The following is a 58479-nucleotide window of genomic DNA, read 5'->3' as shown; positions in this document are numbered from 1 at the left end:
ATCTATAAATTAGGCTACATTGAATTTGGGGCTTTCAGTGATCAAATTTAGCATTGCAGAAATAAAGATAATAAACATGGTCCATGGTTCAAAATGCATCAGTGCTGATGTACCACAGGACAAGCTGCCCCTACCTCCATCATACTACCAATTACCATTTTTTTGTTTGTTTTTAGGGGGGCAGGAAGACAACAACTCTAAAACACTCACTATGAAGTTTCATATGCATGCCTCCAGGTGCTCAAGACCCCAAGACGTTTTCCTGAGAACATCACTAATATAGTGAAAATATGTAGTCTTCAACTGATTATTTTAGTTTTTAAGTAATTGAATCATCAGAAAACAGAATTAAAATTAGTGTAAATTACAAAAACAAAACGACAAAAAAACAAAACAAAACAAACAAACCTACACTAGATGTATATGCCCACCATAATTTAAAGCTATAACTGCAGAAGTATTTTAGCCTTATGTGGTATGTAACATCAACTTACCTTATACTCCCAAGAAAGGAAGGGAATGGAGAATCCGACTGCTGTGGCTTCATCTGACGATCAAACAAATGGTCTCAACATGCTCAATGCAACCACAAATCTACCAGTTTAGCAACTGAATGTTATGCATCCATTCTGAGGTGAAGAGACCACCAAGTCATCAGTAGGAAATTCACCTAAAATTCATATTTTCATAAGTGACTTGACAATCTGTTGATGCTATATAGAGAAGACTAAGTGCTGCATGGTACAGCATGTTAAACCTCTCTTCTTGATTACCCTGAGTGCAATATCTAAAGAGTGTCAAATATTTTCTAGTGGTAGGTAAGTGTTGTGTTGTAAAGTATGTAGAGGTTCTTCAAATAGATTTGTTAGTGATATAACTGGAGCAAACGTGAAGATATGAATTTTTAGGTGAATTTGTAGTTTCACTCTATGACAGGAAACAAAAATCAACAACTTTTGTAAATTCTGATCTGAAACGTTCGACTGAATTAAGTCACCACATTGTGCAAGGTTACAAAGTAAAATATCTGTGAAATTTAACTTAGCACTTCATGTCTCATTATAAAAATCCTGCTGTTTGCAATGAAAATCCATAGACGCATTTGGAACACAGGCTTTTTGAACCTGAAGTGTGAAACTGGTACACCTTAACAGCTTGATACAGCTCAAAAGTTGATAAAATTACCCATATTTTACATCCAATATCTGGAAGCCAGCCACAATTTTCTTACATCTCCTCTAGAGTACATCTAAAGCTCACAGCTAGGACACAAAAAGGGAAATTACATTAAAATTGTTACGCATATACTCAGACATTTAGACGTTTGCCACAATGCGTATATGCAAAGAAAGGTGCCCATCAAACTTAGCATGCTTTCCCCAAACACGTTACACCTACAATTACATATGAAGAGTGTAAGTTATCTAGTATTGCTGGTGTAACAGAGAGATTCACAGACATAATAAAAGGAAAGAAAAAAAAAAAGGGGGAAAAAAATCTGCAAAATCAATGCAATTGTTTCTTAATATGGCAGGGATTGTAAACCATTTGTTTATATGTAAAATTTGGTAGCACAGCTTGCAACAGATTTAAAAATCTATTTTCAATAAAGCCACTTTCAATGTTAGCTACATGACAACAAAAATCTGCATTTCTACCTATGAAAACTGGAATGTACAACTACTTAGGCTAAATGCAGAAAACAAAACTAATAAATGTTTTGTGCTTAAAGGGATCAAATGTACATTTCATTTCTAAATACATCACTATTGAACAGGTCCTGAATTCATCTTATAAGTGGGAAGGCATCATGGCACAGCTAAACATTTTTTCTGTAGCACAGAACTTACACAACTCCACCAGGTAGAAACCTGACGGTCAAAAAGATATGTAATATGAAAAAACTAATTGCAATAATGTATCAAGGAATTCAAAGTATAAACAAGTAGCAACCCCAGTAAACACTTTATTACAACACAGTCTATTTAATAATTCAAGGCAGAGACAAACATTATGTAGATAAAGGAAAGGGGGGAGAGGGATGAAACCAAAAGTTCCCTATAAAAACACATCTAGCTGACAATTTACACATTATTAGCATTCAAAAGGTTTGTTTTTCAGTTGAGGACAGAGCAAGCAAGATATTCTCTTCTGTCGAAAAAAGTCAAACTTACATTTTCAGTTACACAGGTATTTTGTCAAATAAAATGTAAGAAATAAAAAAAAAAAGCTGGTGGGAATTAAGAGTGAGTATATAATTTACAGCTCTGTACTGGAGCATGGCGAAGCATCAGCCGAGTCATTGCCTCTCTGAAAGAGGGATGAAGTGTGCTGAGGGACGAGTGTAAGCTGCAGGTGATGCTCCTCCTCCTCCTCCTCCTCTTCCGTTCAGCTGAAAGGTGTCAAAACGGAGGGGGCAGTTTGGTTTGGGGGTCAAACCCATTAACATAGACAAATCCCCTTTCCTTTCCCTTTCTCTCTCTCCCCCTCACACACACACACACACCACACACACACACACACACACAGTTTCTCTGGGCTGGTGAGGACCATTTCACACCTATATTTAAAACTTCAAAACTACTTAAATAGCTCAAACACAGGTAATCTAAGTCCAAACATGAATATTCAAATATTACAACCTGTAATCTGGCTACAAACATGCAAAGTTACAACTAATAGTTCAAATGTGAAAAAACAATGAATGAAAATATAAATTTTAAAATGACCTACAATACAGAGATATTTAATTACTTATCAAGTGTTTAAATGTACACTGATTTGGGGGGGGGGGGGGGGGGGGGGGAGCACGCAAAAGCCTATTCTTGAAAACCAGCTCAAAATACTACTCAGTATGTCCTCAATACAATTAGAATTACATAAACTATTTCCACAGTGTGTCAAAACAAGACACTGAATGATACCAATCTTAGAGCTTTCTGGTTTTATTTTATGCTTTTAAAGATGAAATAATAGATTAAATATTCTTCAGGCCCAACACAGTTCTGCAGAACTATAATGGGTAAAATGGATTTCATTCTTGAATTTGCAATGTCAAAAAATATATTTTAGCCAATTTCTGTATGAACCTACAGGGTTTCACACTCTCATTAAAATTCAGATTCCTAAAATGTATTTCCATAGATCACACTATTAAAATGTTCAGAATGTTCCCAATTACTTTTTGAAACTTGCTGTAAATTTCTTGTGCATGCTGACAATATACCCTTATTTGAATAGTTCCAGGTACCCCTTGACCAAAAACCATTAAATGTCTTATTAAATGTTAACACATCCATTTAAAGTAGACAAAGGGAACAAAACCTTTATTTTTTTTCCCTGTTGTGACAATGACACCATGACTCATAATTCAACTAAAACTCTTACAGGGCCATGGCATAAGGTTCTCTCATTGTGGTTTTATAAAAACTAACTTGTGTTTAAATAGGTACAATCAGGACATCTTTAGAGGTAAATTCGCTTATGTGAACTTGCTTTTACAGCTGACAAATGACCTCCCCCAAGTTAAAAAAAAAAAAGTGAAATGAAAAAGTGTTTTGTTCAAGGCAACCTGAAAAATTTCTCCCGAATGTCTTATTTCCAAAATGTCCTGATTATTCCCTTAACTGGATTCAGTGATGATCAATACTTAGAAATTACTCACTAATTGGTATCATGTAATTATGACATAATTGAGATCCTTGAGATGGTGTGACAAAGTGAGAAGCTTGACGCTAGTGACACATTGGACACCAGAGTAAGACAGAGACAAGGGCTGGACAAATCCCTGACCAGTAGATGATTTAAAAAGGCCCTGTCATTCCTTCATACAAAGCAAGTCCAATTTCCCCTTGACAATGAGTCATGAGAAAGATTGCTGTTACATATCATCATCATCATCATCATTATTATTAATAATAATAATAATAATAATAATAATAATAACAACAATAATAATCATTATCTATGCAATGCATTAAAAATAACCACAGCTTATATCTCTACAAATTATAGGTTTGGAATGTGAACTATATTGTTATGCTTAGTGCTTTAAAACTGCACAACATTGTTCTTGTCCACAGGCATGACTGGTTAGCAATAAAAACAAGCAATTTGTCCAACCCCCAAACATGATAATACTCATATAGGGAAAGAGAAAGAAATAACTAGTGCAGGACATGTTAAGTCAACTAACCTCTATTAGAGAAGCCTACACAGACAGAGAAGTGTCCTCACTACAGGATTCCTTACTACAGGACATTAAGCTAGATTTAAACTGCATTTAAAACAACCAAACCTACAAGTGGTGTTGTGTAGTAGTAGTAGTAGTGGTAGTAGTAGTAGGTATCACTAAAAACATGAAAGGAAAGGGATGAAAAAAAAACAAAAAAACAAAAAAACAAAAAAAAACAACAACTTGGGAGTACAAAGAAGGGCAACTGGACTTGATAAAGTTTATTACCAACAACCAATTCTAAACTTCACAAAAAGAGCAAGTGTAAAGCCAATAGATCAATATGTGAGAAAAATGTTTAAGACAGATCTGAGACCAGTAGGGATCGACAAAACCATAAAACGGTGCATGATATTGTAGCCTTATTGGAACCAGCTGGCTGTAGTATTTACTTTCAAATTACTTTCAGATTTTGCAACTTTTCTTGTCCAAGAATAATATTCAAGTAATTAACCTGTAATAGCTTAAGTTGGTTTACATTAATTTAACAGTAAAAGTGCTGCCAAACAATATTTTAGCCAATTTAATGTGATTTTCACTCATGTTTATGCACTAAAGTACAATACCAAAATGCTTTATAGCCATCAGTGTGCTGGATGAAATGCAATTATGTTATTTGGCATCACTGTTAAACACAAAACTCACATTCACTTAACTGAAGGTTGCTTTGAGCAGCTGCTACATTTTATATAAGAATTCTGAACTAATTTCATGCTTATAATTAGCACATCTATAATCCTTTCTGGCCTTTAAACCTGATCTACATTCAGGCATATCACTGTCTTAACATGACTATCAATTATATAAAACTGCCCAAATTGTTCCCACCAGTGTACCGCTAAAATATTAGCGATTTTCCATGTCATATCAATAGTCTAATGACAAACTGAATTGTATGCCGAAACTGCCAAAGTAACTACAATATTGCAATTACTTTTTTTTCTCCAGACGTTAAAAATAATGATGGCTGAGAGTTGTTGTAACATTCATCCCCTCAATAAACAAACATTCCTCCCCCCCTCCCCCAAAAAAAGAACCTTCCACTGAGCATTAAACCCCTGTTTAACTAACCAGTAAAAATTCTTTTATGGGGCAGATTTATCAAGTTTTAGTGCCAGCATTATGCTCTGAACAAAAACAAAGCACAGTAAAATAGCAACCTTTGGCATTTACATTTTAAAAATTTTAACATGACAGAGCTTGTGGTATTGCACTTTAGAACCAGTTATAGCTGCTTGCATATGTAATTCAGACGGTCTGTGTTTACATGCAAAACACTGCAAATTATGCTTAAGCATCTGATCACTTTTTAGAGGCTATTACATGATTCTTCTCTTTTAAGGATGCACATATCATGCACATCTGAAGGACTGTCTAATCCAATATTTAGACTTCACAAGGAAATCCATTTAGAGAGGATAAAGCAGATATTTTTTTTTTTACATGGTAGCTATATTAGGTTAAATATTTACATTCAAATATAAAAAAACACCAAAAAGGTTAAGTAGAAAGAAGACTTAGAAGATAATGGAGGACATGGGACTCAAATTTGTTTAAATAATTTGTGTTAATATGGAAACAAGACCCAATTGATGAGTAACTTGATAAATATGCCTCCCCGTATCTAAAACCTGCCATTTATGTGATACTAATAGAACTGTCTGTTTATCCCAGAAATATAACTTTTCTTTCAGGATACGGCATATTTAAAGATAGAATGCTAATTGTTTGGAGTATAAGTAAATTTGTCATGGGTGGCATTTGAAGAACAGTAAAATTAAGCTAAAAATATGACTCGACGATGGGGGAAAACATTTTTAGACGCCTCACCTTTCAGTAGTGATAGGGTCGAATCAATGTTTTAAAAAACAAAAACACACAAAAACAAATCAGAAGCGAAATATTAACACTCAACTGCGCAAACTAAATCTATATTACATTGAACTTACATAGTATGATGAACTCTACTATAGTGCTTATAAAAAAGAAAACAAAACAAAGATGGGAAAAGTAAAAAACCCTGTATTTCACAGGAAAACATTTTAAAGGTGAATTTTAAATTACTTAAACTAATATAGCAATTCCACTCCATTTACATTTGAAAATGACCACCATCAAAGCTGGTTTTAGCACTCTGGACAATGTCTTTTGTACCCTTTTTGTCAGAGACCCCACTGCTCTGAATGCTAGTTTTAGGAGACAAGTAAAGGGCCAATCATTTACTGTAAACAATATAGCTAGGTATTAAGCAGTACATTTGACATTGCTGTCCAGGCTTACAGTAATGTTAATACTTCCATAATGCAAATGGAGAATAACTGCCATATAAAATATCTAAAATCACTGCCAATGCATTTCAAAGACTATGAAATATCCTACAAAAAATGTATTTACCATGCCAATTTTTCATGAGAAATTATAAAGTTATATTAAGAGCTCAAATCTGGTTTACACTACCCTAGATTTCTGAAGAACTTCAGCTCAATTCAGAGAAAGCCAAATATGGGGAAAAAAAATTATTCACCTACAGAAAAATTCTGCTTCTCCAACAAAATCAACTTGTATACTTTTCACAAAGCAAATGTTTTTAACCTTTCACACCTGTTATTGCAAAGTACAGCATCAACCCACCAATCACAGCAAAACATCGTCCAAATAACACATTACTAATGAATATTGTAACTTTCTGTACCTAAACTTTTAAGCTGTACAGAAATGCTATGGACATCGTACCAGTTTAAAAGGAATAATTTAAAAAAGACAGGTGGCAGCTCTATCAAATTTAGAAAAATCAGTAAGGAACCAATATGGCCCCAACAGCAGAATTAAACAAATGTAAAAACTAGCATGAATCTGAGGTTTTCCAATATGTTTTTTTCCCCAAATCTTTTCAATGGAAAACAATTTAGGACCATACAAATATCATTTAAATAGCCACAACAATCTGGAAATTTCCAATTAAACTAACAATGTGGTTTTTTTATTACCATCACAATACACATTGCATCAACAGGTTCATCTGAAGACCTGATATGTTAAGTATTGGCAAAGACTAAAACTTTCCATAAATGGGGGAAATGACGTACTGAAAAAAATGAAATTTATAATAGACTTCCTTAGCATCTAAAATTTAATACTGTTTCAATAAAAAAAAACAAAAAACAAAACAAAAACAAAAAACCCCAAGTTTATTCATAACTGACTACCAATCTAATAAATATAATAATACAATATCTAAACTATAACTCCATTTCCACATACTAACTTTCAAAATATGGGCATTACCACATTAAAAATAAATGTAAACAGTTGATGGTTTTGTGAAATGTTACAGCCAATCAGATAGTGAGACACAAAAACGTAAATTTTGCACAAAATAAACAAAAATGGTTAGTAACTGTTAATTCCTTCTGGTGTTCTAACTGACATTATAGCTAAATTTGACCCAGGATTAAAGCCTACAGAAAAACAGTATAAACAAAGTGATAACAGTTCATAATTAAATACAAGTATTCAGTGATGTCTGGTTTAATACAGATTAGTTACTGTAAGGTTAAAAAAAACATGCCACTTTCAAGGAATAGAATTAGCACTGGCTTCAAAATCCTTCTGGGCTCTGGTATCACAAAGATTTTACAGTATAAAATGTATTATAATAAATAGATTAGTAGTGGTATAATAAACAATTAAGATGGTCTTGGCTCTGCATAGGAAATGTAACCAAAGTGAATATTTGAATTAATTAAAATTTCAAATCTATATGACCAAGAAGTAAATAATTAATGTAGTAAATGTAATAAATGAACACACGGACGTAATCATGCACGTGCCAAACACATACAAAGATGGAAAAAAGTGAACACACTGTTTTTGTTTATGTGCACACTTACCTTTTCATATGTACTTACCCAGCATCTCTTCTGCTTTCCTATTGAGTGAAACAGTTAGGACCTGAGTTCAAGAGGTGAATCAGACATAAAACACACAAACCTTTCTCCTAACGGTGACGATATTCCCTCTCTCGGTCACGGTCTCTCTCACGATCACGGTCTCTCTCGCGATGGCGGTCTCTCTCGCGGCTGCGCTCCCGGTAGTAGTCCTCGTGACGGTCACGGCTGCGCGACTTGTGCCGGCGGCTCTTCTCACGAGAACGACTGTGGTCTCTCTCCCTAGACCTTTCTCGTCTACTGAGAAAGAGTTACACTGATCTCATTTTTCAAAAAAAGTTTAAAAAAAAACAAAAAAAAAAACAACAGTAAAGTGGAGCCAGTATTAAGTTTTGCAAGTAGCAAAATGCATTCAGATCACAACTGAACCTTTTACAAAAGAAGTTAAATCAACTAGAAATTGATGTAGAGTACACACAGTTCATATACCGATGCATCACACGTTTTAGATGCAAAACAATATTTGAAATACAGAGGCGTGCAGTGTAAACGAATACCCCTTCTGCATACCCCCTGGACTCAGCCCCATAGGGAAAACCATAAATTTCATTGGTCTGTCTGTCACTAAGTGCTAATACACTTACATTACAGAACACTTCAAAAATATCGCCAGCAGGAGCTTTTAACCCTTCTCTAAAGGGTTAGGAGGACCTGATTGTGCAACACTGTACAGTTAAAATGTAAAGTCCATCTTCTGCATGTTAGCCATCCTCTAGCCCTTCATTATACCTAGAATGGATAGAATATTTTCTAATCACTTGACCACTGCAGGACGGATATTTTGATTGGATGACCACTCAACCCAGCAATGATACTGATGCATGTAAAAACCTTAGCAACCCGGCCGTGATTAATGCACTTACACGAGCACAACACACTATCCTGAAAATGTTAATGGTGTAAACAGGCAATACATTAGTGGATAGAAGCTTTTCAGTGTACATTGCCAATATTACATAGCCGCTAGCTAGCTACCTCCCTCCCACTCCCAGAGCCAAAACCTTGTGCTTTACAACTCTTAGTTATATCCACAGCTAACCATAAATGGTAAACAAAATTATTTTCATGATGTACTCGTTTATGCAAATACTGGGCAACTCATGCTACACAGAGAACAAAGCTAAACACTGTGTATTCGATGCCTAACTTGCTATTCTAGTACAACATGCATGTTTCAACAAAGCGGCTGTCAGCCGGTCACTGAAGATGAGAGTTTAAAGTAGGTGTACTGCAACAGTTTACCTGGAGGCTGAGCCATAGGACTTTGATTCAATGCCATGCAGGCAGTCCTGCAGTGAGCTGATAAGCACTTTGCAGCGGTCATCAGCTGAGACTTTTGACTGCTTGATTAAGGAAATGGCAGTCACCAGGGTCTCAATGGCACTGCCATAGTCCGCTGCAAACAGACACAGCTTCACAACTTACAACTTCATCAACTTTGAGTAAAACAAGCTTTCAAATTGAATAAACTGGTTGGTGTGGCAGAGTGACATACCCACCTGCACTGGCATCTGATACAGCCCTGGATATAGCACTGCTGGAAATAGCTCTGTTCCGGTTCATAATTTCCTCAAACTCCGCCTCACTCAGAGGGGTCCGAGCAGCATCCATCTCCCTGAAAGGAAGGAAGGAAGCATGTATGCGAGTGTGTGTGTGTGGATGAATGAGTGAGAGGAGAATCAGACAAAGCAAAGCTGAAAATGTGTCATAATAGTCCAATGAAAGCGCTGACTGCACCCGAGATCATTCCTATACATTCTTAGACAAGGGAAGTGAGGGGTGCGCACCACACAGCAAACGATTAGTACTATTAAAAATCACCCATCACCAATGTTACAAAATCACTCCTAAAGCCTGATTCACACCAACAATAAAATACACACACTGTGTTGGCTGTGTATCCTGTTCTCGGCTGGACCGGATGCTCTACTAACCCTTGATCACTTGAACTGTGCAAGTGCAGGCCACCGTTTTTCAGATCAACCAACCCCTCATTAATCCAGGGATCAAACCCACACACTACAGGGGCTCTGAGGTGACTATAGATCAAAGGAGGAGATTCAGGGTCACTCAGGGGTTTCCCCATACAAATGCTGTTAGCGATTTAGCAACAGAACACAAACATTTAGCACTTTGTTTTCATCCCCCTCAAACTATTACTACAACAGACCCAAACAAAAACATTAAACTATCTATGAAATAAACAAACCCTTAATTAACAAACCTTATAATCTGTAGTATTTGCAAAGTCAGAGTGTGTTTGAGTGACATTAAAACTGTCATTACAAGTTTAATAAAGCCTGATTTTGTTTGCACCATCCATCTCCTGCAAATCAAAGCCTCAACCTAAAATATGATATAGATTTATAACATCACCAGTCTGGCAGAGATGGAGCATAGCCAGTCTTGCAGAGATAGAAGTGTAAAAGAATGCCTGATTGCTTATCTTAAATCAACAATTTCAAAGATTGAGATTAATGAGATCTGTACTCATAGAGAGTTGTATAAAGTTTTTTTACCTGCCAGGGCCATAATCTCCTCTGTCATACGGAGGTGGGCGTCCGTATGGATCGTTTGGTGGTGGACCTCTGCTATCTGATGAGGGCATATTGTTGTTTCCCGGAGGAGGGAAGAAGGCAGGGTTCACATGGGGGGCTGGAGGTGGACCACCAGGAGGGGGACCCTGCATGTGAGGGGGTGGAGCTAGAGCCAAAGGTGGACCTATAGGACCAGGGGGGCGGGGTGGAAATGGACCTGGAGGGGGAGGACCTTGTTGTGGGGGAGGTGGTCCAGGAGGTGGACCATAGCCTGGTGGGGGAGGGCCAGGAGGCATAGGACCCATTGGAGGTTGACCAAACTGGCCAGGAAAAATTACAGGGGGAGGTGGCCGGTCACCTCTATTGGGTGGGCCAGTAAGGGGTGGGGGCAGAGCCTGCCCTGGGGGGGGGGGGCCAGGAGGGCCAGGAGGCCCAGGGGGGCCAGGGGGAGGGCGAGGAGGTCCCTGCATACCACCTTAAAGAAGAATAAATAAAAAGAAGCACATAGTAGAGTCAGTAACATAAAAATCAGATCTGCAGGGACAGCATACGTGGACCCTGCCTTTGCATGTATACTTACTACTCATACAAATGCATGGAATTGCAATCTCAATTTTAACAGATATCAAAATATAGTTTACCCCTATACCTGTAAGTATATAAGTATAATTTGTCCTTTGCCTGTAAGTAGTATGACTATGCAACATGCCACTCTTGTTCATAGTAAGCTGGCAAATAAGTATGTACGCAGTGGACCAAGACACACCAGCACTGGTCTTGAAAAAAAAACAAACAAACTGTAAACTGGTCTGATGACTGGCTGCAACTGCACCAGTAAAGTACACCAGTACAAGCCACTAATAGAAGCATTCAGGGGTATTATTTGACCACCATAAATTAAGATTAAGATTTTCTGTGTATTTTTTGCTTTAGTATTGGGATTTGAACAGGAGGTGGCACTTGCAAAAATCTGAAATTCACTAGATCAAGCACTTTTCCTGGAGGTTTCAATGTGATTAAGTCCCATGTTCACTGCAAACTACATAATATTAGTAAAGTTTACACAGCAACTATTATAACTTTAGCACAAATCCAAAGACATAATCTAGTAGGAAAGAAACAGATGGATTCACTGTCTACTACCCCCAAAGCTGACTGAGCACTGATTTCAGCAGGGGAAAAAAGAGGGAGGGGGGGTGAGACTTTTACCTGGAAAGTGTGGTGGAGGTGCTCCAGGTCCAACAGGCCCAGGGAAGCGGTCACCTCCAGGGCCAGCAGGGCCTGGAAAGCGCCCTCGACCCCTGCCCAGGGGGAAACCACCACGAGGGCCCACGCCTGGGGGCCCAGCCTTACCCTCCCCTGACATCTGCCCTGACTGTGTGCCTGTACAGATGACAAAAATTACTAAGTAGAAAAAGAGCACTGCATGCACATTCAATGCAAAGACAAAGGACAAGATAAAGCATAAAATCCAGAACGCAGGTAAAGAAAAACAAAACCCAAAAAACAAACAACAAGAACAACTACTACTACACAGATTTTGCTTATGCTTCAAAACACAGGAAAGGCCTTACTTTTTCGCGACTGCAGCTCAAACTGGCTCAGTGACTGTTTGTTGCAGGGGGTGACGATGGGGTTCTGGCCATGAAGCTCCCGCTTAGATAGCAGGTCCAGCAGCTTTCTGGAGGAGGCATCTGAGCCAACACACACCAGAGCAAACCTACATGGCACAGTACACAAGGAGAACCATCAGTAAGTAGTTCTGAACAGGCTTCAGTTATATTTTTATGCTAAAGTGATGGGCTTGCCTGGATGAAATCCCCCATTCAGTATGGACCGTTTTCAAATCATCAATACAAAATATTTTAGCAGCCTTAATTTGTACACTTGTGGTAGTCTTGCATATGAAAATTCCCTCTACAAACTGCAATTTCAAGCAAGACAAATACAGTACTGCACAAAAGTCTCGTGACCCAAGAATTTATTAAAACGGTAAGTACGTATTTGTTAAAAAATGAGGATGGGACACTTCTGTCCATTTTTAAAGTGTAGACAGACAACTGTATTATCATGCTGAAAGTTTTTTTGCAAATCAAAAACCCACTGCTTGAAATACTAGATCGGTTTTGGCATCAGGCAACCATCCCTAAAGTAGAGGAAAAGGAAGCTGTGAAGAGAGCCGTTTCACTCACCCTTTAGACTGGCCATTGGCCCTATTCTCAAAAAACTTGATCTCCAGGACATCATTAATGCCTATGGAGCGAATGGCCTCTGTCAGATCCTCATCTGTGGTCCACTGTATACAGAAGAAACAGCACAGCTGTGTTCAAAAGAGTCTACTACATACTACTCATGTACCGATTGGGCCCCAAATTATTATGCCATTATTCCACCAAATATTCCAGTTATGCGACCAGAGCTATCTTAGTGGTGTGTTGCATTCTGTTCTCCAACTGATACGGAACTTTCACGAGTGGACAGAACCTTCATACGTTCATGTGACCTCGTAGTATGGTTTACTTTTGTTGCATACTGAATACTATACTGCATACCATGGGGACCAGTATACCGTATATACAGCATGAAGCATACAGTATGTAGCAGGCTATTTCAAACACAGCCCATGACTCTGATGTTTCAATTACCCCCATGTGAAGAAAATGTGAAGCCACACATAAGAATTAGATAACAGTACTAACCCAAGTGAGGTTGCCTATGTACAGAGCAATCCGTTTGCCTGTGTAGGTATAGACAACATTGGGTGGAGCCCCTTTGTTCCCCTCTGAGCCCCCAGGTGCGGGTAGACTGTCCAGATAGTCTCGGTCTTCAGGTGCATCCCCATTATTGGCAGATGGCGAAATGACATCATCATACAAATCTATCTGTTCATGAACTGGGTAATCTGTTTCCTATACAAAAGTGAAATATCCAACACAGGTCAAAATCAGTCAGTTAATTCAATCCAGTTGGTAGTACAGTAAAAAGCAAATATACAGCTCACAAAATACATCTTCTCAGAACAAAAATGGTCAGGCTAAAAACTTGGTCAGGCTAAGCTTTTGCACAAACTGAGTGTCGATCACAGCAATATCTGTATTTTAACATACCCAAGCACATGCTTCTTGCTTTTGGTGATAATCCAGTTTATGTCTACAAGTAATAAACATACTAAATATAATTTCATTGAATTGAAAAGATTTCTATGACTGCACAATTATTAAATCACAATTATTATTTTTAAAGTAGATTTATTTACACACGTGAATAAATATAAAGGTAAAAATCCACTTTACTTCTACAGGCAATAAACATTAGACTATATATAATTTCACTGGACTGAAAAGACATCAGTCTTAGTTGGTTGAGTGGTTTGGTTATTGGTTGAGTGGTTTGGTTATTGGTCCCAATATTCCAATATGCATGGATGAATGACAAACAGCTTAGACACAAATGGCAAGCTCTTTGGATAGTGATAAAGTGCATAAACCTTAGTACAAAAATGACAACACTTCACTAAAAAAATGTTTTCCTGCAGTAAGTCAGTGAAGCCTGCTCTAAAGCACATTTTAACATGTACAAACATTACAAATGTCTTAGTTTAGGCATATCCTCAGAAGAAACACTATAAAAGGTGCAATTTATACTGTACATCTGCCTGGTAGTATGTCAGTATGTGTCAGAGTAATATTACGATGTCACATTTGTCTGTGTGATTTTTCCAAACCACTTTCTAGCAAAGCTCCAAGGTGCACACACAGGCAACTAAAAGTATAAAGATAGGTTCTAAAGGTATAAAGAAGAGATAGCAGAGCGCATCATCTGTCTGCATCCTGTTTAGAGGTTGTTAACTAGTTACATACAAGGGCACCAGAAGACGGGCAATGGTAGATATCTCTAACCGAGGCCCTCATTGGATGAAGGACCCTCTGATAAAGTAATTTTTGATTTCTATTTCTGCAGCCAATTTTTACACTCCATTATAGAAATAAATATTCTTCCATAGTAATTTCTTTTTATCTGTGTTTCTTTTAATTGTTGGTTCTAGGGGTGTAACAATTCATTGTGACACAATGCCTAGACAAACCCCTGTGCCTGGGGGAAAAAATTGCGCTGCTGCACTCCCAGATACATAACAAGGTCAAAGTAGTCAGGTCTCTGAAAAAGCTATTCACTAAAGTGCCTGATAAATAACTAGAAACTATTGGGAACAGACAGGACAAGCTGGACGTTAATTAATATAATGACTTGTAATAACACTTGAATCTAGTCTAAGACTTTTATATTTGAAGAACCTTATTAAACCTAAATGCCTGTGTATATGCATGATTCAGAAAGGATAAAAGTAGAATGTTGACACACAATGTCTTGATATCTTTTACTCAGCTGTCAAAGTGGGATCACCACTGTAGAACAACTGCACCAAGATGCTTGCACATCTTAATGTCAACTTTTAAATTAAATGAACATTTCCCCACCACTCGTGTTTACCCAAATGTCAGCTTTACAGTTTGAAGGGGCTGAACAGAGATGCGTTTCCATGGTTTTTCCTACACAAACCTTTTTTTTTGAGGTGCCACCTGCTGGACATTTTATATGCTGCAATCTAATCAATTTCACACTGATTAAAGAATATAAAAACACTCAAATAGCAATACTGTCAGGACTATCAATGCATATATTGATAAGAGTGTACACATGAGTGCTGTATTGACACTGTACACAGCTGTACCAATGTCAGAAGATAACACTAGAAACAGCAGCTAACAAAAAAAAGCCAGTGAACTGCTCAGATGACATTTAACCAATACTGCAGCACGTATCAGAAAGCTAAAGGAATTATGTCTATAGTGATGGAACTTATAGTACTAAATAACCATTTTCAGTTGTTGATGTGGGATTCTGATGCTTAATCTTGCAGATGTTGCTTGTCCCAAGCTAAATTTACTGTACAGGTAGATTTACTGCATTTGTAGTCAAAAATGTCTTTATTCCTATAATTATTTTACATTAGTTTAATGTTGTGGTTGAGTATGAAGCTTTTCATAGTTCCAACAAACATCGCTGGCCATCCTAATATTGGTGCAGTCTACTGCACATGTGGAAGCTGTCCACTCTCAGCACTGCGTGTGGGGTTTCATGATTGCGTCAACTTATCGTGCCACTGCACTTTTCCAAGTTTCATGGTGTACAGTGAAATGCCATGTATCCAAAAGCTATGTTCATCAACACCTGAGTTTTGGTATCATGGGAAATTATAAAACTCAGTAAATGAAGACACCTATGCCTAACATCCTGCAAACCTGCATGCAGCAAAGGGATGGAACTGCACAATCGATCCACAGTTCCTATAAAATTATTCTGTGTGAATGCAAGCTTCTCCCTCAAACAAACCCAGTCAGTTCTGAAAATGACCTAAGATTAATATTTTTTTATATTTAGAATGGCTGTTTAAATTGTGTTTATCTGGACTATTTAAGATATTGTAATTATTTTTTCTTTAAAGTGTGTAATAGGTATAGCAATTAAAAAAAGCTTTTTTCAAGATTATGTTCTTATTTGGTTGTGATCCATAAATGTGCCGACAATGCCACTCAGTGGGATTAGTTTTTTTTTGGCCTTCCGTTTCTTCTTTTTAATCTGAGATTTATTCTGGATGATTATATTGTTATCTGGATTTTTTTAAGAAAAAAAAAAAACACGATCACTGAAAAATTTAAAATTACACAAGCCTAGCATGCATGAGTATTCAAATGCAGTGAGACCACCTTAGCAAGAGCCTTCACCAAGAATGAACCAACATGTTACAACAAGATGGGAAAGCACCCATTACACTGTGTACAGCCTAACATTGCAATGTGTTTACGTGCTATGATCTGCCAGTGTCACTGCAGTGTCGTCATTTCACTGGATGTTCAAAGAGCTCATCCCCCTATATGCACCACCATTTTTACTTAGTAAAAGACAACATTAGCTTCATTGTTAAAGGCTAAGCAATATTAGCTTCATTGCTATTAGGCTAAAAGGTTATGCTGGGGAAAATAGTGAAACACTGTAAATGCTGTAAAGAAACAGTATGCTTTCTCATCCATACTTACAGTTGTAGCAGGATTATGAATTTTTCCAGCAGTGAATGGAAACATCCAGTGATTTGTGATGCAAACATCGCAGCTAGTCCATGCTAGATGCCACTGAACCATCTCTCAGTTTCCAGCTCATAACTGCACCCAAACAACTCCACATAAACTTCAGCTAAAATAAGACTTCAAGTCCTTGATGTCCAATAGTATTGGCATTTAAATCATTCTTAAAACTATTTCAACGGCTGTGTCAATTTCGCCAGTCACACACTTGCGTGTTGTAATCAGATTAAGTGTAGCACAAGTGATGGTTCGCCTTGTGGATGGCTGTAGCGGACTAAAATGAGTAAACAAATAAGGCAAGTGAGGAGTCTACGTTTTCGTCTTAGTGTCCATCATTTGTCAAAACAGCTGCCAATTATTCCGCTTGCACCTGGAAAACACTTGTAAAGTAAATTGATAGCCTCCCTCCCCCCAAATCCAGGTAGAAATTAGTCAAAGTAAAAAAACCTGAAGACTGTTTTACCTCAATTGCTGACCACATAAAAGTGAATATATATATATATATATATATATATATATATATATATATATATATATATATATATATATATATATATATATATATATATATATATATATCTATATATATATATATATATATATATATATATATATATATATATATATATATATATATATATATATATATATATATATATATATATATATATATATATATCTATATCTATATCTATATCTATATCTATATCTATCTCACATCACATCATTTTATCCAAGTGAAGAGTGAAATGAAGTTTACCCATGACATTACATTGTAGACTGAAATACTCAACCAGGAGAGTGATAATCTGATTGCATTTCAAGTGCATTACTGTCTGTCAAAGACCACTGTCACACGGAGCACACAGACACTGGATTACTGGCAAAGAAAGCTCTTGCCGAAGGTACTGGAGCCTACCTCTCTGGACCTTATGGTACAAGTCATGAATAATGAAAGACTGTTTAGCACTGTTTCCAATATACTAAATGAGAAGAGGAACAGACCGTTGTGCTAGAAAACTGATATTACTTTTTTTGGGAGGAAGAAAACCATCTACCATCCATACTTGGCAGAGAGAAACAGTAATTCAATTGCGCAGACTTGTTCCTTTTGCATTTGTGCCATTAAAATAGGACCAGATTACTTTCAAAAACTTCCTTATTTTATCTTGCTGCCAATGCCCCCCTCCCAAATCTTATTTGATTGAAGGCCTATAGCATTTGATACTTATCACAACTCTGTGACTGCAGTATGGACATTGGTTATTTTCTTTAAATATACTGTTATTTTTATTTGAAAATAATGCTGAAAGTAATTCAGGGTATATAATGTTTAACTGCAATATGCACACTGACATTTTAATTCCAATTGCTGTTATTTTTGTTAAAGATGTGTGTGCCTATTTCACACAAGCTTGTTAAAACATTACTAATAAACCAGTTAAAAATTTATATATATATCTCTATCTATCTATCTATCATCTATCATCTATCTATCTATCTATCTATCTATCTATCTATCTATCTATATATATATATATATATATATATATATATATATATAAAATCACATTTTGTGTTTTTAATTGAGCTGGTTAAATGTTCCATTTAGCCCTGCACTTGATTAAACTTGAGCAATGACTGATTTTGTCCCAGAGGCAATCAGCATCATACACAAACATTGACTGGTCCATCTCCAATTTTACCAGAAAATTTCTGGAGACACCAGACTAGTAGTTTGAGCATTTACTACTATTAAGACAGACATGATTCAGCCACAGTGAACCACACAAAAAGGAACTTATGGTAAAATATAACTACATGCACATACATGTCCGCAGTTAAAGAAATTACCAGTTTATCCATAACACCACATTTCCAAAGTGATTCACAGAAGTAGGATACGTAACCCATCTTAATTTCTAACTATGAATAAATATCAATTTATCAAGACAAAATGTTAGGCTAACAGATCACATTGATCTTGTGTAGTACAAATTGCTACATGACTTATTTAGGGACAGACTTCACTAACAATAGATGAATCAATTAGCAAACCTTCACAAAGGTAGGTACATTCCAGTCGCCCTAGTAATTCCCTGGAAAGTGGACTACAGAAGAATTTTGGCTGTTTTAAGGGAGAGTCTATAGGGGGTGAACATGGTTGTCATAGGGAGTAAAAAGGTTCAGTTCAAAGGGAACAAAACTACAGGGAGTAGAAGATAACAGTTTATCACTATTCTGGAAGTTGACCCAGCAGTCTTTGCATATCTTATCAAGATCTTTTGGATAGCTGATTATCTAGCGGAATATCAGTTCATGAGTGTGTCAGTACTATTATTTCAAAGTTGTTTTTACTGAATACTAAAAATATGGTGGAAGTAGCTTGTTCACAAAAGGTAAGAAATCATTCACTAAACAATTTTAGCTTGTTAACTTGTTATCACGAGGTAAATATAGCCTATAGCAATCTGTTTAGCGAACATCAACCAGATATTTGTTTTATGTCCATAATACAGGGCTGATAGACAGGTAAAATTCGGCAGTTTGAATGCCACATTAGCAAACAAACAAAAGTCTAACTGTGCAGCTGTCAAGAAAAAGAAGGGGAAAAAAAACCCACGACATCTGTGATATTGCAGAGTATTCTGAATGAAGGGGTCAACTGCAATTCCCTTATCCCATGGTTAGTGTTTATGGAGTACAAAGTACCCTACAGAATAAAATGCAGCCAAAATAATCTTCCCCTGTTTTCATACACAAAGAACATGAGTCTGAGAAAGAGTGTGGTTTTTTGCATGCAAGAGGAATCCTTTTCAACGTGCAAGTGTTTTTGCTCATTTGATAATTCTGACATTGATTTGACCCCATTCATAAAGCAAACATATCTACTACTCATCAATCGCGCTCAGGCTGACTCAGCTAAAATTATTAAAAATTTTACCTTTATTCATCCCAATTACACACATTGTGCCCGATGTCTAACATTATACTAGCTAATTAGAAATAATTATACTCCCATAACATTTAGCTGGAAGTGGACTGTTTCCAGTGTTACCAGACCAGGCAGTTAACAGCCAAATTGGGCGGATTTTCATTGGAATCGATAGAGGCAAATGTTCTTTGGTGCATGGACAAATTTTGGGCTGTTTTTTAAATATGTAAAAACTGTAATTTCTGAAATTTAAATAAGCCTACTTTATCCCCCATATTTAATCAGCTATCAAAATTTTCATTGACATTAGCCACTTCTGTTGAGAGAACTTTGCCACACCCATTTATACTGTAATGCATGGACACTTTCGCTATGCCCAAGTAGCCGCTTTACCTCTCATTTGGCTTTCATAATGCCCAAGTGGACAAAATACAAACAAAACTAATGAGAAAGTAAGTCTGATCTAAAGCCATAACATCTGCCAAAAGGGACTGTACATGTGTACTGCAAACTGCAACACGGACCACTCACTTCAATATGTCCAAAAGTCAGCTGCGAGAATCCTCCTTCATATAAGAAAATCAGCCCACATCACCCCTGGTCTACATCAGTTACACTGGCTCCCGCTCCCTGAATGCATTCAGTCTTGCACCTCCCTACCTAGCTGAACTCCTACACTCTTACTGCCCCAACCGTATACTTCGGTCCTCTGATGCAGGTCTCCTTTCCATCCCCAAGTTTAGATTGGTCTCTGTAGGAGGGAGATCCTTTAGTGTCATGGCCCTTAATCTCTCCATCTCTGCTCTTCACTTTCCTCCTTCAGTTAAAAAATACCTCTTTTCTCAACATTTTTCATAACTTCTCTTCCTATTCATATTTGTTAATTAATGTGTCCATTATTGTCTTTTCTCTCTCTCCATCTTTGCAAAGCGACCATGAATATGTGAAAGGCGCTATATAAATTAAATGTATCATTTATTATGGACCATTATCAGGACTTGAAGGGGCACTGTACAATTAACGCAGGGCTTGCCAATTTTCAAAACTTTTGTTGTTCCCAGCAAAACAAAAACAAAAAAAGTTACGATATCAATAATAAGTGTTGAGACCTCAGGATAACATATGCTGCACGCCACACATCAATGAATACACGCGATTATTTATTGAGACTATATATATATATATATATATAATGACTGTTTATCCGATATACTGCAAAATGTGTGGTTTCTGGCGGTTTCCCACAGTTTGGCGGGTTTTGAACAATTATTTGGCTGAAAATTACTGAAGCAATCTGGCAACGCTGGACGCTTCGCGAGCGCACGACACCAACGCTACAAAAACACTGCAGCGTGAATGTCAAAAACTCAAATCCGTTGATGTATATGAAAATGTTAGCTAATTATCTAGCCCTAGTTTGCATAAATCCCCCAACACCTAAACACTGCTACTCTGTCACAGGACGAAGCTGGGTTCACACAGATCGTGGCAAATATAATATAAATGTGCATTAAGGTCTATTGCACATTTACAAGGCTTCTTTCCGCAAATATTACAATATTACAACTTTAATGATTCGTCCTATATTTGCAATACCTTTAAAATAAGATAGGTAGGTACAGGAGATTAAGCACCATAGTCCACGATAATACAACACACTTCAAACTAGCTAAAGCTAGCTACCTAGCTAATCAAGGTCTTGGATCTTTTACAGAAGACATATTCTGTAAATATCATATTATAACTTTGACTAAAGCTTTGGTTTGATTTCATTTCACAAAACGCCACATATCGTCTTCTTGATCTGGTAGAGAAACCCTCACTTAATATAACAAGTGTTATTACATTTAAGAGCTTGTCAAATGACTAGCTGTAGCTATCAAAAAAGGCCTTTTCGCGAAACCGCCACTATCACGGGACGAAAACCTGCCGTACAATACGAACAATGGAAAATGCAGTCGGTCAACACGCCATTTCTAGTAAATCAACCGCGTTCTATGTACGAACATTTTACCAAAACGCTGTTTATATAAACATAGCTAAACCACATAAAAACAGCAATATGCAACGCGGTTGTAATGACTGTATACTTGTACTCACTGTACACAGTTACTGTCCGCGCACTTAATTTAGCTAGCGAAAGCTAACTAACTTGCTAGCGTTAGTTAAAATAGCTCGCTAGCTAGTAAGCTGTTAGCAAACGCACAATAGCCGCAGTCGATAAAATATAGGCTAGTATCTGCATCACCTAACATATTAGTTTTTGCGTAAAATGCAAACAATATAATATATCAAAATCAAACTGTATCTGTTGGGAAAATGTACCTGGTTGAACTCTTCTTCTACATCAGCGTAAATGTCGATGTGGTCAACACCGTCAGCCATTTTCCTCTCCTCTATTCTCCTTCCACGATAAACACATTCAGCGGGAGAAGAAGCGACAGCGCGCGAGAGTGTGAAGTTGGCCGCAGTGAGAATTCTCTAAATACGGACTTTTGTTTTATGTTGTCTCAACTCGCAAAAGTCTGTGGTGTAAAACGTTTGCTAGATTTTGAAGAAAGCCTCAAACTACATTTAGTCAAGCTGAAACGTGGAACGCTTCTAAAATGTCCAAAAAAAAAAAAAATCTTTCTGATCGATTTATTTCCATGGAATGAAGCAGGGTTGTGAACTCTTTCTAGAAAGTTTTTTCAGCATCGCTGAACAATCCCCACCCAACTTGGCCCATGCCAAAGCTATTGTATGTATTACAATACAACTGTGCCAATGTTAAGATGGCACATGAACAACTAAAAAACTTAAATATCCATACTAACAAAACCTTAGACTTTCCCGATTTTGTTTTATTTTAAAAATAACTATAGGCTAGATCACTCAGTCTAAAATCTGCCGTTACCATAAATTAGCACTAATAACAGTAAAAAAAAGCACCCAAGATCTCATAAAGAAATCTGCAGGCGAGACCTTTCTCAGACACTCATAGACCGTTTCGTATATAAAACAATGTTTAGGCAGCTGTATTTTACGTCGCTATAATAATTTGAAAGAATAATACATTTCATAGTAATACGCTCGTTTGTAAGTTACGTTGATTGCTATTTTAAAGAAAACTTACAATAAACCTTTTTTTATGATCTTTACTCTGAATGGAAACCTCGGCCCCGCATATTTTTGTAACTCATATTATAGCAGCTTCACACTAGCAAACGAAAGGCTATCATGAAGTGATACATATTGTCTGCTTAATGGCAATTTCAGATACAAACTGCGCAGTTTTTCATAAACTAATACAAATCTAATATTTTTCTCTATAAATACTATGTTCAAGAGGATGGCTGAATTTGGTCCAGATTCAGGCGGGCGTGTAAAGGTAACTAGTTACCAGTTACTTTAGTAACGCTAGCTAGCTAGGTTAGCTGCATAGTCTAGCAAAACGTGATGCTAACATTAGCTATTTTTTTATTTTAGCTAGTCAACCAAATTTATAGCTAACTAGCCGAGTTAAATGCTGGTAACTAGCATTAGGTATAATTTGCAAACGGATTAACTAGTGATCCTTGCGGTTTTCGTTATTACGGGTCGGACAAAATAGCTGTAGCTCGTGATATTACCTGTGTGACTGTAAGTGCTAATTATTGTTCCATTAATTTAACTTACTACTAAGAAGGGAGTTGCTAGCTAGTGAAATTAGTTAACATTGGCTAAGACAGATTTCTTTCTTGGTATGTTTTTCCCCAGGGGGTGACGATTGTAAAACCTATTGTTTTTGGCAATGTTGCCCGATATTTTGGAAAGAAAAGAGAAGAGGATGGCCATACTCATCAGTGGACTGTATATGTGAAGCCTTATAGAAATGAGGTAGCTATACTAGAAGTCCTTGTCATGTATTTTACTTTTCTTATGAGCGTCAGCAGTTAGACTGTATCTCTCTTTGTGACTACTGTATTGTTTACTTTGTAGTCATAACCTTTTATTTCGGGTACGTTGCGCGTACATGTGTTACTAATGGAAACCTATGCGTACTTTGACATGAAGAAAAAGTAAACTGAAGTGTACTGTATTAATTAGGAGGCACACAATGCAAACCTAATTCCATTTGTTGGTAGGATATGTCAGCTTATGTGAAGAAAATACAGTTCAAACTTCACGAGAGCTATGGGAATCCTTTAAGAGGTAAATTTAATTTCTTTATCTTTTGCTGTTTGAATTTATGCAGAATATTTTTTGATCAAGATTTTGATCACTACCTCAGTAGTGCAGTGAACAAAGTCACGATTAAGCTGTTCATGTTCTTTCAGTGGTAACAAAGCCACCATATGAAATAACCGAGACTGGCTGGGGGGAGTTTGAAATCATTATAAAAATCTTCTTTATAGACCCAAATGAGAGACCAGTAAGTAGCAGATGTCTTTTCTTTTTTTGTTTAATCCAAATAACTGCACTGATGATCATAATTAAAGTTATACTTTTAATTGAGTAGTAATGGTCTACTTTACGCGTAGTATTGGATGCAACCCATGCTTATATTTTGTCAATGGGTTTGGATATTTTTGAACCAGGTTACCCTGTATCACCTGCTGAAACTGTTTCAGTCGGACTCCAGTGCAATGCCTAAGAAGACTGTTGTGTCAGAGTTCTATGATGAGATGGTGCGGGCTTACAGCAACAAATTTGGCATATTGACTAGTACTGTCCTTATGCTCATATATTGAATGTGCTATGCTTCAGTTAATACATTAGGATTTTAAAGTGTTCCCTGCTGTTAAAGATCTTTCAGGATCCCACTGCCATGATGCAACAGCTTCTGAATACCACCAGGCAGCTGACCCTTGGAGCCTACAAACATGAGACGGAGTGTAAGTAAAATCCACATCACATGTGCACATATTCATAATGCAGGCTCCTGAAAAGGAATATTATACTATTCTCAGGGAATGAGATAACATCCCTGATCATGGTGAGAACATCACCTGTACCTCTCACAGATGCTACATATACACTCATAGAGTGACATTAGTAAGAGAATGACAGACTGTTTAAACAGCAATGACTAAAGAAAAGCGGTGAAACACTAGTGCTCACTAGAAAGAAAAGCATACTTATCTTTTGACATTCATGGGGGGAAAAGGAGCTCCATTCCTTGAGAGGGAGGGAGAGTCCACCCTCTCAGAAAGAAGTTGGGGTGGACCTCCTCTGCTCGCTTGAAGACCACGTGCAAGTAGAATAAAACTGAAGAAATTAACGCCTGAAATCTAAGAATGGTTTTACATTGTTTTAAATAAAATCATATTTTCTGTATACAGAAAATAATGTTTTGTGTTTACATTTTATGATGGTTTAATCCCCTATGGTTTGGCAGGGAAATGCTTGCATAAAAGCAGTAAAACCCAATTGGGAGTGCTTCTGTTACATTCTTATTTGTGCTTCTTGTAGCAGCAGACTGAAAGAGCAGTATAGCCTGCTTAAGGACTGGCTCAATCTGAGCATCATATTCTCTTCCAAATTCACTTTTAAAATCAAATCAAATCAAAGTTTATTTGTCACATACATAGTCATAAACAGTATAACTGGCAATGAGGCATTTCACTGTTTCATTGTTGACTGCTCTGCCTGTTGCCGAGGAGAGATACATAAAAATATACAGATCAAGGTAATGTGAGTTTAAACTGGAATAGATCCTAAAATGTATTTATAAAGGAAGGAAGAAAATAAAGACTAAGATATAAAGTGGAATTTGTCGGGGGGGATAAAAAATAGATAAATGTGAGTTCGGATAAATAAATAAATATGTCCAGATAAATAATGAATCAAAAGGGAATGTATGAATATGATTATATACAATGTACAATTTTTACATTTTCCAGCTCAGGGTAAAGATGTGCAATATGGCACAGTGCAAATAGCAGAAAAAAATGGGTGTGAAAGAGAATGTGTATGTGTATACAATTGTGCAGTTATCCAGTTCGGGGTGAAGGTGTGCAGTATGGTGCAGTGCAGATAGCAAAATATGGGTTTGAATGAGTGTGTGAGTGTGTATGATGTTATGAACAATGGTCCAGTCCAGAGTAGTCCCATCAGCTCCATCAGTTGCCCCGGTTCAGAGCCCGAATGGCCTGCGGGAAGAAGCTGCTCCTCAGTCTCTCTGTGTTAGTCTTCAGGGAGCGAAAGCACTTCCCTAACCTCAACAGAGAGAAGAGCCTGTTGTTGGGATGGGTGGGGTCCTTCACAATCCACCTGGCCTTGGTCCGGCACCACTTGTAATATATGATCTGCAGTTCAGAAAGTTCCGTATGAGTGATGCGCTCTGCTGAACGCACCACCTTCTGGAGTGCTTGTCTGTCCTGCTTGGTGCTGTTCCCAAACCAGGCTGTGATGTTCCCTGTGAAGATGCTCTCAATAGTGCAGGTGTAGAAGTTCCACAGCACCTTGGAGGGCAGTCTGAAGTCTCTTAGGCGTCTGAAGTGATAAAGACGCTGACAAGCCTTATTTGCCAGGGAGTTGGTGTGGCAGGACCAGGAGAGGTCCTGCGAGATGTGAACTCCAAGATACCTGAAACTGTCTACTGTCTGCACCGTGGTTCCGTTGATCTTCATAGATTAGTAGTGCCGCTCCTGCTTCTTGCAGCAGTCCACAATTGGCTCTTTTGTCTTGCCGACGTTTAGGAGGAGATTTATTTTCCTGGCACCAGTTTTCCAGGTGTTTAATCTCCTCCAGGTAGGCCTTCTCGTTGTTGTCCAAGATCAGGCCCATGACGATGGTATTGTCAGCAAAATTGACGATAATGGTAGAGCTGGAAGTGGCCATGCAGTCGTATGTGTACAGTGAATAGAGCAGGGGTCTTAAGACACAACCTTGGGGAGCGCCAGTGCTGAGGGTGAGGGTGGATGAGACACAGTTGTCCACCCGTACTGATTGTGGTCTGTCTGTTAGGAAGTTGAGGACAAGACCTTTAGAGGACATTGTTAGTGTTTTAATGTTTTTTGTGTTAGATCAGTCTAACACAAGTCTAACATAAGCCCAATGGGATCTGTTTGTGTAGTTCTTTGTTGAATTTTTGAATGAATGAGTGCATTGGGATTTCAGAACATGCCTTACCCTTGAGTGGTTACTGTGACTCCTCCCCTTAGCTACACCATTACAGAGAGGAAGATCAATGTTAAAAACACCCAGGGGATCAATTAATTGTTATTGTTGGAATTTCAAAAGTGTTTCAGCAGCACAAATTAGCTATATCCTATGAAGCTGAGAAGTGTGTGTGTCTGTGTGCGCATGTGCATGTGTGTGGGATAGTTGCAGAACTGGAGATGCGAACACGGGAAAAGCTCGAGGCTGCAAAGAAAAAGACAAGTCTGGAAATTACTGAGCTGAAGGAAAAGCTGAAAGCCTCCAGAGAAAATATCAACTTCCTGAAGGAAGAAATACGCAAACTGGAGGAGGATGACCAGATGAAGGATCATTGATGACCATGTATGCAAATCAGTGTAATGGAGGCCAAGGGTCCTTGAGAGGCCTTGTGAACACACTGAACCCATGTGGACTGTGGAATCTTTAGGTGTTGGTAAAGTCACATCACATAGTGTTTGTCAGAAGGTGCCAAAGCTACCCAGTAGCAACTTGGCTTTCTACTTTATTGTTATTTATAATTTTGCTTATTGGGCTTGGTCTCTGTATCTCTAGCTCCAGGACAAATCTCTGCTAGGTTCCTTGAAAACTTGATTTGATTATTTTGAAGTGGATTGTGATGCTTTAAGACCATTTATGTCTGTTACAAAGTTGATCCTTTTTAAAGTTGTCAAATATGTACACATTTGTCTATAAAACAAAGAATTTGCATCTGCATGTTCGGAGATTTTACATATGCAAAAATGAACAGCCAAAATGTTGTTTTTGATAAATTGTTTGTATTTGAGGTGATATATACACAGAAGTATTCATAACACACCTCTATGGCAACCATACTTAGCATTATATTAAATATATTTTGAAGCAGTATTTCTTTGAAAATATGGGAGCTTTGAAATACTGAGGTATTGTGTAAGTAAACTGTTCCATATGAGTACAATATGAGCACAATTAAATCCCAAGTATCCCATTGCAATTGAGAAATATTTTGACTTTCTTGCATGTAAAGCTTTCTTGCATATACCAACTGGTTACTTCAACATCTGTGGTAGATACGTGAAGAAATAATGGTTCTGATAATTTGCTCCATCGTTCAGTTGTGATTGAGCAAGTTCTCAGAACAGTTATTCACAATTTATTAGGGATGGTACATGTGTAGCCAAACCTAGCCATTTTCAGCCCTTTTCCCAACCAACCAGACTGCAGTATTATAACTAATCCTCTTACCAGCCTTGACTGTTCCTGTGCAGGCAATCATACTCCTCCAATCCCGCCAGGTCTTCATACACAGTCTTTTAAATTGTAGCTGGGTGTTTGAGTAGAAAATGTTCGAGGAATTAATTCTGTATGAATTCAACTGAGAAACACAGGGTACACAATTAATATAATTTAAATGTTTTGCATAGCTAAATAAAGGTTTTAATTCTATGTATACAAATGCACATAGCCATCCTCTCTCTCACACTCCACACATGCATGCTCATTTCACAGTGTAAGACAAACTATGACCAAATCAGTTTTGATAAATGAGAACTAATTTACCTTAGCTATACACACTTTGTAAAACAGCCAACAAACTGATCAACAATGAGAGACCACTTTCATTTTGATCAAAAAACAATCTTATCAGACAAGGCATCCTTTGTCCTTTGTTTAAACTTCATGTCAGGTCTTTAAATACTTTACATCTTTAAACAGAGTGTTACATAGAGCTCTCCATGCTCTCCAGACTCAAGACAAAATCTGGTTTTAAATCTAGGTTGAAAATTTATTTGGTTAAGATCGGTGACTGATGGCTTACTGTTTGAATTCAATCTCACTTCCTTTGTAGGGACAACAGTATCTTCACAAAATGAAATGTAGCAAAATACAATCACAGACAGTTCATTTATATCAGAAGTCCATAAAAGCTGACCAAAACAACCCTGCTGATACTTCACAGCAGCCAATGGGGGTTTCCTGGACACTTTGTAGGCATTTTTTATGGACCCATAACTGATCCAGGATTTTATTTCTTCTAGTTGGGCAAGTACTGTATTGCTGGAAGTTGCTGAAAGTCTCTCATATTACAGAATTTAAAATCTCCCATTATGAAGTTGGGGGGGGGGGGGGGGGGGGGGTGAACAGTCTGAAGCTTGAGTGTGACTAAATCGTGTCTGGTGCATGTCTGACATTGGCTGTGGTGTGAATGTACACTAGAGCTAAAAGTTTTAGAGCAAACTCACAGGGCAAGTAAAATGGATGGACCAACACATATAGGAGTTTAATGTCTACAGTGCATATCCCATCCCTGGTAAATCCTTTTTTGCAGCAGCGTTTATGGTGCAAACAGACCCCTCCACACTGACATTTCCCTGTAGCATCAGCATCTCTCTCCACACTTACAGGTTCACCAAAGCCTGTTAATATAGGTAAACCAAGTCTTTGTAAAGGCCATAACACATGCATTTATATATTCTGTCACATACTTAATGTTTGCTTTAAGCTCGTCTGCTTTATTTTGTAGAGACTGAACATTTGCAAGGATAATAGATAGCAAGGGAATTCGGTTGTGCGACACCCTTGGTCCTGACTCCTACAGCAGCTCTTCAGCAACTCTGTGTAGTTCCACCAACTGCCACATGTTCATCAGATCTACCTTCCCTGATTATTGATCATTGTCATCTCTTCTCCATTATCACTCTACCTATTTTAACCTGTGTCGTAATACTTAACCTTTGGCAAGTATTGCAATGGTTGATCCTGGCATACCAAGATGGGTCTCCGAATGTCTCTATAACTACGGGCCTGTTTTTGCCCTCTGGTTAATGATATTGTCTACTTCCTCTCTGGTTAATTCATCCTCTAGGATTGCCTGCTGGTCTTTCATGTTTGGATCTTTGGTATGCACCTGTGATTACCCCTTATGTTCTGGCTATGATCTCTCGGGCTACTGACCTGTGTTTACCTTCTGATTACAGTTTTGGATTACCCCAATATGCAGAAGATCCTTGGAATACTGAATCTGATTACATTCTTTTAGGTCCAGGGCAAATAAATATAATCCAAATGAGAGTCGCTGCAAAAAGTTCCATCATGTGTACGAGCAAGTAAAAAAAAAATAAAAAATTACTTGAAAAAACCTTGATTATCAAAAAGTTCTCTAATTCTAAAATGTTTTGAAAACTTCCCAAACAAACAAGACATTCACATGTAGTGCTCTTACAAGTTCAACAGAGCATTAATGGCATAAAAAACACAAATAAACACAAGAAAGAACCTTTTTGTGAATAACCTTTCAATTAATGGGTTTTTAAAAGAACCATTTGTGGTTCCATAAAGAAGTCTTAACAATATTCTTAAACTGTTTTTCAAAAAAAACAAAACTTATTTGCAGAACCTCTGCTTATAAGGTTCTTCATTAATCCCTAACTGGTTCCTCCAAGAACCAATACCAAATGGTTCTTGAATAAGATGCTTTTTCAACAGCTAAACATAATGTACTAATGTACAGGAATAACCAGACAAAACAATGAACAAATTCTAAGCATTTTATTTATTTATTTATTTTATTTGTTTATTTTTATTACTAATGAACTTTTAAATCACTTATCTCATATACACATGAGGAGAAATCTGAAGCATCCAACTTTAAAACATTTATGGCATTTTTCTGACACTTTTATCAAAGCGAAATACAATTATGACTGAATACAACTTGAACAATGGAGGGTCAAGGGCCTTTTCAGGGGCCCAACAGTGGCAGCTTGGTGGCAATGTTTGAACTGGCAACCTTCCAATTACTAGTTGAGTTTCTGTGTGTGTAGACTACATGTACTATGCTGCTATTCTGGACATAAAGATAAACTAAAGATGGACTACATAACCATCATAACAGAGCCATGTGGAAAAAGAAAAGCTACATTATAAATATGAAGAGAAGGTAAAAAAAATGAAGCTGCTATAAGGGATCTTTTTAAGATAACTATGGCTAAACTGTCTTTACATCCTGATAGCTACACTAAGATAAGCTCAGAGGGAAATGTGTGTGTTCATCCTGGGCTCTGTAACATGGTGACCTACCCCATATTTGTATGGAAGGCCTGAGCAAACTTAGTGAGTCACCAACTAAGACTCAAAACCTAAACCCAGGTGCAGAGCAGAGATGGAGAACAAACAGAAGCTTCCAAATGAGAGAAATAAAACAAGAATACGTTGATCTGGTGATGGAGACAAACTAACATATAAACTAAAGGCACCAGTTCCCCTATTCATGATATGCTTTATCTAAAAAACAGAAACCTAGACAGCAGATGACCTGCTGGTAAAAAAGGGCTTAGGGAATTGTCTGCAGAAAGAGGAACTCTCCAAGCACAAGCCAATGAGGACAGGTGTTTCTTTTTTGCTATGGCAGTCTTTGTGAAAAAGTTAACATTGTGCCACAGACATTTGGCAAAAATAAATATGCATAAGCTGTTTTTTGATATTGAGGAGAAGGAGGGGCAAGAGAGTGACCACACACACACACACACACACACACACACACACACACAAAAAAACAACCAGTGTAGAGACAGGACACTGTACACTTCCAGATAATTATTACTGTTATTGTGGATATTATTGTTTTAACTGTTTACAGATCTTGTGTATATTAAAGATTTGACAAGTCAACTGTTACTGGTTGTAACGGGACTCCGGCCCGTTCAATGTGGACAAACAGAAGAGCCAAATGTTAGAGGGATAACGTGGACAATGCATGAGGCTGAAAGACTTTTATTTTAATTACACCGCTATCAGAGGGAACAAACTTGCTGTTTGCTGGACTTCTGCAAAATAATAATTGTAATTGTCTTACATTGTTCAGTGTGGCCACTGACTGTGTAGACATCTACTAAAGTTAATGTATATGTGTAGATATAGATATATTTATTATAATAAGGTAACAGGAGTTTGGGTTCAAAGCATGTACTTGTTTTGTTCAGCGGTTGTAAGGGGACGAGTCAAGAGTTGTGCCCAGAATTGAGGGGGAGTTGTAGTTTTGGTTCACGTTATTGGAGCAGGTAATTTTCCAGATACAAATGTGAGGATAAAATTGTGATTAATGGCTCTGTGTTTGGATATGGGTATATTTATTTTAATAAGATAATTTTTGGATAATGGGAAAATGTTTTAAGTGATAGCCTTTGTTTTGAACCATAGGGGAGAGATATTATGAATTTAATACATTATGTATCTAGAATGGTTAGATCTAAGAGGTGAAGATTAAATATAAGGAGTGGCATTGGAATGCAAGAGTGAGACGCATTGACTGAATTCCATAATTGGGAGCACATTAAGTTGCCTTACTTTGGGTTAATTTTTGTTGGCATAGATGACTGTATTTATTTATTTTTCTTTTTTTTTTTAATGTATTTTTTTTGTTTGTTTGCTTATGCCACCATGCCCCTGTCACTGGACTTTTTGAGGAAAATAAATCTTCATTATTGGCATAATTACTACCAGAATCTGTTTGATCTTCCCCCGCTATCCTGTTACACTGGTCACAAATATCATACTGTCAATTACACACACACACACACACAAAAAAAAAACACTATCAAATGTACAGCAAGGCACAACTATTAAAAACTTATCTACTCTAATATATTTTTTAACTCTTGAATTGACTTTGTCTTGCCATGGCACAAGGCCAGCAAGTGACAGAAAAAGGTTCTTCAGATTGTTTCTGACAATATGACCAGCTTCGTGTTCTTGAGTCTACACTAAACCATTTTCCAAATTCGCTCTCCTGGAACATACCTCGAACACTCCTTTGGCCATAATCACCTACATCAACCATGGAGAATCTGTATGAGGCATCACAGTTACCTAACAGTTGAATAGAAATTGTAGTTATGGTAGACACCTCCTGATCGGGGGGCTTTGATCAGAACTTGCTTTGTCAATATTGCCAAGATGTACATGCGACCACCTTCATCTTCTCTCTCTGTCAGCCCATTTAAACAAAAGTTCCTCTTCTTCATCAACCAACTGCCTTGTAAATAGCTCTTAATTTTGATTGAGTGCAATCAGTGTTCAGTTACATTAGGGTCTGTTTCCTTTGTTTGCTTATTTATTGTACAGGTGAGAGCAACTCTGCCCTGTAGCACCACCCCTGGTCTGGCACAGCCACCATGGATTGTGGTGCAAGAGCCGTGACCATAGCACAATGCAGCCAGTCCAGAGCCACGATGCACATACCATGGCCTTTCCAAACCCTTAAGAAGCCAGATAAACAGGTGTTGCTAATTGTTCTTGATTACTGTAGGTCACCCCGTGCCTGGCTGAAGATGGCTTAGTCAATGATTAGCCCACAGCTGGGCTGTTACAGTAATCTGCAACTGAATATGTCATGATTGTCCAGGTGGATTAACCCAATGGGAAAAACTATTGTATTAAAAATGTATAGTTTTAATGTCCATTGTACAATCTTATTTTCTATTCATGTACCAATGTTTACTAGTGTAGGTGGTTATAGAATCTGGTGCACTTGTTTATCAACTGGAACTGCTTTAAACTAGGACCATTTAGAAAGCTGGATTGATATATTAGCCAATGATATCCAGTTATACAAAATATTTACTTTTTTTTTTTTTTTTAAAGAAGGAAGCACTGGGTATTTTATAAGTTCTATAAAATGTTCATTCTTTGCCATCAGTGCAAATATTTTTGTAGTATGGCCAAGCAATTAAAGAACTTTCTTCTCTGTGTGTGAGTCTGTAGATATGAGCTAAGCACACATTCTTTTCCTATATTAGGAATGTCAAACATTGAAAAATACACATGTAGAATACACTCAATGACTTACTCACTATTATTGTTATTTTTCTCTCTCACTCACTATCCATTCTACTCCTTATTGTTTATATTTTGGCTATTGTAGTGTCCATTGTCAGCCAGAGGAGGATGGGCCCCCCTTTTGAGTCTTGGTTCCTCTCAAGGTGTCTTCCTCATGCTCTAGGACATTTTTTCTTATCACTGTCACCCTTGGCTCCCTCACTGTGGGCTTGCACTCAGACATGTGTAAAGCTGCTTTGTGACAACGGCTGTAGTAAAAAGCGCTGCATAAATTAATTTGACTTGACTGACAAATGATCACTGACAGCAGCATTGTGATTATAAGTATTTGCTCAAGCTGGGGTCTGAGTGCAGTCAAATTCTCTTAGCGATCTTTCTTGTAAATCGCCATACTCTAATATCTGTAGTGATAGAAGTGTGCAGTACTTGAGTGTCTTGACATGTTTTGTTGTTTAGTTTTTATTATTTATCGAGGAACTAGAAGTACAAGCTCTGGATGCCTTAGGGGAAGTTAGCAAGCCCTCAACTCTGGCACTACAGCCCTCACAGCTGGGCGAATGGTTGAAGTTACGGCAAAATAGTCAAGCTTCAGCTTGCCCACAGGAGCACTACATATTCCCAATTCGCGTGTCCAACAGGTTTGCCCCACTCAGTGAGGCACCCATTGAGAAGCCTGTTGAAAGACCTCTGGTTATAGGGGACTCTGTTTTGTGACATGTGAAATTAGGGACAACAATAGCACTAGTTAGCTCTATACCAGGGGCCAGGACGCTGGACATCTTGAGGTTTTAGGCAATCATAGGTTCTCTAAGATAGTTATTCACATAGGAGCTAATGATATATGCCTTTGTCAGTCAGAGATTACTAAAAATAATATTGAAGATGTGTTTCAGTTAGTGAAGGAAATGTCCATTACTGTAGTATGCTCTGGTCCCATCCCAATGCAGCGCGCAATATAATGTCGGTTGTTTTCGGTGAACTGCTGGATGTCCATATGGTGCTCACAAAACAACGTGGGGTTTATAGATAATTGGAACACATTCAAAGGTAAGCCTGGCCTTTTAGGGCAGGATGGTATCCATCCTACTAGGGAGGACGCTGCTCTCCTTTCCTGTAAACCATAGTCTCATGACAGACCTAGGTAATCTATGACAATCCAGAGCAGAGGCCAGGCAGCAGACAAAGAGGCTAAACCAACCGTCTGCTGGTCGCTATGTGACATCACCTGAGGTTCATCATATTGTCACGGTGTCTGTTCCCTGAGCTAAGCAGAAATACATAAAACAAAGAAAAACATGTCTTAATAACATAACCAGTATTATAGTAACTGATTCACCATTTTCAGACCATTTCCTAATTACATTTGAACTGCATATGAGCCACAATATAGTAACTTCCCCTCACTATCATACCAGATGCGCAATCACGTCAGCCACTTCACCTAGATTTATTGCGAATCTCCCACTTATCATTTGCGATGATCAAAGGTTAGGGTACCCTCAAACCCCATTGAACTTGATCAAATAACTGCTTGGAATCAGTATTCTGCTGAACACTCAATGATCTTGCTCCACTTAAGAATTAAAAAATGAGGGAAAAAATTAAGTACCTTGGAATAATGACCACATTTACAATTTAAAAGAAAACACTAAAAAAATAGAACGTAGATGACGTCACACTAAGCCTGAAGTCTTCCAGCTTGCATTGAAGGAGAGCCTTCACAAGTATAAAGTATAGAAAATCACTTATTACCACCTGAACATCTTATCTCTTGACCCTAATAGAAAATAACAAAAATATTCCTAGATTTCTTTCTAGTACAATTGTACATCTAACTAGGAAAAACTGACACCAATGCTCAGATCACAACATCACACAGTAGTAATGAGTTCATGAATTTCTTTAATGAGAAAATTAAGCACCTTAGAGATAACATTAAGAGTATTAACATGACATCGGGCAGCTACTTAGAGATCAGAACAACCAAGCCAAAAAATGGCTCTAGAATCCTTTACACCTCTCCAGGAGATCTCACGCTCAAAATCACCCACTTGCTTACTAGATTCACTGCCCACACACTTTCTTAAGGAAATCCTACCTGAAGTAAGTGAACCTTTACTAAATTTAATAAACTCCTCTAACATTGGCTACGTTCCTTAATCATTCAAATTACCAGTAATTAGACCATTTATCAAAAAAATCTAATCTTGACCCATGTCAGCTGTCAAACTATAGGCTGATCTCAAACCTTCCATTTATTTCCAAGATCCTAGAAAAAGCTGTAGCTCAGCATTTAAGATCATATCTGAATCAGAACCAGATACATGAAGTCTTTCATTCAGGGTTTAGGCCTAATCATAGTATGGAAACAGCACTAATTAAAGTAGTTAATGACCTGTTGTTGGCTCTTTTATGTCTCTTTGCTTATTTTGCTTCATCTGAGTGCAGCATTTGACACTACAGATCAAAACATTTTACTAGATAGACTCGAAAATGCTGGGATTAGGGGAATAGCACTTTCCTGGTTTAAATCTTATCTAGCTGGTCACTACCAGCGACATAAATGGAGACTTTTTAGCATACAACAAGGTTAGTTATGGAGTCCCACAAGGATCTATTCCAGGGCCTTTGATTTTTTTCTTTATATATGCTACCTCTAGGTGACATTATATGTAAACACTGTGCCATTTTCCATTGCTACGCTGATGATACTATATGCTATATTTCTCAGCCAAACCAGAGGACATATATCATCTTAGAATTATTGACACATGTGTAAAGGACGTCAGACACTGTATGTTGAGGAACTTTCTCTCACTTAATCCTGACAAAACAGGGGTGGTTCTATTAGGCCCAGAGACAGCTAGGTCCTCACTCTCTAATTACTCAATGAGCCTCAATGGTCTCCCAATCAGATCTTCTCTAACAGTTAAAGATCTTGCAGTTATTATGGATCCCAGTCTCTCATTCAAAGCTTATGTAAATAATATTTTTCTAGGACCACCTTTCTCCACCTTAGGAACATTCAAGCTAGTCCATTTTTATTCAAGATTGGACTACTCTAATGCCTTACTATCTCGCTGTACCATTAAGTGCCTAAACAAGCTCCAACTAGTTCAAAATGCAGCAGCCAGAGTTCTTACTAGAACTAGAAAATTTCATCACATCACTCCTATCTTAGCTACTTTACACTGGCTTCCAGTAAAATTTTATATTGATTATAAAATACTTATAAGAAAATCTACCGCAGGGGGCAAAGCCTTTTCCTATAAAGTTCTCACACTATGGAATAATATTCCTGTAAATGTTCAGGATTCAGACACAGTCTCAATATTTAAGGCTAGGCTGAAAACCTATCTGTAGTCAGGCATTTTATTAACTATTTCCCAACTTAGGTAAAGGTGTAGATCTGGGGGTCCATGGGCATTGAGAGTTATGGTAAACTGGGATGTTCTGATGCCGTCACTTCACCTCTCTTTGTTCACTGAAGTTTGTTGAATGAGAGTGGCGAAATGCAGATGTTCCAGGGTGCCTATGTTTCCTTGTGGCTGTTTCTTTTTAGCTGTGCTGCCATGGCTAGATCTGCAGGAGTCCATCATTGCACATAATAGTTCCCTAATTTACACACCATCGTACGTGGACATGCCTAATAATCTAGTCTCTCTTTCTGCCAAGGTACACCTACCCCTGATGTCATGATGTTACTGAGCCTCAGCCCGTGTCAGCTGCTATGGCTACTCCTACCACCCCATGATATCTCCAGCTGTAGCCCACCACACCTCCACCCCAGCCAACTACTGTCCGTTGCCCTTAATGGATGTTCTCTTGTGGGATGTCATGATGTTACTGAGGCTCAGCCCGTCTCAGCTGCCATGGCTACTCCCATCACCCCCTGATGTCCCCTCCTGTAACCCACCACACCTTGTGAAGTAGCCAACTACTTCTCCATTGCTCCGTTAATGGACATTCTCTTGCAGGATGAGTCTCGGACACATGCACACCATCAAGACAAGACTAGGACCTCTAGAAAGTTGGATTAGACATTAATTGCTTATTTTTTTACATTTTCTATTTATTTTTCTCTTAAAATTGTTGTTATTGTGCTGACTGTTGTCAACTAGAGGAGGATGGGCCCCCCTTTTGTGTCATGGTTCCTCTCAAGGTTTCTTCCTCATGCTCTAGGGAGTTTTTTCTAGCCACTGTCGCCCCTGGCTTGCTCACTCGGGGCTTCGACTCGGACATTTGTAAAGTTGCTTTGTGACATCTGTTGTAAAAACAGCACTGAGGCAGCTGTCTATTAATTTAGCTCTTCAGAGATTCCAGCAAAAAGACCACCAGAGGGCAGCATACTCAATGCATACATTCCTTTATGAAGGTTGAAACATTTGTGTGAATAGTATAATGCAATTTTCTTTGGATATTGACACTAGCATTTGATTTGATATATAGCCTATCCCTGAAAATCATTTCTGTGTTGAAAACATAGGAAATGTAGAAAATCTATTATGTTTATGTCTTCTTTTCCTGAGATATTGTCACTTCACAATGAAAATATGCAAACATAAAGACACAGAGCCATAACATCTGATTTAAACTGGCCGTGAGTGTTTGCATGTGCTTTTTAAAATGTTTTAATACAATGCAAGCCTGTATAAAATATGTTGCTCTTTTTAATAATAGTTTTTATGCTGATAACTCCATATGAATGTTTCTCAAATTCATTAAGTGAATTTTAAGATTTTGGACATTTCCCAATGTAGTTAATAGGCACTCACAAGAACTAGTAATAAACAAAACATATTTTTGAAATACATTTTAAGTTTGTGTATTGATTAAATTAAAGGTATATGAGACTTCTTGTCTTCTAACTTAGCAGGTATTTTGTATTTAAGAAAATTTGTTTTACAAAACATAGGCGACTTAAAAATAAAAAACTTTAAAAAAAAGTGCAGCTTGATGATACATAGTCCCTAAATTTTATAAATGATTTTAAGTATCAGTTAAAAACAATATGATGAGCCTTATTTATCCACCTTCATACAATGAGCTAGCACTCACTCACAGCTGAATGTTGTTGCCTGAGACAAGTGAGATGAGAAGAGAGAGCCCTGCATGGCGGTGTTAGGTGTACTGTGGGCTCATTATTGCTGTACTATAGACTGTGTGATTGTGCCACTGCTCTGATGTAGCAGTCAGTAATAACCCTGCATGCTGATTTCATGTTGTGACTTGCTGTGGTTGCTTCTCTCCTGTAAGGCTGCCTCTATTCTTGTCATGTTTATTTTTCCATTTGATGAAATTAGATTAGGGTTGATTAAAAAGTGAAACCCAAATTTTATTTTACTTTTTTATAGTACAACCTCCATAAAAATGCAGTGAATTTATATTTTAATGACCATTAAAGTGATGCAAACAAAGTGAAATTGACTTAATAAATGGTGAATGGTTTGTTAACGTAAGCATCATTAAGGAAGCATGTGACAAAACTACACATGACAAAACTTCTTAACATTAAAATCAACAAAGCCAGTGTTTACGGAACTTTGTGTACAGTTTGATTGGAACAGTATAATTTCTAATTTTTCTTTGGAAAACTCCCTCTCACACATACTCTCATGCACCCATTTTGGTCTTAGGACCTCTGTATCTGTCACCTGGCAACCATTCTGTTGCTTGGATACAACATGCCTCTCCTTATTTCCACAGGATCAAATAGGTTTAAGTTGAAAGGACTACTGCATTTGATCATAGGGTGACACCGTACACCACATGCATCAAAAACACAGAAACCTGCCATCCCTGGGATATGTTCTAAGGACAAATCTGTTACCTTATTGTATTTACGTTAAATGCATTATTCCTTCATCTCTTACTTGTAACCTGTCGATATGTTTTCAGCTCACTGGATTAATTAAAATGACTTCAGTGTACCGATGTCAGAGTATTGTTTCAGGACATTCTTCCCTACACATTCATACATTCTAGAATGCTGTGAGTGACAACAGAATTATTGATTGCATTTCTCTTGGCCTGGTGAAATGGTAGCATTTAGGCCAAGAACAATGCTGATATCGCAGATCAGTGGAGGTGATGTGGAGGTGGGATCTGTTAAAAACCTCAAGGTGATGGTCTGAAATAAGATAACTCTGGATATTCAGGGGGAATCTGATGCTCAAACCTATTTCAAGAGTTTTCCAGGTTTCTATTGAAGTTTATAGTTTAGTTTTTCAGCAAAATCCTTTCTACTACCATTCAGCAGAATTTTTTGATAGAGGCTACTTTTGTTACATTTAAAATGAGCCTAGCATCCTGTATGGCTGATATAATGTGCATATGTAGTATATTTAGGATGTGTCTGGTGTACAGATAAATACAGTTGACGCAGTCAGCTGTGCTCTGAAAACATGGAATAACTACAGAACCCAGTTCTTTCTTCAAGCTGAGAACATCTACATAAATTATAATGGTGGAAATCCTGCTGGCTGGCATCTAGCCAACTGCCGTGTACGCAATTCAGATCAAGTAATGTTGGAAGCTCTAACACAAAATAGTGAAGGTCACAGGACCATAGAGAGGACTAAATAGCCTTGGATTTGTGTACGTGCCTACAGGTTTCAAGTTTATTGTTTGTACTATTTTATTCACTTGTTATATTTTATATAACAATAATAATATTTGGTAATTCAGATCACCTTGGGGTTTTTAACCGATCCCACCTCTGCCTCACTCCTACAGGGAGTTCTCTATTGTCTGTGTGTGTGTATGTGTCTGTGTGTGTGTGTGTGTGTTTTGGTCAGATTCTTTTCTTTGCATGCAGATACGGAGATGGAGCTGGCGCAACAGCTATTGTGATTAGCTATGCTTACTGGTCATGTGTAGATATGGGCAGAGTCCCTTAAAATACAGAACAACAACAGATGTGACTGGGGAAACAAGCAGATGAGATTGGTAGGAATTAATATAATTAGAGTGTAGAGAGTGTCAGTGAAATTACTTTCCCTTGGTTCCTGCTTCAGGTTTTCTCCACTGCACCCCAATTCGCCCTTTGCCCATGTTATTTTTATAGCCTGCTATTAATAGGCTTCCAGGCAAGATGGGATCTTTGCCTTATTGGCAATATGCAAACACATGAGACCTGGAAGGAGAAACATTTCTGACATCTCCTCTGCTTTGGCCTGGAGGAGCTAGGGACCCCACTACTCTGTGTTCTTTACCAAATAAACCATGCCGAAGTGGATTTTGTACTCCTCATCTGACCAAAAGTGCCTTATCCTGCACCTAAATGCCCATGTAGCTATTTAAACATTTATTTTGGGCTCTGCCAGACTAGAGAAGTCGGCCAACTAGAAAGGAGGCAGGTCTGTCTAGCAGGTACCACACTCTCTCCTGAACACCTGCACCATATCTGGCATGCCCCAGAAATGGTGTTATTTATTGTCCAACATTGTCATGTCTCTGCATGCAGTGATGCAAGCGTCATTGCTGTACTGCTCCAGCAGGGTGCACTGAATAGCAAGGACAGTGATGTTCCTATGGTAACAGTTGAATGTCATGCACTGAAAACATCTAAAAGAAGTTCTGTTAATGTATGTCAACATTTAAGTATAGAGAGAAACAGTGGTCTGAGAATTAAGCAGAAACCAAAATGGCAGTTTCATATTTCTCCCTTTATAAAACTGCAATTTAAATTCAAACTGAGAATTAGTATAAACTCTGGACAAGACATAAGAAACCTACATCATATGTTAGATCATGGCTGGTGGACCACCCCCAGAGTGCAACAGCCTCAGATTGAAGGACAAAGTCTTAATATGTTTATGCATCCATCCATGTGTATATAAAATGAGTTGTTTTAGACAAGATTATGAAAAAGTTTTGGCATTAGCAGGGGCTTTGAGTAATTGGGGGTCCCGGATTGGCTGTTTTTAAATTTGTTTATTTGTTTCGTTAACATAAATAGCAATGCTTCATATTCACAAATCAATGATTTTTAAAATAATTTATGTGTCATTTATATTTGTGACTGCTGATTTAGCTTGAAAGATCTGGTCTGATTTTGACTTGTGTCTGTATATGCAGTGGAGTTTGTATACGCAATGAAAGTTAAAGCTAGATTGTTTTTAAAAAGTCCAAGGTCAGAAAGTACAAGCACAGGGAACAAAAGGAACTGCAGGATGAGACAAAGGATGTTACTAGCACTACTACTTCAATGCTTCTATCAATACTTAAATAAAAATGGAAAATACTATGATACATGCGCCGTTCCCAGACAAGCCTGCTCCTCGTCCTCGGGGTCACCTTCAACACCTTCCTGCGGGGGTTTCTCCGCACCGGTCCTTGGTCATTGCGGGCGTCCTCGTGCCTCGGCCCTCCCGGACTCTTGGGGGGGGGGAGGGGACGCCCAACCCCCTGGTGCACTGCCCAGCCGGCTGTGTGTCACCTGGATGGCACCTCATCCAATCAGAGAGATACCGTCAGATCCTCATCACTTGAGTATTGATTTCACCTGCTTTCACTTAAGTCCATGTATAAAAGACTGCCTAGAACTGATCTATGTTGTGAAGTATTGGCTCCAGTATCTACTGTGTGTACCAACCGTTAATATCTAGTTTTGTCTACTGTGTATCGGTTTTGGTTTTGTCTTTTTCTCTTTTCTCATTATCGCTTGCCCCTTTTTGGATTTGTTTGCCTGGATACCATTGCTTTCTGTTTTTTTGACTTGGACTGATTTGCTTCATGATTTAGATTACCCCTACCTTTGTCTTACTGGAGTTGACCCTGGCCTGTTCACCCACCATCGATTTGAGCTGCAATAAAACCCCCACTTTCTATCTGCGAGCATCTGACTTTGCTTGTCACATCACAGAAATTCTCATTATTGGTAATTAAGCAAACAAAACTAAAGTTTTAAATGAGTTAGTAAGTTTGGCTTCTCAATTCAAAGAACAAATTGAGCTCTTGGAGTAATTTTACACTTTAACTTTTAAATCTCATATTGATAATGTCAAACAGCTTTTTAAAAGAAGAATAACATGAGTTAGACCCTTTATCTAACTGCTAAAAAGATGATGATTTTGTTCTCTCAGAACTAGGCTATTGTAATGCCTTATTCATTGAATTACCAAACACCACAATTGATAGACTACCATATGTTTAGAATGCTGCAGCTAGAACACTAATGTACAGAAATGAGAGAACATAACAGCTGTTTTAGGTCATTTACCCTGGTCTTATTTACAACTGATTTAAAATGCATTTACTGTTTTTAAATCTTTTAAATGGATTAGCACCTACATACATCTCAGAATTCCTGACAGAATATATTCCAAATTTTGCTTTGAGATCATCAAGTTCTGCATTCTTGAATGTCCCAGGATGAAACACAGAAAGACTTCTGAAGCAGCCTGTTTATAAACATGTAATATTAACCAATTTCATATTCATCAGGCACCTACTGTTGCTAGTTTTAAAAGGCAGTTGAAAACATTTTTATTTATATTAATATTCTGTTAGTTGATCTTATTGTTCTTTTTTTATATATATTTATTAGTCTTATTTTGTTGATTTTATTTTTTACTTTCATTCTCATTTTATATAAATCTTTCCTAGTTTATTTCTATTTAATTTTATTTTTATTATGATTTTATTTGTTATTTATTGTTTTACATACATGGGCAAGTTAAACATTTTGAGAGTTAATAAACACTCAATGGAGAACACCACTGGCTTAGACATAAGCTGCTGCAAAACCTATAAAAAGGATTTTTATTAAGGCATAAACTTAAAGCCCCTCTTAAAACTCTTTGGGCTATGGACAACTATAATGATAATCTAATTATATTTTCAATATCAGTACTTTGGTTCAAATATTGGTATGTATTTACATGGGATATGCAAAGGGAAGAGGACAAACCTTTCATATGTGAGGGTGTTTGCATGTTTGTACTGCAATTATTTGCTTCTTTTTCAAATGAATTTCCTATGAATCCATCATAAACATTGATTGGTTCATTAACGGTCTTGATCTTGTCTGCTTTAGCATGTGTGTGAGCACATGGGGCCTGTGAACTACATATTCAATGTGGAAACAACAGCATCTATAGCTTCTTAACATGGCTTTCATCCCAGCTCTGTTTTGCAGCTCTCCTGTTCCTCCATCAGAACTCTCTCTGACAGACTGATGCCTCTCAGCTCTGAGTTAGCATTCTGCTTCAGTCAGCCTGCCAGAGTGACATGTGTCTGACTCTCTCTGTCATACTCTCCTGGATGAGAGGCAGGCTGAGGTAGCCAACATTTTTTTTTTTTAATCATAAGATGTTAGTGTCAGAGTGATGTGTAAAATCCAGACTGACTGGAATTATGTAACAGTATTGAATATGTAAGGTGGTCTCAAACCCAGGTCAGCTGGGTGATGATACCAACAGCCTACTGAGTGAGCAACCACACTTTAACAAATGGTGTGCCTGTGTGCCGAACAGTTAGAGCTTGGGTCAAATAAAACAAAAGGAAGAACTAAACACCACATCGAGCGAGGAAAAAAGGGAGAACAAAGGACGCCCCTGATACACTGGGGAAAACTCAAACTAAAACTTCCCAAACAAAACCAGAAAACAGGAAGGAACTTGAATGGCTAAGGGAAGCCTCAGGAGAGAGACAGACTCAAGAGGGAAAACTGGAGAGAGGAGGGGGTGTGTAAAAACACGGACACCCTCGCAGCACAGAAGTGAGGTGTCGTGTGAAAGCTCACAGACCGCAATACCTTAAGTTACCGGTAAAGACCCAGCACTGAATGATTGGGTCACTTGGCTTATATAAGGTCTAGCCCAGTTGTTGGGTGTTAAGCTTGATTAGTGATGTGGTTGATTTGAGGCCTTCTTCTGGTTGCCGGAGAGTGCCTCGGCCTGGTGCCAACCCTTACAGAATATGTGGATTTTTTTAGCTTTGTTGGACCATGTCACTATGGCAACCATTTTACCGTAATCTGCAAACACACATACATACATAATATAATTCAGTTGGTCTTCTTTGTATATCTTAGTGTCTTCCCTGTGTCTTCCCTTCTTTCTGTCTAAAAATAACACCACGATCTGAATTCAAGGGCCCTGTGTTCATCAGGCAATCACAAAAACCCACCCAGTCACTGGCAAGGACAAGAAAGCACATAAACATTTGCAAAAAAAAAAATACTGTGGTATGGTGATTAATTACCATAATAATAATAATCCTGTACCTGTTCTAGCACTGTCTCCACCCCTGTTTAGGTAATGAAAATGGAGCTAGTTATGTCTCATTGCATGTAGCCTTCAAAGTGGCTACTGCAATAAGACATAACCCTCATTCACACTCATCTTTTCTTACTAAGGCTAAGAGACTAAGTACCCATTATTATGTTGTTCCAGGGAGATTGTTCTGGTGGTAACTAGACTGGACTACTGAAATGTAACTAAGCATAGCAAAAAATGAATTTGTGTAACAAAGCTACTATTTTAGATTCAAATTTAAGTTTAATCATTTAATTTTGATAAATGTTTTCAGGTTAAACTGAATGCATCTGACTGCATTTCAGCATGTAATTACATAAGCAACTAACTGTGGTAAATCACAGACATGTTACTATTAAGTACAACATTTATGAAATGTTGCTCAATAATGCACACTGATTTGAAACTAGTGGCTTGACATTTCTTGCCAAGTTTGAAAATGAGAATTATGCTAAAGAAAATCATAATTTAAGATATAGCAGTCTTACAAAGGTCTTGAACAAGTCCTGTTTTTGCTGATCAAACATTTCTTGCAGATGTTATTCATGGCAAATCATGTCCAAATCAAATTATGTCATGTCCTTCTGTTCCTCCTCATGTTATACTGGGATTCTATAAGGAGACCGTTGATGATGACAGTCTGCAAAGCAAGTATTTACCAGAACAATAAGACCAGAGAAGTCTTTGTTCCTCTAAAGGTTTCTTTCTCATGTTTTTCCTTGCCACTGTTACTCTTGGCTTGCTCACTGGGGGGCTTGCACGTTTGGACATTTGTGAAGCTGACAACAGCTGTTGTAAATAGCACTATATAAATACATTTTGATTTGATGATTTGATTTGAATGACACCTACAACTGAAAAGAGTGATAATACGGGGGACAACACTTCCACACATCAGCAATGAATTGGTAGACTGGGTGCAAAGCTATCCTCCTTGTTAAACATTCTCAACAAGATTGAAGTCAGGCCAGGGCTTATAGCACCAATAATACTGCCTCTCTCTTGTTTCAGTTTTGCTTGGTTCATTATGAGAATGGATCGATGGGAACTCCTAAAAGGATAGGCAAACCTGCATCTTGCCCAATAATAGTGGTGTCACAGAAATTATGCATATCATGTTAAAATTGAATGGTGACACAGATATTATGCATATCTTGCCTTTACACATAAAACTGAAGTTCTTGAACTTTGGTAGTCCTCTGTTCATTCTACAGAGGTCGCAATTCACATTGTCCTTACCTTGCTTTTGCCATGGCTTCATGAGGACCATTGATGCTACACAAGTTAAAACTACACAAGTGTTACTGTGCCTCATAATTAATTAGTCTCATATATATTCAAATTAAAATGGTCATGATCCTTAATTTCTAACTAAAAGGTAGCATTAATAATTTGATTTCTGAAGGTAAATAAATGTGATTTAGATATTGGCTACAATCAGAGTTTGAATGATATCAAAACAGACAACTTGGTGAAAATAAATTATACATTTATTGAAACAAAACTACTTTAAATCACAAAGAACAGAACTAACTATAAGTATATTAACAATGTAGGTAAACTAAATTACTGTTTAGGTTGTATGTTTGTATGTTGTAAATAAGTGCAGAAGAGTTTGTGCATGTGTGTCGTTATGCTTGGTAAACATTTTCATGGTAACCTTATGTATCTGACTGCATTTCAGCATGCGATTACATATGCAAGTATACGTGCGTAATGATAGAAGAGATGGAGATTTGCTCTGTTGGCTCTCTTATGGAATAAATTGGCATTTGATTAGCAGAATGACCTGGCTGTATGTTAATAAGCTGGTTAAGTTCTAGCATGATTGCAGAACAATGGACAAAGGCACTGAATTTAAACAACTACCAAATAATGGTGAAATAATACAGAGATGTTACATATGTTTGTTAGTAAAGAGACATCAAATGAAAAGAGGAAAGATGTAATTTTATGTGTGTACAAATCTTGGGTTTTAGTGATCTTAACAAAGATTGAATCAAAAGCACAAAGACATTAAAACAGCATTTAACTATTATAACTGCTCCTTGATGAATTCCTCTGGAATTTGGAAGAAACTTACCTCTTGTTCATCAATGAATGAAACACAATGTTGTGCAGGTATGCTGGGAATCATCCTTCTGGCACTAACAACCGGAAATTGGAGTTTGTTTCAGGTAATTTGTTTCAGGTCGCGTCAGCACTTTTGCAAGCTTGCTGAGGGAACTGGAGTGAATCTGTTGCCATGGTAATAGTGATTCAATGTTAGTTTAGATTTCACTATTACTTATATTAATCAAATTAAAATATTTGCATTTGCATCTGTTTGCTATAATTCAAATGTTCACTGAGTGGATGAAGAAACCTCTCTTTGAGGTCTAACCTCGGTTGAGGGGGAGAACAGAGAGTGCAAAATTCTATTGATCAAGAGTATGTACACAAGCCCTGTTCCTTCTTTAATGTAAGTTTGCTTTGTGCCTTGCTGTCCTGGTGATTATTGTTGATGTATCCCAGGGTGTGGGCTGAGTTGTAGAGTGCTGTACTGAAGGATCTCCATTTATTATTAATGGGGTCATTTGTTCAATAAAAATTGTTGTCCCATGTCTCTGCATCCTTGCCTTTGGTGCAATGCAGTCACTTTTTGTATCATACTCTTCTCTATTAATGGCTCCAGTGATGCACATATCCCACATAAGTCAGACAATCTCATAATGACATATTCAATGACCATGAACACATCCAGGATGTTTTATACTTGTTTGCCATCCAGAACATAGTGCTGATAAAGTTGTGGTCTGCTCCGAGCTTTATAAGTAGAGCCATACTAAATTCTCCCAACAACTTGCATTTGAATGTCATGTCTAAGTGTTTGGGGTGATCCCAATTCTAACATTGAAGTGCCCCGGTTATGAATATTATGTTAACTTGAGAACTCATCTAGGGGAATTATTTAGCATCTGACAGAATCTTTCATATCCTTTATCTTCTTATGGAAAAGTAGGTGCATATCCAATGAAGAGGATAGCTAATTGTTTTCCAGCAAGGGGGATGCAGAAAGACTTATGATTTATCACGGTTTCCCCTCTGCCATTGTGGTTCCTATGGCACCCAGCTCCATATGGTTTTGTTTTTGTTTTTGGTTAGTTTGTTTAGGCCCCTTGTCTTGTATTTGGTTGATCTTTGCCCCTTATGAATTTCACCTGTCTTGTTTATGTGTCATGGTATGGCCCCCTCTTCCCAGACATGAGTGTGCGTGTGTGTGTTCATCTGCATGGCCATGCCCTCCCCATGTATCGCATCTGTTCCTCATTTCATGTTGTTACAGTTTATGTATATTAAGCCTTGTGTAGTCCTTGTTGGTTGTTGGTGTTTAACCTTACGTCAACCTGTGAGCTACGTTATTGTCGTTGTTATGTGTGAATAAACATATTACTATGTTCATCATGGTTCATTCCTGCATTCTGCTTAGCCTCTGTATTATATGTTTTTGTTTAAGCTTCTTGTGTATTATGCAGTTTATAGTTTACCATTAACACCATGAATAGGAAGAACTCTAAGACGATACCAGGTTTTATGACTTGGCTAGAGGCTAATATAGAAGTCATGCAGCTTTGGTCAGGAAGAAAAATACCCAGATACACTTTTAGGGGTACTGTCTTGTGGTACTGTCTAACCACATCACTCCTCTGGAGGTTTACAGTGGGGATCTGGAGGGGTGCAAAGCCTATGTTGTGCAGTGCAAGTTGTTTCTCCTATCAACTGGTGATGCCTGGCCATGCATTACCACCAAGGTGACTTTCATCATTAACTATTTTACTTGGAGATTCAAGGGCAAGGGCACCACACTGATCATCAATTCCCCACTGAGGAACATTAACCATGACTTCATCAAACCACTTAGGGTGGTTTTCTATCAACCAAAGGAGGTGAGAGCTTAAGGAAATGTTGACATTTTCATAAATGGGCTAAAAAAGGAAATCCATGTGGAGCTGATCTGCAGTGAGGCAACTTGTCTGAATGAAGTGGTTGACCACATCATCATATATGACCAATATGAAAGAGAAGCACCTTCATCTCTGCTCCCCTGCCCAGCTGTGCATCCAGTTGAGTCCAGTGTGAGAGCTCCTGCTGCTCACTGAGCTCAAGCAGCTGGGTAGCAGTCACCTCACCCTTGATGAAAGAGAAAGGATGATCCAGCTGTGTCTTGTGGGAGGCAGACCCCGTCTGCCGTTTTAATACTTATCATTAAAATGTTTTAGTTCTCTTGGTTCTCAGGGTTACCCAGGTTGCGCCAACATAATCCCCTGATTTCCTTGCCAGTCAACCAGACAACCTGATTTCCTTTCCAGACAACATGCCTAAAAGATAACCATATTGCCCCACACAATGCCTCTCACCCATTTCTCTACCTTTCCGGTCCACCTCTATCGAAAACCCCAATGCTAACCGCAGTCAACCTATTCCAGTTCTTTACCAAGTCCTAGTGGACATGTTTAGTCCCATAAATGCCATCCAAAACAACTTCTAAGTAGTAATGGACAAAATGATGTTTTGTTTCTGTGTGATCAAACAAAATGGCATGCTTCAGTAGAGACAGAGATGTTTTCCTTGTGTCTATGCAGTTGAGAAAGGAGAAATTATATAGAGGTTACAAGTGCATCATTCTAGACAGCCTCTACGCAATCACCTTAATTTCATCACAGCATCATATATACCTCAGCACTGGCCAATCACTCTGCAGTTGGTGGCAAATTGTAAAGTTTCTGTTTCAGAGTTTTTTGCCAAGAGAGGCTTTAAAAGCCTGTTTGGGAGGCAGCATAAAAAAGCCTTTATTGCTCCCTATGAAAGCACAAGAGTGTACTACTCCTTAATTTAGACTTTTGGCTATCTGTTCTTTCTGGAATGGCAGAATAGCAGAATAGTGGTTATTGGTTTTGCCTATTACCTGTAAGAATCAATTCCATTTCCCAAAAATGTATGTCTCTCTCCCTTTGAAGAGTGTGCCCTCCAGGTAAATCCTATCTAAAGAACACTGTGAGCTCAAGGCTAATCCTATCTAAAGAACAGTGAGAACTCCAGGCTAATCCTGTCTAAAGAACAGTAAGAGTTCCAGGCTAATCCTTTCTAAAGAACAGTAAGAGTTCCAGGCTAATCCTATCTAAAGAACAGTTCAAGCTCCAGGCTAATCCTATGTAAAGAACCTGACAATTCCCCAAAACCTCCAGAAGAGAGAGAAAGAGGTGTGGGTGTAAAGTCAAGAGATGTGAAACTGTAAAAATTGCACAGTGTGTCACGGTTAGTTCATCCTAGCACCCATGTTTTTATGGTTTCCCTGTCTCATGTCTTTGTTTTGCTGTACTTCCTTGTTGTGGTTCCATTCCTTAAATTGGTTTTCTCTGCCCCTCATTATTTGCACCTGTGTCTTGTTTAATGCTTATTAGTTCATGTATTAAAACCCTGTCTTGGTCCATGTGTCTTGGCTGTTCATTGTAAGCCCGTATTTATATCTAGCCTATTACTTTGTGAATGTAAGATGAGTTTGTTAATTGTAGCCTCTCTTGTGTCTGTGTTAAAGTCTAGCTGCTGTTTGTGTTCATCCAAGACATTGTGTATAATTCCTAGCCTGTATGTGATTCCTAGCCTCTGTGTTATTCTTGGCCTCTTTGTTATAGCCTGAATCCTCTGTTTTTCTTCGTGTGCTTTGTGAATATGTATCTGCGGACTCTCCATATTGGTAAATTGACTCTGGATTTGCCCCTAATAAATCTCACTCTTCTCCGCACATGCGTCCGCCTCCTTACCACTTACCTTACACAGTGGGGTCAGAATCTCAACATTCAGGAGGTAGGTTATGAAAGCCAGAACATTTTTTTAAGAAATTTAAAAGTTAACACTCAAAGGAATTTCATACATAACTAATTTGTATAGTGACTTAGTTTAATGAAAAAGTTAAAATCTGTATTAAAAATGTCAATATAATGTAAGTGCTGGTTCAACAGTAATGACTGTATTGGACTGGGGTTTTAATGCTTTAATAAATATGCTAAATAAAGTCCAACCTTTTTTTCTTTTTGGAAAGTTTAACAACATCTGTCCAAATCTGAAAATACTTAAAGAAACAAAAAAGAAGTAGATCTAAAACAAGCAGAGTGTGAGTAATCTCTGGCCCATTCTCATGAGAAGCCCATTTTCTCATTCATAATCCAGGGTTGGGGGTGGTGTCTGCAGAATATTCTACATCAAGCATTAGCACTACTATTTTTTCTTCTGCTCTGAAAATGTCATGAAGTGAAGGTTGCCCTATGAGCTCAGGCAGGATTTTTTGTGAAGGTCTCTGTGTATTCTTTCTGAATTCTTAAATAAATGTAGTGTATTGCATATAAAAATTGTGAGGACCTGTGTGTGTAACTGAATGAACATTCATAACTGTGCACATTGTTTTACTTATTGGTGAAGCCATGCCTCTAATAATTAATGTAACGTAAAGAGGCTAAGCAGGATGTGGAGACAAGTTATGTTAAACAAACACATACGTTTATTCACACAGAAACCAAATACGATGCAGAAGTGAAGCTAGCGTGACATCAAACACTGACAATAAAACCATAGGCGTTTATATATATTCGTAAATGACAAGCAATTACAAACAGGTGTGACATATGGGGGGCGTGGCCACATGGACGAATATATATACACACACACAAACACATGGGGAGACACTTGGGAGGAGGGGCCGTACTGTGACAATTAAGCTGAGTGCAATTCAAAAGAGCTGTCTCCTTCTCCAGTGTGTTTAATACATCTGAGTGTGATTTAGATCATAAAGCACCCATTTAAATGTTGAATACATTTTGCCTACATGGTCTAGATTATTGAGGATCCTAAGAATTCTGCCCTGCAGAAGTTGCCAAAGCACAAACAAACAAAGGTAAGAACTGAGGATTGAGAAGAGAGGGAAAGACTGTTCAGGAGAGCTCAGTTACAATTGATGAAGGTCAGGCTGTGTGTAAGATGAAATACAGTGAATTTTTTTCATAGGATATGCCCACCTCCCACACAACACCCAGACAAAAGCAATACATTTTGGAGGTGTAGTTGGTATAAATAAACACGGTTTCTTCCTGTGTCTGTCTCTCTGTGCCTCAGAACAAACATTCCAAAAGTCACTCCCAAAGACAGAATGCAGTGTTCTGGAGAGACAAAAATAGTTTGTGAGAGTCATCTGACCTAAACCTGCCAGACACACATCAGCAGCCATAAAGAAAACAGGCCATACAAACATATATATATACACATACAAACTGAATGATGTATTCAGATTACTGTTTCCACACTAGTAAACAGTACAGGTTTTAATGAACTTCTATTGACACACTGGATGCTCAATCTGTCTTGTTCCTGTTAATTTCTGCCCTGCTTAAATTGCAAGGGGACAGGGGTGAAAAACAACCAGACTGCAGGCATAAGCCATCTGGTAGTTTTTTTTACACAAAGAAGAGGGGGAGTGTATGTGTGTATTGGTTTGTTTGTGCAACCCACAGGTGTGTGTGTGCATGAATGCATAAATAACATATTTATTCATCACTGGTCTCGCCATCTGTTAACCATATTCTCTTATATTAGTGTTAAGTCTCTCTCAATGTTTTCCCCAGACAACTGAGATTGTCTCCTTAAATGAGTAGAGGCATAAGTCACACAAATATGCCCAAGCAACCAGCAGCAGCAGTGCAGTGTGATGGCTGATGTCCTTTTGGCAAGGACATGCACAAAGCTGGGTGTTAGCTTATTTTTACCTTGTGACACTTTTTACATCTAAAGGATGGATAGCAGTGTTAAGCTCTAGATGCAAAATCATATTGCTGCTTAGACTAGTTTACAAGAAACTACTTGTGTAATAATGTGTTACTTTACTAACAGTGTGTATTAAAAAAAAAATTATTCATCTTTAAAATGTTCAGAACAATTTACAAATTTACACTTGATTTGTGGTTAGATAAATGACCATATACACCACCTGGATTTAACTAAACAAATTGGTAAGAGCCTCCCATTGGATATTTACTGCATGGGTGATTATATTTCAGCTGGCAACAAGTTATTTAACCCTAACTGATGCAGTGAGTAGCTTCTCATTTGTTAAACAACAATGTTGAAAGACACATCCGGTGGTCGTGGAAAAGATGTTAATCTGTTTCAGAAGGATCAAATTATTGGCATGCATCAAGCAGAGAAAACATATATGGAGATTGCTGAAACTATTAAAATCAGGTTAAGAACTGTCCAACGCATTATTAAAAAGTGGAAGGACAGTGGGGAGACATCATCTTCAAGGAAGGAATCTTGAATGAAGAAATCTTGAATGATCATGATCAGCGATCACTTAAATGTGTGGTGAAATCAAATTGTAGAGAAACAACAGTAGAACTCAGGGATATGTTTAATAATGAAAGTAAGAACATTTCCACACACACAATGCGAAGGGAACTCAAGGGATTGGGACTAAACAGCTGTGTAGCCTTAAGAAAACCAATTGTCAGTGAGGCTAACCGGCAAAAATGGCTTCAATTTGCTAGGGAGCATAAAGGTTGGACTCTGGAGCATGTGGTCTGATGAGTCCAGAATTACCCTGTTCCAGAGTGATGGGTGCATCAGGGTAGCGGCTAAAGTGATGCACCCATCATGCCTAGTGCCTGACATACAAGCCTGTGGGGGCAGTGCTATGATCTGGGGTTGCTGCAGTTGGTTAGGTCTAAGTTCAGCAACGTTATGTTCCCAAAGAATGAAGTCAGGTCACTACCTGAATATACTGAATGGCCAGATTATTCCATCAATGGATTTTTTTCTTCCCTGTTGGCATGGGCATAGTCTAAGATGACAATGCCAGGATTCATCAGGCTCAAATTGTGAAAGAGTTGTTCAGGGAGCATGAGACATCATTTTTACACATGGATTGGCCACCACAGAGACCAGACCTGAACCCCATTGAGAATCTTTGGGATGTGCTGGAGAAGATTTTGTGCAGTGGTCCAAATTTCCCATCAATACAAGATCTTAGGGAAAAAGTTATGCAACTCTGGACAGAAATAAATGCTGTGACATTACAGAAACTTGTGGAAACTATGCCACAGCTAATGCGTGCCATAATCAAAGCTAAAGGCGGTCCAATGAAATATTAATGTATGTGACCTTCTTTTTTGCCAGGCAGTGTATTACACTATTCATATATACTGATGGGTGGCACTTAAAATCATGGGGGTGTTACCATTTATTCAGGTTAAAGCAACAACTCCTGAATATGTTTGTTCATGTCTTTGCCTGTCAGGAGCAGAAAACTGCTTCAAGCCCATACCCTCCAGGGCTACACAAACCCTCTAAGTGATGGTTCCTCAGTGATGGCACAAAACTGTTAACACTTTGGTCTCCTAAAGGAACAGCTGCACAAGTGATCAGCTTTGAAAAGGCACAGTAACTCCTTGTAACGAGCAGTAAGGAGGCAGATGCATGTGTGGAGAAGAGTGAGATTTATTCAGGGCGAATCCAAAATCAGAGTTGTTGTCATAGTCCAGAGTCAAAGAACCAACACGGCGAGCATGGGGATACATGAGTAAACACACGAAGGCCAACAGGGAAGTAGACTATAACTAAGGCTAGGGAAAACTCAGGGCTAGGAAACATGGAGTACAAACCAACACAACAATACGAAATAAACATACAACCATTCAATGAACTAAACACATTCAAATGAACAGCTAAAACTAAGGGAACAAGGCAGGGTTTAAATACTATCAACTAAACGAGGGACAGGTGTAGAAAATCAATTGAGGGGTGGAGAAAACAAAACTATGGAACCGGAACCAAAAAAAAAACACAAGACAGGGAAAACACGGAACATGGAACCCGGGAGGGACTGCTCATGACAGAACCCCACCGCCCCCCCAAAGCACGTAACACTGGGGTGTGCAAACACAAGGATCATCCAAAACCAAAAACAAAACAGGACTAGAATGCTACATTAACAGGAACAAAATGGGCAAGACACAGAGCAGGGACAGGACTCAGACGAGACACACGAGCAGACAGGCCAGAAACAGGAACCGAACACAGGACATGATGAGGAGCAGGCACCGAAATATCAGCAGACATAGGAGCATACACAGAAACTGGGGCAACAGGATAAGACTGAATAGGACAAGAACCAGGAGTAGACACAAGAACCAAAGGAACAGGAGCGACAGGAACAGCAGAAGCAGGAACGGAAGGCAAAAACACTGGGGGAGTAGGAGCAGGCAGCAACGGAGAAACAGGAGGCATATGGGAAACAGGAGACACAGGCCAAGGCAATATGAGTGGGAACTCAAGGTCAGAGGCAGTAGAAAACACAGGAGAGCTTCGAGGCGCGACCAGGGGGACAGGCCTGGCATAAGGCATGGGGACTGGCCTGGCACAAGGCACGGGGACTGGTGGAGTTGTTTCTTCCACTACAGGAACAGGAACTGGTGGGCCCAGGGGCGCGGCTGCAACGATCAGCGGCGACAGTTCTGGGGGGTCCAGAGGCAGGGCTGCGACGATCAGCGGTGGCAGGTCTGGGGGCATGACTGCGGCGATTAGTGGTGGTGGTGGCGGGTCCAGTGGCACGGCACCAGTGGGTCCAGAGGCACGGCTACAGGAACAGACCTGGTAGCAGGACGGGCAGCATCCACTATGCAAGGACCAGGATCAGGACGGCCGGCGTCTCTCATGTTGGGAACAGGACCAGGATTAGGACGGGCAACGTCTCTCACGCCGGGAACAGGACCAAGATGGGCGGCGTCTCTCACACCTGGAACAGGACCAGGACGGGCGATGCCTCTCATGCTGGGAACAGGACCAGGACAGGTAGCTTGCGGGATAACCACAGATACAGGTTGGGTGACCCTGGAGGAACAGACAGAGCGCAGCTCTCAGAGCGCACACGCGTGGGTGTGTTTGTGATAGAACATGTAAGTAGTGTGGTTCTCAAGCAGTGTTACTGAAAATGAGTAATTAGTTATAGTTTCTACTTCTTTCAAAATGCATTTAACTACTTTAGCCATTACTGCAGATAAAAGCAATTAGATTCACAGGTACATTTATAAACAATATTTAGAGACATACCTTGAGTAGGATGGGCAATATTTCATAATCACCAATAGCACAATTTACTTCAACAACTTAAAATAAGAGCAACAATGTAAAAAATCCTGTAACTTTACAGTAAGGTTGCCAGTATTGTGCTGTTTTTTTTTTATAGTACTGATACTATAATTACATTTACAGAACATAATTGCTTTTACAGCAAAATATTGTTTATATACAATATCATTGCAAAATACAGCTGGATACTGTAATAATGCCATACAGTAATTACTTGTAAACATTACATAGTAAACATTAATTACCTGGTGATTCATATCCAAAATTCAGTTAAACAAATGCAGACTCAAATTTAATAGAAAACTCAAAGTGTGACAGCAGGAGGCTAAGCTGGATATGGCGACGAGTTGTAGAAAACAGAAAGATATGTTTATTCAAACACTTAACACACACGACATAGCATGCAGGCTATTGGATTCAAACATTGACAACATCCACAATAAGACGATAATGACACAAAACAAGGATCAGGTGAGAAACACGAGAGTGCGTGACCACGCAGACGAGCACACACATACACACACAGAGCTGTTCGGGGGGAGGGGCCGTACCGTGACAGGGCCCCTCGCCAACGGTGCGACTCCAGGTGCACCAGCCTATCGGGCTACGGCCCCGAAACCAACGCCAAAGGGAAAAGGACGACGACAGACACAGGGACACACACACTAATGGGGACAGGAACAGACACAAAGAGGGACAGAGTGATTGGTATATTAAGTGTAATAGGGACAGGCACAGTGACGGGGACAGGCACATGAACAACACCATGCAGAGGGTTGGAAAACAGTCCGGGAAAGGGAGAAGGAACCCAAGCCAGACCCCCAGTCGTCGGCTGGGTCGGAGACGAACCAGCCTGGGGTGGATTGTCCTTCACCGGCTTGGGTAGCGGCGGCTGTTCTGGCTTTGGCGCATGCGTGTCGGGAAGCGCACCAGCTGTTTTGCCCTTTTCTGGTGCCGCTGCCTCTTTTGCTTCTACGAGGCTTAGGCGTAGGCACATGCGCTCTGGGACTATTCGCCTTAGGGGGAGGAGTGTCTTCCTCTGACGACAGCAATGCCTCTTTGCCAGTCACCTGGGGCAGCTTGCTTGCACTGGATTGGCACGCCCTGGGCGGAGCCTTAGGTGCTGGAGGCTCATCACTCTCGGAGTCCACAGTGTCCCTATAAGAGGGAGCATCCCTATGGAGTACCTCCTCCACCTCCATTGATGGGTCCTCCTCACGATCGGACTCAAAGTCGGACCGCAGACTAATATCACTGTGCTCTTCCATCTCTCCACTGTCCCTGTAACCCTCATAGTAGTCCATGTAGTCTTAGGACCCAGCGGAGTCCACTTCCGAGTGCCAATCCCTGTAGTCTGGCTGGGGTCTGTATGACTCTGCAGAGTCCGACCCCGGACCATACCAAGGGCCCCCCCCCAAAAAATCATCCAGTGACCTCCTGCCCTGTTGTGGGGATATGAATTGAGGCCAGGACGACTGAAGGTCTCTCTGCAAGGTAGCAGGACCCTACAGAGTACTCCAAGTACTGACTCCAAGTACTGGACATCATTGTACTAGTCCCGGAAGCCTGACATGGGTTCGTACAACTCCACAAAGTCTGCACCTGGAGCACACTCAGGGCCCCCTCCAATTGCCCCAGTGGCACTCTTCCCTGCTGTGGGAGTCAGGAGTGTGCCCAAGAATATGGAGGGCACTTAACACACACGACGTGGCATGCTGGCCATTGGGTTCAAACATCCACAACATCCATGATAAAACAAGAGACTTATATACACACATGATAATGACACAAAACAGGGATCAGGTGAGAAACACGAGAGGGCGTGACCACGCAGACGAACACACACACACGGAGATGTTCAGTGGGAGGGACTGTACCATGACACAAAGTCAATGCTGTTCATGGGAATTCTTACTCAAATGACTTCTAAATGTTTAAAAAAAAACCAACATATCCAACAGATAGAACAAAAATGTGCACTGTTCCCAATACATGTTTATCAAATGAACTTTATCATGGAACTATACTGCAAGGGGCTGTGTGCATCCACACAAATATATAATCTGAAGTGGAATCAACATGAACATAGCCAACTAACTTTGTCCCGGTGAAAGTCTCTAAGCTTCCTCATCGAAGTGCATACATGATGATAAAGGTGTACCCATTTCTTCTGAACCATCTTCCCAGTCTGCTTGCTGGTGACCTTACCTTGTGAGCTTTGGATCCACGCTCTGGGTTTATACCAGTGAAGCACCTGGAAGGACATGGAGACACAGTGTGAAGCATTGAGTGAAGAAGCCATTTATCTGCAC

General features: G+C 38.7%; 2 protein-coding genes across 5 annotated transcripts; one reads left to right on the top strand and one right to left on the bottom strand.

The window, feature by feature from the left end:
• Positions 1–1946: 1946 nt before the first annotated feature.
• On the bottom strand, positions 1947–22245 carry cpsf6 (cleavage and polyadenylation specific factor 6). 4 transcript variants are annotated; one of them, XM_027008678.2, is made up of 11 exons: positions 22119–22245; positions 13418–13627; positions 12911–13014; positions 12293–12438; positions 11928–12101; positions 10701–11193; positions 10116–10220; positions 9681–9796; positions 9424–9577; positions 8225–8421; positions 1947–2392 (listed from the first exon to the last, which is right to left on the bottom strand). In XM_027008678.2, exons 1-10 carry the CDS (start codon positions 22176–22178, stop codon positions 8232–8234), a joined length of 1752 nt encoding a protein of 583 aa, XP_026864479.2. In that variant the 5' UTR covers positions 22179–22245; the 3' UTR covers positions 1947–2392; positions 8225–8231. The 4 variants fall into 4 exon arrangements, with proteins under 4 accessions (XP_026864479.2, XP_026864480.2, XP_026864481.2 ...); XM_027008679.2 differs by having other exon boundaries at positions 8225–8418; positions 22119–22244; XM_027008680.2 differs by lacking the exon at positions 10116–10220 and having other exon boundaries at positions 22119–22243.
• A 732-nt stretch (positions 22246–22977) lies between these two features.
• On the top strand, positions 22978–27891 carry yeats4 (YEATS domain containing 4). The gene is made up of 7 exons (XM_027008756.2): positions 22978–23163; positions 23532–23651; positions 23900–23966; positions 24092–24186; positions 24353–24442; positions 24562–24649; positions 27084–27891. The coding sequence occupies exons 1-7, from the start codon at positions 23113–23115 to the stop codon at positions 27251–27253; spliced, it is 681 nt and encodes a 226-aa protein (XP_026864557.1). The 5' UTR covers positions 22978–23112; the 3' UTR covers positions 27254–27891.
• Positions 27892–58479: the final 30588 nt, after the last annotated feature.

Source organism: Electrophorus electricus, chromosome 2 (genome assembly GCF_013358815.1).
Source record: "Electrophorus electricus isolate fEleEle1 chromosome 2, fEleEle1.pri, whole genome shotgun sequence".
NCBI classification, from domain to species: domain Eukaryota; kingdom Metazoa; phylum Chordata; class Actinopteri; order Gymnotiformes; family Gymnotidae; genus Electrophorus; species Electrophorus electricus.
The sequence above is the reverse complement of the archived record's forward strand: the minus strand, read 5'-3'. Positions and strand labels throughout refer to the sequence as shown.

Excerpts from the sequence above, each read along its gene's own strand:
- cpsf6 (XM_027008678.2), bottom strand. The coding sequence starts at position 22,178 with ATGGCTGACGGTGTTGACCACATCGACATTTACGCTGATGTAGAAGAA. Across the intron at positions 10,221-10,700 it reads GGAGATTATGGCCCTGGCAG|TCACCTCAGAGCCCCTGTAG; the intron begins GTAAAAAAACTT and ends TTTGATCTATAG. Across the intron at positions 9,797-10,115 it reads CACAGTTCAAGTGATCAAGG|GGAGATGGATGCTGCTCGGA; the intron begins GTTAGTAGAGCA and ends CCTTCCTTTCAG.
- yeats4 (XM_027008756.2), top strand. The coding sequence starts at position 23,113 with ATGTTCAAGAGGATGGCTGAATTTGGTCCAGATTCAGGCGGGCGTGTA. Across the intron at positions 23,164-23,531 it reads ATTCAGGCGGGCGTGTAAAG|GGGGTGACGATTGTAAAACC; the intron begins GTAACTAGTTAC and ends GTTTTTCCCCAG. Across the intron at positions 24,443-24,561 it reads CAGAGTTCTATGATGAGATG|ATCTTTCAGGATCCCACTGC; the intron begins GTGCGGGCTTAC and ends CTGCTGTTAAAG.